Source organism: Rhipicephalus microplus, chromosome 3 (genome assembly GCF_043290135.1).
Source record: "Rhipicephalus microplus isolate Deutch F79 chromosome 3, USDA_Rmic, whole genome shotgun sequence".
Classification (NCBI taxonomy): domain Eukaryota; kingdom Metazoa; phylum Arthropoda; class Arachnida; order Ixodida; family Ixodidae; genus Rhipicephalus; species Rhipicephalus microplus.
Genome location: NC_134702.1, coordinates 116,209,387 through 116,281,475, shown reverse-complemented (window position 1 = coordinate 116,281,475; position 72,089 = coordinate 116,209,387). Strand labels below are relative to the sequence as shown.

The window sequence follows — 72,089 nt, the reverse complement described above, 5'->3', positions numbered from 1 at the left end:
TTAAAGATGGTTTAGAGAACAGTACAGCGCGCCCTAAGGGGGCAGGCCTATATGTAAGAAATTAGAACCGAAAACTCACCCGACACCACATTAGCCCCCCCCCCTTTCGTTGAAAGAAACGTGCGGGGGTACTACATTCTTAGAGAATTCTTAATACATCATCATAGCAGTTATGTGTAATGTATTCATCCTTACATAGTTCTTAATGAACACCAGCACACAAACACGATTTGCGCATCTCTGTGTAATTCTTCTTAAAGACACCGTAATCCCCCTCTGTCACAGAACGAGCGCTAAAAAAGAGCGCGCCGCCAAATCCTTGCGACAACGGGCGGCAGAAACGCCGCGAGGTAAAAAGAAAAAAAAAAGAAAGCAAACATCCAGGGCTCCCGGGCGCGCGCTCTCCCCGCAGAAGCACGGCTTCGCAGACGATCCTCCTCACCCCACTTCGGCGGCCCAGCAAGCCCGCGATTTTTCCAGAACGAAGGGGGCGGGGCCATACCGAGTTGACTCACCGGCCGGAGAGTGCATTCCAACTGTCTCGCCCTCTTCCCAGCTTTCGCCGCGTATCGCGCCGACGAAATGACCAGAAATTTCTGGAAGGTCGCGCGCAAGGTATTTAACCGAGCAGCCGAGACGAGAAATCAGGAGGTGACGAAAGTTAGCGCCGGAGCGCGTAGGGATTCCGCCGTGGAGTCGGCGAAGGTTCTGCCCGTAGTGACAGAACAGGAGGAGACGGAAGTGAGCGCCAGAGTGCGTAGAGAGTCCGCCGTGTAGTCGGCGAAGTTTTTGGTCCGTAGGGACGGCTCCAGCTACAGGCAAGAGCGTGGGTTTACCGCTATCGAGCGAAGACGCGGGCAACAGCTGCGTGTGTGAAGCCGACGGATTTCCGGCGAAGAAGTTTGAAGCTTGGAGAGTGGCCATTTGAGGACGCGAGGTTTCCTGGGAGGGAACTTCGAGAGCAGCGGAACGACAGCAACGCTGGACTTTGAGTGAGTGATTCTCGGAAGAGTATCATTCAGACTTTTGTTCCAAGGACTTTGGACTGAATAGGTTTTATATCTCTTTAGTCTTTAAGTGTCTTGGTTGTTCAATGCATGCGACTGCATTGTAGTGCGTATTGTTGTCTGTGTCCGTTGTTTCAAGTGTGGTTGATTGTACTGCGTAGTACATTGTCTGTTTGGTGACGTATTGTATGTAACTATTGTGGAGTGTGCATACGTGTGTATTGTTTTTGATCTGCCGTTAATGAGAATATAATTTTGTTTGTTTATCAACTCTCGGCTCTGTCTTGTTCTTTGGACCACAGCCGGCGTCCGCTGGCGCACCAATAAGGACCACTTCTAAATTGTCCACGCTTTCGTGGTGCGGTTCGGGGGGCCGATACTTCGGCTCTTGGAATTAGCCCGGCGATCGCCTCCCTAATAAACGGGACAGGTGTGACACCCTCCCTCCTTGGGAACCTACACAATATCATTAGAGAAAAGGCATTACAAAAAAAAGCTTTGGAAGAAGCTGATTTGATATGTGGGGTTTAACGTCCCAAAACCACAATATGATTATGAGAGACGCCGTAGTGGAGGGCTCCGGAAATTTCGGCCACCTGGGGTTCTTTAACGTACACCCAAATCTGAACAGTATACCATCCATTAAAAAAACAGTATATGAGAAGTATGTACAAGACACAGTGCCCATGACTGTAAGGTACTTATTATGACACATTTCTAAACAAAAAAGAAATGCACAGGCTTAAAAGTACACCTAACGCTGTATTGGAAAGAATGGAACATAGGAAGAGGGTATGTGACAGCAGTGTTACATATGGATGGTGTAAGGAAAGGAAGAGTGCTCGTGTCTGTTATGATGGGGTTCAATGACATTACGTAAGGACGTATAAACCCCACGTCACTGCTATGATGGTGTATTAGGAATCGTATAAGGATGTAGCACCCGCGCATGCCTCTCTTAAACTAGGAGGGCAGTGAGATATAAGTCTTTTGGCATTCGCAAAAAAAGCATCAACAGATTGAGACCTCTCTCGATTTTGTTTATGGTGTTGCGTGAAGCAGGTTTGTCAAGTTTGAGACGCAAAATATCCAAAAAGCAAGACAAAAAAGCCCGAAACTAGCCGCGAGTATAGCGAAGTGCAGCAGAAGTAGGTGAAAGTGGTCCCGTGTGCGAAAACCCATGCGACGTTGTTATTCAAATAAACCAATCCGGTGTGGATACAGCGAAAACGCTTAACAATAATTGCTGAGACACAAACATGAATTCTTGTCGTTCGCCATTCTTTTGTGCGCAACGAAAAAATTTCTTCTCTTGTAAAATTGCATTTTCGTTCAAGCGTATTTTGTCTCTTTTCTTAGATGGCTACAAGTACCTGTAAAATACAATTAAGTACTCGGAAGCGTACTACAATTCAGAGCAGATGTGAAGGGCGCACGAATTATAGTAACTTACACAATTGTCTAACATGATGACAAATCTAAAGAAGGAATGTTTTCCAGGAGCAGTCTCTATCTTATCCGCAGATACAACCTAACTGTTTATACAATTTTTCGTTGAGGATGCGGAGCGCTTTTTCTCGTCCAATTGATTTTCTATTTCAATTTAGGCACATTGGCCAATACCTGGTCTGCGAAATTTGGCGCCCTGCAACAATACCCTCCCCCCTCCAAGCCACCCTGAGTCCAAGCCTATATTCCAAAAGCTTTCTTGTTGCAGTGTCAAGGTGAAATTTAATTCTGGGAGCTGCAGACACACCTTGGTCACAAATTTCGACACCTCATACTCGTTGAACGAATGGATGTATCCGGCTGTGCTCTTTAGACTGGGCGGTGGCTCAAGCAACCTAGCCATAAATTTATGTACTATCACTCTGTGTTTAAGGATTGCATTTCACTCGCATCTCGATTGTAGCCACCAGTCACTTAGCCTCCTCCTGGTTATTTCTATTCGTTTAAAGTCTATTTTTCCTTCACTGTCCCTAAACCCCAAATGCTTTGAGAAATTCGGCACCATTATCTTCGACTACAGGGTGGAGCCTTTTACAGAACATTATCAAATGTTCAGCTGTTTCCTCCTTCTCTCCAAACGCGCTACATACCGTGTCCGTGCCTTCGTATATTGCTCGGTGCGTCATGGTCTGCAATAATCCCGTTCTAGCCTCGATGAGCAAAGAACTACCCCGAAAATTATCGTAGATCTTTTTCCCTGTTTAAAAGTTCGGTAGGTCTCCAGTGATGATTTCGTAAGCATTTCCATCTTCCACATGTCCCTCTCTGTTTCCTTCACCTTCTTCTTAAACGATGTTTTCATTTTGCTTGGTATTCTGCTGTTGTCTAAATATTTGGTTGGCAATTTTCGAGTTTGTTTCCGTCATTTAGTACTGGCATTCTTCATGTACAAGTAACCGAAAACTTTCCTAGCCCAACGCTCCTCACCCATTTTTCTCAATCGCTCCTCAAATTCTATGTTGCTGCTAGCTTCCCTGTGCTAAAACGATGTCCATCTCACGAGAGTAGAAACTTGGGCTAGTTGGTGCGTAGTCATATTTGCAAGATTGTTTCAGCGCGCGAACAGTGGAAAAAGGACAGGGTAGACAGAAAGAGCGCTGACTTCCAACTAACTTTATTTCACAAAGTGGCAAGAATATATACGTCTAAAAAGAATGATTACAGCGCATGAAGGTATAAAGCAAGCCTAATCTACACACCAGTAACAAAGCACGTGTGACGGGTCCTCTATTGCCTCAAAGCCCCGCCAGGTAATCACGTTCAGCTTGTGATAAAGCAACCGAAGAAGTGCTTACGCATTTATCTTCTAGCACGTGTATTTTTTCGGCTTCGATTATTTTTCGGGTAAGCTGGTCCCTGTGCCTTGCCAATATAGAGCACTGATCAAAGAGGGGGGTGCACCTACAATCTCAGCAATGAATGCCAAGATGCTCTTGTACCACATTGTGCACATTGTTTTGGTGTTCCCGGAGGCGGTAATTTATGCACCTGCCGGTTTGGCCGACATATATGCACCCATACGTCAGTGCAAGCAAGTAAACGACTCCCACTGCACATGGGACGTAGCGCGTCCTGTGCGCGACAGAGCGCGAGGCAGAATTTGCGCGAGATGTATTGACCCGTTTGCAAAGTTTCTGCTATTTTTCCGGTGCTGAAAAAACCAGAAGAACGTTGGCATCTCGAGCAATCTTTTTTGGCCTGTGTGAGACGTCGCGCACGTAAGGTAGTACGACAGTCAGGCTCTTTCTGACACTGTTGCGCTTATCCAGTTTGTCGCCTCGCTTCAAGACAGTGACCAGCTTTTGCGCCACCGAAACGAGAATGTGCGTAAGGTAACCAGCTTTGGTGAGACGCTCCACTTGTAGGGCAAAGCTGCGGTGTACCATGTTGGGGCAGGAATTCTTTAAGGCGTTGGCAAGGCAGAGGTTAGCAATGCCCCGCTTGACCAATTTAGATTGAGCTGAGCCAAAAGGCAGAAGAGGCTTGCCGCTTCTTGGTTCATACATCCAGCAAACATGATGGGGTTCTAGCAAAAGCTTCAAATCTAGAAATTTCTGGTTGTTATCAGTGGGTGATTCATACGTTAAAACTAGTGATTTCAGGCACTCTCGGAAAACAGTCAACACGTCAGAGGAAACGGTCTGAAAATTTTGAAAACTTTAAAAACCACAGTCATCAAGCTTGTTTGACAAGACGCGATCACGATGTGCTAGAAATATGTTACTGAAAATGGGTGCCAAACATGAACCAATACATACTCCACTTTTTTGTAAGTAGTTTTTGTCATCAGATGATACAAAAGTGGCCTTCAAATAGAAACTGAGTAACTCTAATAAGCTGCAGTTATGCATTCCAGTACGCGTTTGCACGCTGATGATACGAAATTGTCTATGGATTGCTCTACACATTTTAGTAGTTGATCATGCGGCAAAGAGTAATACAAGTCCTTAATATCCACAGACATTGCCTGGAGTCCTGTGTTAGTTCGACCAATAATGTCATTAACAGCGTCAGAGTTTTTTTACTAAAAAAGGGTTATCTATTGTTACATTTTTTAGCTTTTCTTGCAAGAAAAGTGCTACCGACGTTTGCCAGGTCCCCCTTTCTGTTACAATGACCCGCAATGGGCAGTCAATATTGTGAGTTATCGCACAAAAGAACAAACAAGTCAAGGCTAAGCATTTTGCAGCTACCTATCGCCTTTGAAAGCTTCTGAAACCGCAGATCCTCGGTAAGAGTTTTCGCACGCTTCTTAAGCTTATACAGACAAATTTCATTGTTCTCGTTCAAAAGAGAATGCATTGCCTGTATAGCCTTCATTTTAAACATTGAACGAGGAAGAACCACAAAACCACTCTCCTTGTCAGCCGGCAGAAGTGACAAGAAATGTGCCTTTAGGTACGCGACAGTGCCTCCTGTATTGACAACTTTGTTTGAAGGCTTACATCTCGAGAGCACCTGCACGCCTTGGGCAACACATCTATCACATTCAGAGTCAGGAGCACGACGTGCGACTTGCCTGACCAGAGTGAGGAGCTCGTGCGGTGTTCTTGAAGGTGCCACCGCGTACTTTGGTCCGAGGCATAGGGTGTGCTTAACGTTGTCGGAAAGAAACGTTGAAGTAACGTTGGCGGGCCATAACACCAAGGGAGTCTACAGCTTCTAGGGACCTTGTGCATGTTCTCGGGGATGCTTTTCTTCCCGACCATTCTCCCGACGGTTTGTTTTGTTTTCTTCCCGACGGTTTTGTTTTCCAATAAGCCACCACTTCTGAAAGAGCATGGATGAGGTGACATCAATTTCCAGGGCGATATCTTCTGCGTGAGTTCATGAACGCATGCAGATGCTTTGAGCTAATCGTCTGGGTGGTTGTTTAGATGGTCGTTCTTTAACGTCCTGGCGCATGTCTCCACAGGATATCAGCCAATAATTGTGTGGTACCTTATTTTAAAAATAAAAGTGTACTAGCCGAACACATTTAGACATCTTTAAAAGAAACGCATTGGTAAAACTCGAAGAAAAATAGAATAAATTTAGGACAGATTGATTGATTTGTGGAGTTTAACGTCCCAAAACCACCATTTGATTATGAGAGACGCCGTAGTGGAGGGCTCCGGAAATTTTGACCACCTGGGGTTCTTTAACGTGCACCCAAATCTGAGTACACGGGCCTGCAGCATTTCCGCCTCCATCGGAAACGCAGCCGCCACAGCCGGGAATCGAACCCGCGACCTGCGGGTCAGCAGACGAGTACCTTATCCACTAGACCACCGCGGCGGGGCAATTTAGGACAGAAAAAACCAAACAAGTTAATAGGGTTGAAAATAAAGTGAAGTTACGCCTGAGCCTAACACTCTATTCGTTTTCTTTCCCGTTGATATCACATGCGGCTTCGCATATATTCCAGAGGCTAAAGCCCTTTCCAGTTGCTCCATTGGAGAGGGCCACCGGAAGGATTAAAAATGAAGCTGTCCTACAAGAGGTTCTTCTAACAATCATTTTCTTTGATTCCTATGTAATGTGTATGTTAAGAAAAATTGATGCCTGGAATCACTCGCTTCGCAGTGGTAGCATAATGGTAATAGCACCAGACTTGACCTGTAAAGGTAAAAATTCAGTGGGTAGACTCAGCATTGTGGTCTCGATATTGATAATTCCGCCCTTTTATAAAAACACCATCAATTATTCCGAGATGAAGGAAAAATCACAGCATATCCGCGCATTCCTTCATGATGATCCATCCGTCCGTGCGTCCGTCTGTGTGACTGTTCATGCGTTCATCATTCCATCCGTGCGTTTGTGCATCCATTCGTCCGTCCCTGCGCTCGTCCATGCGTCCATCCATACAGGCGTCCGTCCGTCTATTTATTCGTGCGTCTGTTCGGGCATATCTCTGTCCATTCTTCCGTCCGTCCATCTAGTGAACACTCCAAGTACCATCATCTTGCATCTTTTCCTCGTATATGCAGCATATAGAAGTACCAACATCCAACGGACATTCCAAGAACTCAACGAGAGGTGGCACGGCCGTACTAGAGGAGTGGCGCGCGCACTCTCTTACCACCTGCGCTTCGTGTCTAGTTCCCATCTTTCATCACCGCTAGTTCAAGGCACTGCGACCCAGCCCTCGCTAAACCTTGCTAAAACGAAGGAGGTAATGCTGCAGCGACTTTAACGTGGCAACCCTTTCTGGTGAGATAGTTCCAAAGTGCGTCCTTCTAATACTTGATTTAGGGGTGAAGGTCCTTAAGTTGTGGTCTGTGCGTCCACAATGTATGTAGTAGTAGTCATAGTAGTAGTAGTAGCAGTAGTAGTAGTAGGTCCTAATAGCGTATTGAAAAACAAGGCATGATGTGAATCGAATATTGCTCTCCCTCCATGGGCATTGAAAGAGCAATTAAAGGCAAATAACAATTTACGTCAGAGTGAAATCGTAGTGTATGACAACCTTTAAAACGGCAATATTATCAACAGCAGCAACCTACTTACCAAGAAATTAAGCTAAGTGTACCACATGACGGGCGCCATGAGCGCGGTAGTTGGAATTGATCCTAATGACATAAGGTCATCCGCCTATCACTATTCACTTGTAATCAAGCTAGCTGCAATAAAAAAGGACCTTCCATGCATTAAGAGGCCTAATGAAAGGCTGCTTGTTCATTGCTGTCTGACTCATAGAAAACTATCCACCTGGTGACGCTACGGACACTTGCACGAGTCAGCATATTTTGTTTTCGCCTGATTAAGCTGAATAAATGGTAGCGTCTAGCGGAGCCCAGTCGAACTAAGCAAACATGATCTCCGAGATCGAAAAATATTATTCAAAGGCTGTTGTCGCTGCTGTGGCTCACGCTACTTTCTCTCTGCAGCTGTGTCGGAAGTGACGCACTAAAGTTAGAGAAAGTTTTGCGTGGTGTTGCGTTGATATCTGTATTACGGTGCGTGAAAGGCATTACCGATAAACATTGTTAATTACGTCACCATGTTATCGTTCATGCACCAGTGGCTGGGGGGCGTATAAATTCTAGCTCTTGTTCAGTGGCTGTGTGATTCGTTGCGTTGTGCTGCTAGCATGCAGTGTCATTAATACAGGTATTCTGTAAAGCCATGGCCCTTCTCTCCAGGCGAATGCAAAAAAGGGGCAACGAGGATGGGATTTGACAAGAACTGAAGACGGCAATGGCTCTCATCAAGCTACCGGAAATTCGCTCCCGGCAGCGCCAGCTTCGACATGTACGTCAAAAGATTCGAGCTCTACACCACCGTCATTGAGATTGTCGAGGCCAAGAAACTACATCTGTTCTTGACTGTCATCTGGGAAGAAACATACGTGACGCTCCGAAGTCTGCTACTACCCAAGACGCCGAGCACGTCGTCATACCCGGAAGTCTTCTCGGTGCTGAAGAAGCACTATTTTTCGAGGCGGTCAGTGGTGAGTGAAAGATACCATTTCAACCAAAGAAAGCAAGTCTCTCAAGAAATTGTCGCAGAATTTGTGGTGCAGCTGAAGAAATTGGCATCATTATGTGACTTCGGCGCCTTTTTGGAACAAGCGCTTCGTGACCGCCTGAGAACCGGTCTGTATTCCAAAGCCCTGCGTTACCACTTGCTGGCCATGAGCGACAGTGAGCTCACCTGTGACCACGTCCGCAACACCGCTACGGCCATGAAGGTGGCAGCGAAAGACGCCATGGAAATGGTCGCGGAAAACGCGGTTGAACAGTCTGCTAACTGCAGGGACATACATTGGCAGAACCAATCAGCAGCGTTGCGCTGGGGCTCATAAAGTGGGCCATGCAACGGTGACGTCTCCTGTAACACAACAAAGACTTCGGTGACACAGACTAAGACTATCTGTCAGCGATGCTGTGGACAACACGCACCTGTAAGTTGGCCCCGCTGCGGTGGTCCTGTGGGTAAGGTACTCACTGCTGACCCGCAGGTCGCGGGATGGAATCCCGGTGGCTGCGGCTGCATTTACGATAGAGGCGGAAATGTTGTAGGCCCGTGTGCTGAGATTTGAGTGCACGGTAATGAACCCCAGGTGGTCGAAATTTCCGCAGCCCTCCACTACGACGTCTCCCATAAACATATGGCGGTTTCGGGACTTTAGACCCGATATATCAATCAATAAAATCAGTCAGCACCTGTAAGTTGTCCTTATCTGAACAGCAAGTGTTATAAATGTCAAAAAAGGGCCATGTCGCGAAAATGTTTAAAAGCAAGGTTGAACATCGGCTAAAAGAGCTGCACTCGTCAGACGCTGAAATGTTAACGCTTGGTTACACCGATAACCTTTCGGGAAACAGTGCCTTTCTAATAAATGTAAGAATAAACAGAAAAGAGGTACCCATTGAACTAGACACGAGAGCGGCAGTTTCTATTATGTCCGAAGCAGAGTGCGCAAAGTATTTTGCTGGAGCAAACTTCGGGCAAGCAGATGTCAGACTTGATATATATATAATGGCACACCCGTTGATACCAAAGGCGTCATTGACGTTGAAGTGCAACAGCACGAGCAGTGCTTTCATTTGCCGCTAGTAATTGCCAAAGAGACGAAATATGCAAGAATGCCTACGTTGTTTGGCCGTAACTGGATGAATAAAATCAAAATTCGATGGCGTGAAGTTCAGCAAGTGGAGGCACTAACAAAAGAAACTCCCTTGACTAACAAATACCGCGAAGAGTTTAGGCCGGGTTACGGAGTGATTGAAGGGTTCAAGGCGAGCATTGTTGTTAAAGAAAACGCTTCACCTGTGTTCTGTGAGGCGCGATCAGTGCCGTATGCGCTACGCGAACAAGTCGAGCAGGAATTGACAAACTTAGAAAAAGCTGGAGTCCCTTACCGGCTGCGGCACAGTGCTTGGGCGACAGCTCTGGGGATCGGGCCTAAGAAAAATGGCAAAGAGCTGCGGCTATTTGCTGACGACCGTATCACTGAAAATCCTGCCATTGAGGTAGACCAGACCAGTACCCGCTCCCTCTGCCAGAGGATATTTTTGCAACTTTACATGACGGAACTGTCTTTTCGGTTCTGGACTTGTCCAAGGCGTACTGACAGCTCGAATTGGACGAGCGAGCACGAGAACTGCTCATTGTCAATGCCCACCTGGAGCTTTTTAGGTTTCGGCGCTTACCATATGCGTAGCCTGTGCACCAGCGGTGTTCCAGGCCGTGATGGATGAGATCCTACACGGACTCTTAGGAACGCCTTGTTACTTAGATGACGTTGCCATCGCAGGCGCAGATAGCAAGCAATGCCGTGGCAGGTTGGAGCAGGTGCTCATACGCCTAGTATACCTCGGCATACGGGTCAACACTGAGAAGTGTAAGCTGTTCCAAGAGCGAATCAAATACCTGGGTCATGAAGTTGATCAGAATGGGTTGCATCCTATGGCAGATAAAGTAGCTGCCATGAAGCAGGCACCAAAACCGGACAATATGACTCAACCCAAAGCCTTTTTTGGGTTTGGTAAACTTCTACTCAAATTTTTTGCCAAATATGGCTATGGTTTTAGAGCCCCTGCATAAATTGTTGCGGTGAGAAGCAGCATGGAATTGGTCACGCCAATGTGATGAGGCATTTAAAACCTGTAAGGAAATGCTTACTAAGAAAAATGTGGTTGAGTTGTATGACGTCAACAAAGAAATACAGCTAACGCTTGACACCTCCAAGTTCGGTTTGGTAGCTGTTTTGTCGCATGTTGTGGGCGGCACAGAGAAGCCAATAGCTTTTGCGTGGCGATCATCATCACATGAGGAGCGTAATTATAGCCAAATAGAGAAACAAGCTTGAGCATTGTGTTTGGTCTAAAGCGGTTTCATAACTACTCGTATGGTCGCAATTTTGGGGCTCTTACCGACAATCAACCTCCCACCGCGCTCTTCAACCCAAAAAAGGAAAGCTAGTGCTGTAGCCACAGCTAGAATACACCAATGGGCTGTTTTCCTATCTAACTACAGCTACAAGAATCACATAAGCCAGGCACGGCAATCAGTAACGCAGATGCTTTATCTAGACTGCCATTGCCCCAGACCTCTGAGCAATTTAAAGCAATTTGTTATTTTGCCATTCAGGAGGAACTACCGCTGACAACAAAAGATATAGAACGTGAAACAACGCGCGACAAGCTGCTATTAGTAGTTCGCGACTTGATTTGGCACGGCTGGCCGAAAGCTGTTGCTCAAGAACTGCTACACTTCTGGGTGCGACGGTTCGAACTCGCTGTCGATGCTGGTTTTGTTGTTTCGACGAATAGAGAAGTTATCGCAACTTGTTTGCAGATACTTGTCATGAATCTCCTGCACGAACAAAGCACAGGAATTGCAAAGATGAGAGTGGATGCAAGGTCAATGATTCGGTGGCCAGGAATTGATGATGCATTGGAAGAAACCGTGCGAAAATGCAGCGTTTATCAAAACGTGCAAACAGCAGTACAGCTAGCGCCTTTGAGCCCGTGGAAATTGTGCAACACCGACAGGAAAGGGTGCATCTTGATTTCAGCCAGAAGGAAGGCAAAATGTTCCTATTAGCAGTTGATGCTTACAGTAAGTGGCTTGAAGTTAAAGTATGTAGCATGACGACTGCTACTATTACAGTGGCAGTGGATCGGTGTTTGTTTGCCACGCATGGATTTCCTCTAGAAGTTGTAGCGGATAACGGGCCGCCATTCCGGGCTGATTAATTCCAAACCTTTCTAAAAGCGCAAGGTGTAAAGTGCACGTTCACACCCCGTACCACCTGCAGTCAGCGGGGTGGTGGAGCGGGTGGCACAAACGACTAAGACGGCCCTGTTTAAACAGTTGTTGGAGGACTAAGAAAAAAGCAACGCCTCATACCTCCACTGGAAATACACCAGCTGAACATTTTTTTAGAAGACAGTTGCATACCAGGTTTTCTTTGGTGCGGCCGCATCTGACAAGGGCCATGACCGAGAAAGTAGAAAATATGAAACAGTCAGCCCCTAAGCGCAGAGCGAAGTTGCGATATTTTGGGGTTGGTGACCATGTGTTGGTTCGTTTCGTGCGAGGATAATCGGTGAAATGGCTACCGGTGGAATACCAACTGATGAATCAGTGAAATACCAACCAATCGGTGAAATACTAACCAACCAACATATGGTAGTGAAGCCGCTGATAACTACAGTGACAAAGATCTTTCAATACTGTTTGTGGGTGATGAAGCAGTAATTTCTGTAAACGTTAGTTCACACTTGCGGTTTAGAATTGATGAATGACAGCTGAATGGCTCAATCTACACTGGTGTCATATATTCACAAATGAAAACAAAATGGAAAAGAAACAGAAAGAAAGCCGTAGTACAGTGCGCAGTGCGATGCTTCGAACAAATGACGCACGAAAGCGACACATACATAACGAGCGCGATCTAGCAACGTTTGCAACTCGACACTAAATGCGCTGTTTAAGCAAAAACGATGCACGAAACATAATCGCAGGTACAGACGAGTGCGAACTAACAAATGTCACCGTAGTTATTGTGCTGAGCCTGAAAGGCGTGCTCTTTTCGCAAACTGGACGGTGAAGTAACCTTGTGTGCCCGGACACTACACTGCAATCGTCGCGTTGAATCCCAGGGCGTACGGTTCTACCACACCGCGAAATAAGCACGCAGACGCACAAGTGTCTGCTTGCATTCCCCCCCCCCCTTCCCCGTGACAAAGTGCGCGTGAAAGATGAGCACATGAATGAGTGCCACCATGTCGTGACGAGCGGGGCGCCGTCCACGCGTTTTGCGCCGTCGCGCCGGTAATGCTGAAGACGCTGATATCTCCCCCGTGCTCTGCACTGCCAGCTGTAAGTGGTGTGTATAAATGGTTTACTGTTTGAGCGTGTTCGCACGGTTGCCTTTGTGGCTGAGTGGGCCAACGCCACGCGCTCTGGAGTGAAAGGTCGCAAGCTTGATTCCACGTGCATACTATATATTTGCTGTCCATATATTTGCTCTCGCCTTTTATTGCGAGAGCAAATATATGGACAGCCTCGGCTGGCTGTTGCCGCCGCCAGTGTCGGCGTCACCGTCACACACCGTATATGTATGCGCGTGAATATATATATATATATATATATATATATATATATATATATATATATATATATATATATATATATATATATATATATATATATATATATATATATGGCGCTATGATGAATGGGAGACGTGGCCTGGCTCATACGCCATGTTTATTCGAAAGTACTTCTTCCTCATCTACTTCTCCTAACCAATCCTGCCTTCTTACGTCACAGGATTCCCCCTTTCCAAAAAATGGCACCGGTTACAAACTACAACAAATATAAGAAGAGATAAAACAAAATAATGGCCAAGTTCACAGTTTCACGTCCCAACGGAGTTCCACGATCACACTAAATCTTCAAGGCCGAGAAAGCAGTCTGGTGATTTCTATGACGGATCTGGCGGGCGAGCTTGACTGTTGCGTTCTGGCGAAGAGAAGCACGGCTTGAAGGTTTTAGTCACTGATGACACAGCACTTCTTGCGAGGAATGAACAAGGGTGGAAGTCCTTCTAGCATTTGAGGGTCGAATGTCATAGGCACCGAGTTATCCGTCGTAGACGCTGCCTTCTGTGTCGTGGCTGAGACAGTACACGTACTTGCAGCCTGCATGTGCGAGAACCGAAGCTGATAATACGATGCCTGCGTTCCTTCATTGTACACGTGGTAGCTGCATGTCTCTTTCGTAACATTCTGTGGCTTTCTCTCAGTTTGTTGAATCGCGGACACGGCCTTGAGAACTGGTGCAGAAAACTTTGTCGGCGTCGCTTTGTGTTAAGATGGTTTAGCCATTGAATTTGCCTTTGCTTATTTAATTGCTGTTGTTTGCGATTAAGCCACAAGTGTACTCGTGAAGAGGTTTCGCTTGTTCGCAGTTTTTGTTCGAGTTATCGTTGTAGTGTCCTGGGTTCGTGGAGATGCCTTTGTTGAAATTGCTCGTTTTGTTGTAAAAGTTGGTCAGATGGGTATCTTTGAAAAACATGAGCCTCCTTTTCTCGGCGCGATGATGTGATCAGTAGATGATTGGTAGTCCATACTCTACTGCTGGGCCTGTCTTGCGATGAAAGCAGCATGACAGACTGATGAGAAAGCCTCCAAGATGATTGTGAGTCATCATTGAATGTAAGTGCTTCTCTCAGTTGACAATGCGCCGGCGTTGGTGGATTCGAAATATCTGCAGTGCTTTGACTCACAAGTGTGTTATCACTTGACAATGAGGGCACAACAGATATGGCTTGAGGTGGTTCTGATGGCTTATGTTTTTCTTTTTGCAGTGTGATTAGGCTGAGAATGTCAGTCGAAAGACTCTGGTCCAGAACGTCAAGGTGTGCGCTGGTATTGTGAGGATTCTGGCCACGCAGGTCTGGCTAATGGCGAGCGGCGTGCGCGAGCTACTACTACAGCCACCGGTCATCATCGTCTTCTTCATTACCAGCAGAGCGTCCGTTATTTAGATTTATTACAATTACTTGTCCATAGGTCGCCAGGATGGCTCCTTATTTCGCGGGGTGTAATTGTAATGAATCTGAATAACGGACGCTCTGCTGGTAATGAAGAAGACGATGATGATCGGTGGCTGTCGTAGTAGCTGGCACACGCCGCTCGCCATTAGCCAGACAGAGCTGCCTGATAAAGCACATTTCGCCAAGCTGCGTCTGAACCTTTCTCGACGTACAACGCCTCTATTTTACTATATATATATATATATATATATATATATATATATATATATATATATATATATATATATATATATATATATATATATATATATATATATATATATATATATATATATTATGAAGTCTTGGTTTGGATTACCTTTTATTAGGCCCGAGGAACCGGCAGCCGACAGCTACGATGAATGAGCCAAGATGATGATGCTACGCGACAACGATGAGGATGCATGAGCCACACATGATAAGGATGATAATGTACCGGTGAAGAGGATGCGTATACTAAATGCCCACATCAATTCCCCCCACGTGAAAGCGGCCAGCCTGGCCGCGGCAAGTCAAGGGGACAAAGAACGTCGCATGAAGGGCTTCATACGGGAGACATGGACGACCTCTGTACTTCGATAACGGCGATCTGCTGGGGCTACAAATGGCGTCACGCGATGATTCACTGGTGAAGTCTCTTCAAGGACTGTGTACGGCCCAATAAACCGAGGCTGAAATTTGTCGCACAAACCAGGTGTCGGAACAGGCGTCAAAAGGAGCACTTCGTCTCCAGGTTGGAAGGATACATCACGATGCGATTCATCATAAGCTAGGTTTCTGTCTTGCTGGCGGGCTTCAGTGTTTATACGAGCTCATTGGCGGCACTGTGCGAGTCGTGAAACGTATTCCTATGAGGAGGAATACGTTTCACGACTCGTGAAACGAGTTGTATATATATATATATATATATATATATATATATATATATATATATATATATATATATATATATATATAATATTACGACGTGTATGTGCCGGATTGATAAGAGGGAATAGAAGTGTGGACTTGGGAAGAAGAAGATCTCTCGGCAGTTTTATCCGGGGCGGCCTCGCCATCCCAGCTTCCGTTCAATAAACCCCCGTACCCCTACTTCAGGCGTAACAGAGTGGTGGAAGGTGCTGGGTACAGTATACGTCGACGAACCACGGAGCCACAGCTGTTCGAACTTCGCCGGAGCCGTCGTATTGCCGGTCTGCCACCGACACCAACTGCCATGGCCGAGAGCGAAGGTCACGCCTTCTCAACCACACAAAGGTCAGTGCCAGCTGCACCTCGATATCACTATATGGAACCCCGCCCGTTCGCGGGAAGAGCAGGAGAAGATGTGGATGCGTGGCTGACACAGTACAAAAGGGTGAGCCGGTACAACTGCTGGGATGCCACCGACCAACTGGGAAATGTCGCGCTGTTTCTCACGGAAACAGCTCTGATGTGGTACGAAAACCACGAAGATTCCTTAACAACGTGGGATCGTTTCACTGAAGAGCTCAAGAAATGCTTCGGCGACTCTGATTCAAAAAAGAAGAGCGCGGAGCGCACGTTGGCTCAAAGAGCTCAGACTCCTGGAGAAACGTGTACCACCTACATAGAGGAGGTCCTGATGCTCTGCAAGATCATAGACCCGTACATGACTGAAGAGGACATGGTCGGCCACCTTCTGAAGGGTATAGCAGAGGACGTCTACAACTTTTTGATAGGCAGGGAAGACCTCACTTCCGTCTCCGCCGTCCAACGTCACTGCCGTACTTTAGAGAAGCTAAAGACCCGTCGTATTGCCCCGAAATTTGGTAGGCTGGCAAATGTAACAACGGTCGCCAGCGTCGACGTGAGCCCGCCCGCCGACCTTGCCGCTACTATCCGGACAATAGTGCGGGAAGAACTACAGCGACAAGACACACTGTTCCACGACACCATCCGCCATACGCCTACCTGTTCATCCTACTACCCGGCCCCGTTCGCTCCTCTGCCACCATCAGTATGTGTGACAGACGTTCGCGAAGCTAGGGCTTCGTGGCCACGCCGAGACTCATTCGCGTCTGACCAGCGGTATGACCAACGTCTTCGTCCCGGCCCCGCCCCACAGAGGCGCGCAGCTCCCGTTCAGCAATCTGCTCCACCCCGTTCGGTTAGGCGACCCTACACAGCCCAGCGCTCTCAGCAGTGGTTCGGCGAGCGACCCCTACCCATCTGCTACAACTGTGGCGTCGAAGGCCACATTGCCAGGTACTGTAACTACCGGCAGCCGCCGAGGTACGACTGGCCACCGAGATCCCACCTGTCCGACTTTGCACAAGCACCAACGTTCCCTGGAAGCGCATCTTACGAGACACCAAGGCCGCTGCGAAACCGTTCTCCAGCCTCTGACCGCAGTCTGACACCCCCGCCAGCCCCTCGCTCCAATCGGTCGCCATCTCCTAGGCGCCGCTACCCTTCGCCGCCTCCGGAAAACTAGGCAGCGCGGCCGCTGGGGGTGAGGTCGCTGGTGATTCGCTGCAAGAAGAGATACCTCCACCGGTGCTTATGTTTAAAAACAAAGTGCAAGTTTTTGTTGATGGTGTACATACGATGGCTTTGGTGGACACTGGAGCCGCCGTGTCGATCATGAGTGCTGCGTTCAAAGCTCGTTTGGGAAGAAAGGTGACCTTTTTGTTGGAGAAAGCGATAACGTTCTGTGGCGTGGGCGGCAACTCGTTGTGTCCGATTGGTGTTTGTACCGCGGCAGTGTTACTGAGTGATCAAGTGTTTGTGACAGAATTCACGGTTCTTCCGCGGAGCACTCATGACATCATTCTAGGCATAGATTTCTTGCGAATGTGCGGAGCCACTGTAGACTGTCGAAATGGCGAAGTTATCATAAGTGACGCTGTTCCTCATGGACTTATCGAGAATTCGGGTACGGAAAGCGGTGCGCTCCGAGTCTATGAAGATACCGTTATCCCGGCCTTCTGTGCTGTGCGCGTTCCAGTAGCTTCTTCGCATATTAACGACAATAAGACCAGTTTCGATGCGCTAGTGGAGCCTTTCCATCTAAGTTGTATAAAGAAGAACACGTTGGTACCCCACAGCATAGTTTCAGTGAGTGAAGGTCGTTCAGACCTTTGGACAACGAATTATTCAAACGAACCGGTGCTGCTACCAGGAGGACTTAAGCTAGCGTCGTTTAAAGAATACTCGCCAACAACAGTAGCTGTCCTCAGTGACGTTCGACGGGATGAACAAGTGACCGCCTGCTCAGACAGTTCGAAAGTTTTACCTATGGTTGATAAGGCGCTGACTGCCGACAAGCGCAGAATGCTTGTGGACGTTTTGTTAAAGTACTTGCAAGTTTTTGATTTCTCCCAGAGTGACCCTACGCCTTCCATTCCTCCATTTCGTATACGCCATAGGATAAATACACAAACAGCACAGCCAATCCGACAAAAACCGTACCGAGTATCGCCGTCCGAGCGCAAGATAATAGACAATCAAGTGCGTGAAATGCTCCAAAAGGGCATCATTCAAGAATCATCGAGCCCTTGGGCAGCTCCTGTGATCCTTGTGAAAAAGAAAGACGGTACCTGGAGATTTTGTGTCGACTATCGCCGTTTGAACTCCATCACGAAGAAAGATGTTTATCCTCTTCCACGAATTGATGACGCCTTGGACTGTCTCCATTCGGCGTCATACTTCTCGTCTATCGATTTACGTTCAGGCTACTGGCAGATTCCCATGCATCCAGCGGACAAGGAAAAGACTGCTTTCATAACTCCAGACGGACTTTATGAATTTAACGTGATGCCGTTTGGATTATGTAATGCTCCTGCCACATTCGAAAGGTTCATGGATACCATTCTGCGTGGCCTAAAATGGAACGTCTGTATGTGCTACCTAGATGACATCGTGATCTTTGGGCGCACATTTCGTGAGCACAACGAACGCGTGGACATTGTTCTGGAATGCATTAGAAACGCTGGCCTTGTTCTTAATTCGAAGAAGTGTCATTTCGGCGAGCGACAAACCTTAGTACTTGGGCACCTTGTGAACAAAGATGGGATCAGGCCTGACCCGAGCAAGACAGCAGCTGTGAAAGCGTGCAAACCACCTCGCTCAACGAAAGAGCTTCGCAGCTTCCTAGGCCTGTGCTCGTACTTTCGCCGATTTATTCCCGCATTCGCCGACGTTGCCTTCCCCTTGACCAGTCTGCTACGTCAAGGTACTAGCTTTGAATGGACACATGACTGTGAGACGTCTTTCAACCAACTCAAGTTCTTACTCACATCGCAGCCCATTCTCCGACACTTCGACCCTTCGGCGCCGACCGAAGTTCATACTGACGCCAGTGGCATTGGCATAGGTGCAGTTCTAGTACAACGACACAGTGGAAAGGAACATGTCATTGCGTATGCCAGCAGAACTTTAAGTAAACCAGAACGGAATTACACAGTGACTGAGCAAGAATGTTTGGCACTCGTCTTCGCTGTACAGCGATTCCGTTCATACCTGTACGGTCGTCCCTTCCAAGTGGTCACAGACCATCATTCCTTGTGCTGGCTTGTAAGCCTCCGAGACCCATCTGGCCGCCTGGCACGCTGGGCCCTCCGCTTGCAAGAGTATGACTTCACGGTGTCATACAAGAGTGGCAGGAAGCACGCTGACGCTGACTGCCTTTCGCGGATGCCGCTTACTACAACACTTTGCGATGCCGACAATTTCGATCACCTAATTGCGTCAGTGACTCCAGTATTCCCGGACAAGACCACCTTTGAAAATGAACAGCGGAAGGATGTCAGCTTGGAGCCATTATTTGCTGAAGCACGAGCGTCCACTTTGGCCGGACGCTTTTGCGTTCGTGAAGGATTACTTTACAAGAGGACCTTCTCGGCCACGGGTTCCCGCTTCTTGCTGGTGGTGCCGCACACACTCCGTTCCTCCATTCTGCGCGCCATGCACGACGACGCAACTTCGGGTCACCTGGGAATGACGCGAACACTCCTTCGTACACAGGAGCGATTTTACTGGCCACGCATGCGCCAGTCAGTTGAGCAGTACGTGGCCAGTTGCACTCAATGCCAGACGCACAAATCAGTCACGACTGCTCCGGCTGGACTTCTACAGCCTGTGACGCCTCCCAGCACTCCCTTTGAGCAAGTTGGCATTGACCTCGTGGGCCCTTTTCCACGCTCGGCAAAAGGCAACCGTTGGATTGTAGTGTGCGCCGATTACCTGACCCGCTACTGCGAAACGGCCGCCCTGCCATCTGCGACTGCTGGCGAAGTATCCTCCTTTCTCCTGCACTCTATCATACTGCGCCACGGACCTCCTCGCGTCATAATAAGCGACCGCGGCCGTCAGTTTACGGCAGACGTTGTTGAGGAACTGCTCCGTATGTGTGGCTCGGAACTTCGTCATTCGACACCTTACCATCCACAGACGAATGGCCTTACTGAACGAACGAACCGGACACTGGTGAATATGCTTTCAATGTACGTGGCGTCCAATCACAAGAACTGGGACGACGTCTTACCGTTCATCACGTATGCCTTCAACACTGCCCAACACGAAACCACCGGCCACAGCCCTTTCTTCCTTCTTTACGTTCGACCCCCTCGTTATACCCTGGACACTATCTTTTCGTTTTATGACAATGACGATCCTTCATTAGCTGAAACACTATGCCTTGCAGAAGAAACTCGGCGTCTTGCCCGCCTGCGTACTATAGCATCGCAAGACCGCTCAAAGCTCCGCTACGACAGCAAGCACCGCCACGTCACATATGAACCGGGAGACCTTGTAATGGTGTGGAAGCCTATCCGCAAGCGTGGCTTGTCCACAAAACTTCTCGCCCACTACACTGGCCCATTCGTTGTCCTTGAGCGCCTCAGTGCAGTAGATTATAAAATAGCACGACTGACAGCTAGTGGGAGACGATCAACCAAGACCGAGGTTACCCATGTGGCTCGCCTCAAAGCTTTTAGACTGCGGGACGATGCATGAAACGCGCGGTGCGCTTCGTCTGCGAAGGGGGAAATATTACGACGTGTATGTGCCGGATTGATAAGAGGGAATAGAAGTGTGGACTTGGGAAGAAGAAGATCTCTCGGCAGTTTTATCCGGGGCGGCCTCGCCATCCCAGCTTCCGTTCAATAAACCCCCGTACCCCTACTTCAGGCGTAACAATATATATATATATATATATATATATATATGAGATTTGACAGACAATAATGCCAAGGAAAGTATTGGGGAATGTGTTAGGTCAATTGTAATGTGAATGTGAAGAAAGAAAAGTGGATAAAAAGGTAAGTGGCCGTGGGCAGAATCGGAACCTGCGACCTTCGATTAACGCGTTCGATACTCTACCACTGAGCTACCACGACAGCTATCCCCCAGCCACTTTATTTGGGTATGTATGTGAAACGTTGTACCACCGCTCCAAAATGTATAGCCAAGCTACTTTAAAGTCATCTGAAGCTCACTGCCATTGCGCCATAATGCTTTAATTTCAACATATTTTCGTCTCAATGATTAGCTGCAGAGGCACAGAATTGGAGGACCAGATCACAGAGGCCATGTTAATTGTAAGTAACAAAAATACGGTTTCACTTACTGCTGTGCTCAATATGACTTTGCAAACATTTCGTGTTGGCTGGAAACAAGTTCGTAGAACTAGAACATACGCTGCTATGAACACTGCTAAACTTAGGAGCACTAGCATGGCATATAATGACGCCTTAGTGGTGAATCGTGAAAAAAGATACCTCAACGTAACAGTTAACTTACTGATGTAGGTTCGAGTAATATTTTACTTTAGCAGCCGAATCTAGAGCTACGTACCTTATTAAGTATGTGCCAGAAGTGTAAAAAGGAGCACCATCGTAACTATCAATTTCAAGCTTTTTTTCAGAAGCCGTTCTCCTGTTATTCCTGCAATACCCCTGAGTGGGTGTAAGCCATATACATATATAGGCAATCACCATCATCAATATCATCATTTTGCTGTGGTAGTTCAACAGACGGCTCCATCTCGAAAAAATAACCTTATTGTTCAACGCAGACAGTCATTGCATCAGGTCCTGGAGGCCAGAGCTAAAACATGGTGATGTTGACAGTTTACTGCTTTAGTTTATGCGCTTAATGTCGAGCAGATCACAGTCACTGCAAGAAACGATGAAATTAGAACTTCGAAATGCTTTAGACATTATTGTCACTTTATTTACTTACATATTATCTACGCAAGATGAATCATACACGTAAGTGTTTACAGAAATGATGGCCAACTCGACCTCTCTAAGAAGGTTTACAATGTGAGCCCGATGTATGGAAAACATTCATAATATCTTTTTCCGACAATTTGGGTTGTCTAAATACGTCAGTGGAGTGTCAATTCCGTAGCACGAAGATAAATTAACAGTTAGACACCCGATAACTGTTCCATTTAAGTCCTCCGTGTTTTCTCGTTTTTATTATTTCTTACGGTATACTGAGTTTATTCATACCGAACATGCCAAGCTGAACATGAAAAAAAAAGAACTGACGAAATGCTCCTGAAACACCAACGCTTGTTAAAGACAGAAATAATAGCTATCGCCCACGGGAAAATGCAGTTCTATATTAGGAATGCCGTATAAAAAGCTCCCATGAAACATCCGTGCATTCTTTTCTGGACCATGGTTACGCAAATGATAGTAGACGATTGTGGTGAAAATTGTACCACTGGCCCACAGTTGTATGCAACCTACTGCTGAAACGGTATCTTCAGCGCGTTTCACGAACATCCATGTGTGATGTCAGATATATTATTGAATGGTTCTAGGCTAGCCGTCGGAGACTTATTAAAAATTATGGAAATAGTGACACCTCAGCAGTGATTGTATATTATATTATAATGGTTCTGGGGTATGAGGTATGCTCGTAAAACTTCGTGCCTGAAGAGAGCTTTTTATTCAAGGGTGGAATAGACGTAGTGCTTGAAGAGGTGTCGAGCTTTCATCTTCATGTGAGACTGTCTTGTGCACTTGTACTTGAACTACATGCCATGTTGTCGTGAGGCAGAGCAGATATAATGACGATTCATATTAACATCTTCAGTGATAAGCCAATTGAAATAACACTAAAAACAATGGAAATCCGTGGGCCAAATATAGGCTGCAAAAACAACGCAGGCTTCGCGTGCAAAGCTATTAGCGCCTAATGTATAAATTCCATCGTCATAAGGAATACGCAACAGAGCAATTGCCTCATTTATTTGTAGGGATGTCATCTGTATTAAGCTATTATTGTGAGTATCACTGCTCTAGCGAAACCATGCCATATTTTTTACTGGGCCTTCATGACAGCACTCAGACAGCATTCGTGTGCTACACTATAGAAGAAATGTCACAGATGTGACCTATGGTATGATTAGCGCTTATATGCTATTCAGTTGCGCGTAAGAGTATAATTTATTTTGATGATGTGTCGTCACCAAAATTTTAAAGGGCTATCAGACATTTTCACTCTTTGTTGAAATACCTTCTCTGTAACGCCCTTTCGACAAACAATGATTATTAAAGTGTGAACATGACTAGCGTGATGTCTATTTTCTCTCAAATCAGAGCGAATACTTTCGCTCAAAAACCAGAAGGGGCCTTATTCCCAAGTGAACAAAAGATTATTTTGTGATTGGTTACTCACACTTGCTTCGCTTTTACCTCGCGATTCAAGTGAAACACTAAGATGTACAAACGCGCCACAACGAATCTTCAACTGTCCTTTCAAAGGCACGCGCCTTTATAGCGCCTTGCTGCAAGCCGCTCCGACCCCTGTGACCCACTGTGTGGTTGTTAAAGGGCAGTGAACCAGTCGGACAGTCGAAAAGTGCATTCCTTCCTGTAGTGATCAGAGTGCTCAGTATTACCTCATTAGTACTGCATGGTGATCAAGCGTGTTTGGTGCATACTGTTTTGTAATTAAGAAAAAAATAGAATTGAGGTAAGTACAAAGAGCATTTGGTTAGACTATTCTGAAAAGGCTGCCGTTTTCTTCCTATATTTGCGTTGTTGGTAACATTATTCGACCCCAAGAAAAGCACGGCACAACAGCTTTGCTTGTTGGCCGAGTGTGAATATCATAAATGATGGTATTGAGCGTAAGCACTGCACAAGATGTCCAAGTCATCTCTCTTTTATGTTGTCTAGTCTTCGCGCTCAATACCATAACAAAAGCATAGAAAATTGTAATAGTTTTGTAATGTATCTTGACTGACGCAGTTGTCAAACGCTGGAAGTAAAACACTCAGATTTGACTGCCTAACAAATTTTATTAGTGTCTTTAGCTGCATTTCGTACCGCAACATCTCATGCACCTAAGCTTAACACCAAAGTTCATTATGTCAAAAGTGAGCAATGAGACGATATTGGGATCAATTGTTAATTATCTGAATACTTTACAAAGGCATAATGTTACTACATGCTGGACCTCTCCCCATTTTTTTCTTACTTAGTTCATACTCAGTTTTATTTAACGAGAGCGGAGCCAATGGAAATGTTTGCGAGGTTACACAATTCAATTGCCTATGCACTTCTGTTTGTAAAACAGGCCCCACGCATGCTGGCATACGATATCAGTAATTTGGCCGGATCATATAGAAATCCTAGCTCTATCCCAAAGCACACTTTGACTTATGTGCTTCATAGGCTCACTAAGCTGCTGAAGGGATTCTCTGGCCAGCATTCGATGTGAGCGGGCGTGTTTTGAGCGCGCTGCGACGATATCAACACATGGCCGACGCTTCCCTGTCAATCCACCGCTCCAGCTGTTGCTGCGTTAGATGCTTGTTCGCTTGTTATCTACCGACTGCAGCTCATACTGGGAGACTGTTTTTCAAACTCGTCGGCGGCACCGCCACCCGGCTACCTGCTGGCGGCCATTTAAACTAGTATCACCCCTGTGAAAGTTTCCAGTTTTCATGACCTCTCCGGAGCCCTGCGTGCGACTGTCATGCCACTACCTGCAATGAGCATATAGACCTACAGGCTTCAGGTGACCTGACGGCCTCGGTGACACCGCTAACTACCAAGAATGGTTCGGCTGCCACTATCGTTCCTTCAAGAGTGCTGCAGCTGCCAGACATCAACCCATTCGCCTCACTCCCGGGACTCGTGGAACAGAACACCAATGAAGGAAGCTGACAATGCCTTTCAACAAGATCGCATAATTTCTACCAAACCGTATAGAGAGAAACGTGCGCGATGCTCGCTTTTGCCGACACCCGAACGACAGCATACTAGCACACCCAGGGATCACTTCCACATGAGAACTACACGCCACACGTTCTTTGCTTCCGCTCGTTACCTAAACAAAGAGGTTGATTGGATACCAGTTGGCTATCGCTGAAATTAGCAGCACCTTGCGGCAGTCGCATTGACGATGAGCTCAGGTGCCCTGCGCTCTTATCATCACACCATAATCCTTCGGCCTAAGTAGTCATGCTGAATAATTAATTAGCTGTTCTTATGATTGGATAGAGTAATAACTCGCCGCATTTTGAGTGATCTCCGCCTCCCCGAACAAGACCCACTACCGGAGTAGAGGGTTTACTATTTAAGCCATAGCGACCAGCTAGCAGTCGACGTGGCTGAACCGGAGGTGTGCAGCGCCCTTCTAGCGATAGCATCCCAGCCAATCAAAGGAAACGAGGTACCCTTTCAAGCATACGAAGCAGATAATCGCAATAAAATCAGAGGCGTCATTGGAAATGCTGGGGACATGACTTCTGAGGAAGAACTGAACTCATCGCATTGCCGCAAGCGCAAAATTATGCAGGCACGCCCACTTGGTGACAAGGACACTGCCGTGATCACATTTGAAGGTAATGGCTTACCCTATTAGGGCGGCTTGCGGTAAATTACGATCCGTATTTTTCTGTATCATGCACGAGTGATTGTTTGCGACATATGCCACAAAAGAGGGCTTCACAAGGAGCATTTTTCCATTATTTCGGCAGCTAGATGCTCGAAGTGCGTTATGCAGCAACACGAAGAGGGTACGCAATGCCCGAACACAGAACAGGAGTGCTGCAGCTGTGGTGGTCCTCACCTGGTCACACTCATGAACTGTCTGAAAAAGGTTTGAATAAATTGAACAAGAAAATGGAATGGAAAGGCAAGCCGACTGCCAAAAGGCAATGTAAGAAAGGGAACACGAAGAACCATCAGCACTGCTCCTCCACGACGCAAGGTTTTGTGAGACCCACACTCAAACCAATACGCCAGGGTTTTCACACTGGGTCGCCAACACCACCAGCTGCACAGTAAGAAGGCGCCGTGGGCACCAACTTCACGGATATAATTCAACAAGCGAACGTGCAGCTAACTCGTCCTAGTATACAATATCTATCAAGCTCAACATTGACGTCTTGTCCACCACAGCCTGCCTCGAGTGGAGGGGCAAAACATCCTCAAGGGGGCATAGTTCAGTCAACGGCACTTCCACTTACCAGAGATTATTAACATTCTCCCGCCCTAACAACACTACAAGCATTAAAGCGGTGACTAGAACATGGTATGGCACAAATAGAGAAGGCCATTTATGAAAATGTTGAATAGCCGATTACTCGGGCCGTGGAAAAGATGCGTTCAAACTACCCTGGAGCGCATTATGCTTTCCGACATGCTCCCTCTTGGCACAACTTCGCCAACAATCGCAGGAGCAGCTGTGATAGGTATACCCTTGGTACCATCAAACTCCACTGCTGTCATACAACATAGCCTCGCCTGGGCTAGTTTTTCAATATCATCGCCATGCACAACTGTTTTGCACTGCAATTGCCTTTCACTTCGCCGAAAGAGAGCTGAAAAGACCGCTTGACTCTCCAGCAAGATAGACGGTACCAGTCCATTGGTATGCTCTTCAAGAAGTCAACACCCCTTCTAGCACCTTCGTGCTCGCGCTGCAGCCCTTATTACCATGGATTCTAACCAACTAGCCCAAATAGCCATTCTTCTTCAACGCCCCTGTGTGAGACGCGGTCAAGAGATTTCAACCAAGAAGCACGCGTGTTTTTGTGCTCCCGTCCTTACCCTGATCTTCGCTCCGCGCTCTTCGCGTGGAGCCCTTTTAAGGGCTACATATGATGCCTCAGCGTGGCACCCGGAAAAACAACGCAGAAGGATGCCGTCGCGGCAGTCTTGGCATCATCTTCAGTGCCAACACAGCAGCAGCAGGGCCAATCCAAGCGAGCACGCTCTAAAAAAACCCAGCCGCAGAACGTCAGCAGCCATCACACCACTGCTGTCTCTCCGGCTTCGAGCAAAGCGAAGGCGCACACCGGAGCTTGCTCGTTCTCCTGCCAGGGCTGTGGCTATCTGCGAGGGATACCCCCCTGGAGGCACCACCTACTCCTCACCTCCTCCTTCAACTACTGCGGCCGCCGAGCAAACGGCGTCCACCTCCAGTGAGCGCGGCGTGCCTTCAAACACGTCTCGGTGTTCTGACGGTCCCCACGCTGTTGACGACCTTCCTCCGATTGGATGAGCGGCCACCATCATCTCTCGGTCTGTCGGGAAGAAGGCTAACTTTCTGGCTCCTTCGAGGGATGCGATCGCCGCCTTCCTTTCGCGGTTCCCAGCCACCCAGCGAGTGTGGGTGAATTTCCGGCGCAACCTTGTTGTTGTCGACACCTACCCCACTACCAATCTGACTGCCCTACTGCAGGTTGGAACCATCTGTGCGACCAAGGTTCGAGCCAAACAACTCGACCTGAACACCTGTGTTGGCATGGTTTTTGGAGTTGACCCAACGATCCCCTTCAAGTACCTCGCTGACAACATTGCTTTACTTGTGCCCCTCGTGTCCGGTGTACGCAAAGGCAACTTTCTCACCCTCACCTTCGCTTGGACTACCGTCCCGCCGGATATAAAGCTCTATAAACAAAGGCGTCCAGTTCGACCCCGTCAGCCCCGGCTCTGCAGTGCTCTCGTTGTGACCGCTTCGTGCACGCAACCGCCACCTGCTATCGGGACGAACGATGCCTGCGCTGCTGCTTCTAGCTCGCCCCAGGATCGTGTGCAGCACACCCTCGTTTCATAAACTACAGCGGGAAACACCCTGCAACCGAGCCCCACTGTCCAGCCTGGCAACTCCATCGCAGGGCCGCGGTCATCATGGCCTTAACTGATGGCACCGTGACTCGCCGCCAAGCCCTGCAGCAGGCTAGGACCCCTGGCTGCAACGCATCCGTCATCAAGGGTCGCTCCTTCCGGGATGCGCTCGACGGTACCGGTGACACGTCCTCGGAGGCCGCCCCTTGTCCTGCAAAGAGTGCGCCCGTCTTCCCCACCACAACAACGACTGCCCCGCTCTCGTTCACAGCTCAGCCGGCCGCTACTGTCGTCGAAAAGCGCTCGACGGTGACGCAGACACAGCGTTCTTTTTCGCAACCGCCGGTTCCTGTTACCGTCACCAGAAGAACGACGACAGAGCGCGCTACAGCAACCTCGCCGCAACTTGAAATCCAAAAAAAAGGAACGTACTCCTGACCACTCTTGCTATAGGACTTCAAGTAGCGCACGGGGCCCTAGCAGCCGGCTGCCATGATCGCAATATCGCTTCTGTGGCCCTCCTCACCTTCGAGGCTCGTGCCCAACAGCTTGGCATCAACCTGAAGGACTCATTTGTTATCGCGAAGTATGCCCTGGACCGTTATAAATCGTGCACATCACTGTACCGCTGGCCTTCTTGGTGGTAGTCCCAGTCGACTGCGAATGGCACAGCTTTGCGCGTACGCTTATTCCGCTTTTTCTGTTTTTTTCTTCCTCTTACTGCTCGATCGCGTTGCGCACCACGCCTTCTTCCTGCTCAGAGTTCCATGTGTCCTTCATTACATAGGCTGCTCTGAGCTGCCTGACCCCTTTTTCTCTCTCTTTTTTCTCTTCTTTTTTTTTCTTATCTTTCTTTCCTCCCTATTCCACGTGGGCGCGTTCAGCCCGTGCAGCAGTCGCTCTCTCCCCTTCACTATCAGTTCGGGAGCGCCCTAACTTCTTTCCACTTGTCCAGTGGTTTCTTTTCTTTTCTTTCTTTTTTTCTTTCCTCCCCTTGACGGGCGCATCTCCTCACCCCTGGCTTCACGGGGGTCTTTCTGTATATCGCGCCTGCCACGTTTGTTTCTTAGGCGCATGCGCGATACAAGTGATCGAATGCTTTTCACCACCCTACTCTTACTTTTTCTCTTCTGTCTCTTTAATTCCCTTTCCCCCCTTCCCTGCGCATGACTGTGGAGGTGTCCCAAATTAAGAGAAGCAGTAACGGGACTGCGCTTTTTCCTTCCTTTTTCCTCTTTTCAAAGCCACTTGTCAACGCCCCTGGGCTCAATAAAAATTGCCCGCAGCTTCCCTCGGGGGAACACTGAGGAGGATGCGGACCATATAATTGGTTAACGGGGTGTTAAAGTGCGACTTATTTGGGTCGATGGCTAAATTGGTTAACGTGGTTGTGAAATGGGGTGTTAAATTGCGACTTACTTGGGTTGATGGCTAAATTGGTTAACGTGGTTGTAGGAGGGGGTGTTAAATGAGTGAACACGTACACACGTATGCGAAAGGGCGGCGCTGGTCGAAGGGACGTCGATCATTGTGTTTGTGGATTCGTTGGAATTCATTTCACCGCGACCTTGGACGTCGACGCGCCGTACAAAGCAACCGACGAGCGGCAACTGAGCGAGCGAGCGCCGACCTTAAGTATATATACAGCACGACGGCGCATGCACTGTCAGCTGTTGAATGTTCTCGAAGCGCGACGCCACATGCGCGTCCACTGGAGAATCAGGAGAGTTGTAGATGTCGAACGTGGTGTGTAGAGGAGGAAGGGTGCACAGATGGTGGAGGAGTGAAGCGCGCGCGGTGTGTAGAGGAGGAAGGGATGCACAGATGGTGGAAGAGTGGGCGACGGCGCGACGGCGCATGCGCGCGCGTCAGCTGTCGAATGTTCGAGAAGCGGTGCGGACGGCGCACTACAAGGCGCGAGTATAAGATGCTCCGCATCTAATAAAGGTATGACGGCTACGCCCCGACTGAAGAAAGCTATTTCCACGAAGACAGCATTGTATGTGCGATAAAGAACTACGCACGTGCAGTTAGATACGTATCAGTGGTGCAGCACTACTCTTAGTGTTGTCGATTGCAATGTCATCGAATTGTACAATTCTTGTCTTTTGCACTTACGTGGTTCCTGGAAGCACTGAGAATAAAGTCAACAAAACGCCGCTTGATCTCAGCTCCATATCTCATTTCGGGAAGATTTATTTACAAGGTGTTATGTTGTTGTGCGGAGACGAACTTTCAGCATGTCGCCTGGGGATACAAAAAAGGCAGCCCACATGGAAGGTGCATCATGCAGGACGCCTTGGAGTATTGGCTGACGCTGCTGAATACGCCCCAAACGCACACGAGGCTGAGACAGACAGTTTGTCAAAGAAACACATCACAATCTCTTACCTGGAGAACCCGCCCACAGATATTGTAGTGGGAGGGGCCGCTTGATTGCATGGGAAGCGACCACCTATACAATTTTGCTAGGTGACGCTGATACGAAGATATAGTCATGCACCAGTACACGGTTGACCAATACCACTCTGGGAAAAATACCGCGATTTACTACAGCAAAAACCTCCTGCCAAGAACATTGACCAATTATTATGTCAGCTATGCGCAGCAAAGCGGCTAGATATCAAAAACCTACGGGTTCTTTTTTACCAACCAGAACCTGATAGGCATCTTCTGACTTTGTGGAATAGAAGGCTATGTCTTTTGGCTCAGTACAGGCAATCTCGCCACACTGCGCATTACGAAGCTTGGCTGCGCAAAATACAGTGTTCCACTAAGGAAATATACGACTAAGCTAGCATGAGACCACTGGAACGGAATTTTGAAAACCATCAATGGGCAGACCTACACGGTAGAGGTCTGCGCCATCCTGCACTCTCTCTTTGGCCAACGCAAGAGCTACAACGACACGGCTCGTGTGGTGTTCCGGGAAGGCATTAAAAATCGGGAGCTCACTCAACAATTGTTTTTAAAGCAGACATCTCGTCCCACAGAGAATACATACCAGAAGGATTCAAGCGCTGAAGACACTGAGCCGTTTTGTAGCCCTTTCACCATGCTCAAGCTGGAGTATGACTTGCCGCATGCTAACGCACGCAGTGCTCCAGAAGCCATTGCAGTATGTGTTGCTTATTTACGCAATGTGCCCCCTGAGTACAAACGCGCTCTCCTTAAAGAGTTTCGGATACCGCAATACTGCCCTCCTCATGGAAGTTTTCTCTAGTCAAGCCTTTTCTGAAGCCTGGTAAACCACTCCATACCTTATACAGCCGCCATTCGATCTGTTTAACCCCGTGTGTCTGTAAAGTAATTGAGAGCATGGTTAACACACCCTTTACATGGTACCTTGAAGATTGCAATTTTTCGGTCACGACAATGTACAGATTCTGCGTAGGCCTATCAAGACGTACTCTTTCGCCTAAAAAAGGCATTCTCGACCCTAATTGAATGCACCCACGGGCTGTTGTAGCAGTTGCAATACGCGAGGCATTCGAACAGCATTCGTAAAACACACTAACATTGTGACGAAAGCACGTGCTCTTGGGATTAAAGGAAAAATGTATAAATTCAGAGCAGGCTTAATGGAAGGCCGAAGCTACCATGTCGAAATAAGCCAAAACACCAGTGCTGCATGAACCAACAACGCAGGCGTTCTCCAGGGCTCAGTGATCTGACCCACCCTCTTTAACGAAGCCATGTACCAGCTACCAAGACGCCTTGCGGACCGGGCCTGAAACATGTGATGTATGCCGACGATGTAACTGTGTGGGTCCATCAAGGATCTGTCGGGCGGCAGATTGTTTCACAAAGAGCCCTCAGCATTATTCACGAATACGCAATCGAAGCAGGTTTGCACACCGGTCTGGACAAAACAGAGTCTGTCGTCATTCACGGTGGCCGAACAGCGCTCGTCAAGCAGAAAGAAAACGGGTGTTTTAAACTTCACATAGAGAACCAAGCTATATTATGGTAATCCACTGTCCGAATACTAGGTATGCAACTAGACGAGAATCACACGGCCAGCACTTGGTTCCAATTGGTTATGATGAATAGCAAAGAAAACCTTCATGCTTTACAAAGAATCTCTAAGGGCACACGTGGAATAAACGTACGTGCAATGTGGCAGTTTGTTGAAGCTTTTCTCGTCTCACGTATCATGTATAGACTGTCATATCATCCGGTAAACTGTTTGCAGATACTCAAGCACGACCGGCTACTTAACGAGGCCAAATGCTTGGTTACAAGAATTCTAAGGTACGCACACCTGAATCTGCTGAAGAGCTGCAGCAAGCTCAATGACCTGACCGAGTTCGTCGACATGCACATCCACACACAGGATCCCAGGCAGCACAGAAGGTTGGCCCAATATTGGGGATAGATCGGCATTGCCTGGCCCATGAACGGCCCAGTTTTCACAACGTACCGCCAAGATTGGCTATGCCAGCCAAATAGAACGGCGACGTTGGACCAGCGTTGACAACGTACCCCCAATATTGGTTCTGCCAGCCGAATAGAACGGCTATGTTGGACCAGCATTAACAACATTCCGCCAATGATGGCTGTGCCAGTCTATTAGAATGGTTATATTGGGCCAGCTTTCAGAACTTTCCGCCCATATAGGCTGTGCCGGCCTATTAGAACGGACACATCGGGCCAGGTTGTACAAGTAGCAGCCAATATGGGCGGAGCCATCCAATAAGACCGGCATTATTGGCCCGCCGTTTGAACGTTATTGCCGGCGTCAGCTGAAAAGTCAACATCACGATGTCATAATATTAGAATATGAGCCAATTTCTGCGTGTGCTGCTTTTTGGCGCTGTTCTGGCCCCAATTCACGCGCCGATTTTTCAAGTTAGAGAGAGAGTAATATATGTGCCGGGCACAATATTATAACTATCTTTTCGTCATTAAACCATGCCCCGCCGCGGCGGTCTAGTGGCTAAGGTACTCGGCTGCTGACCCGCAGGTCACGGGTTTGAATCCCGGCTGCGGCGGCTGCATTTCCGATGGAGGCGGAAATGTTGTAGGCCCGTGTGCTCAGATTTGGGTGCACGTTAAAGAACCCAAGGTGGTCGAAATTTCCGGAGCCCTCCACTACGGCGTCTCTCATAATAATATGGTGGTTTTGGGACGTTAAACCCCACATATCAATCAATCAATCATTAAACCATGCACAGCTCGTTGAAATGCATAATCGTTGGTTGAAGTTGTGCAAGGTAGACTTTTTAAGTGAGAAAAAATTACCGATTAAGTTTCTCTGTCAGACGTGACGTCCGATGCGGTGCTATCCGTACGTATGACGAAGCTGCTGCGGATACCGCTGTCTTACGCGTGCATGTAGACGTCGAATATCTGAGGCAAATCTTATCGTATCATGTGTCGGGCTAGCTATCTACGCGACCTATTCGAATCTGTTTTGCGTTCACAGCACAGTACGGTTAACGGCACTTGCTGCTGCTTGACGTGTGGGAAGAGCGGGGGTCGTCAGTTGCGTTATGGTGACTGAATCATACAACATATGCAGTTGCCGTGATCTAACACACAGACGCGCGTGAGCACGCACGCACGCGCTATATTCATGCAACGACCACACGAATTCCCAACAACATCGCAGCGAACGGTTGGTAAGGTGTTGCGGAGTGTGTGGGCGTCGTAGGGCACCCTGTCGGTGCCCATCTCGTTGCGAACGCGAATTTCGGCGTGGAACGCATCTTTTTTATGTACTTTTTTACGTGTGCCCAAAACGGTAGGCTGCGCGATACGAGAAGTACGACCCACAAAAAAAGAAGAAACGTGAATGTGTAGGGCAAATCGCTAATAACAAAAAAAAAAAAAACACGCACGCTCACGCCACTGCAGTGGTGGGAGCGTGCGTGTTTTTTGTTATCAACGAAGCACATGTGCTTCCATAAAACATGACAGCCAAGAATGATGAAGTATTCATTTACATACAAATTACTATGAGTTGCTGAAACTCACGCAAAAGAACATAATTTTTTTCCTTGGATATTGATCGAGTGCCTTGGAATTATGCTATGTGAATTTGACACATCAACAGTGCATTATGATTCCCACCATAAGGGGCCACAATCTTGGCAAGTAATAGAAGTACTCTTCCCACCTGATGTGCACCTAACGTAAAGAGGCCTTGTTTCTCAAGTTAGCAATATATATATGTATATATATATATATATATATATATATATATATATATATATATATATATATATATATATATATATATATATATATATATATATATATATATATATAACCACTGGAAAAATATACCAGGTGTAACCAGAAAAAGGTGCACCTGCTGTTTTAAAGTTTAAAAGAAGCAATGACATGCCAACCATCCAAAATAGAACGCCCGAGAAAGGAGCATCAATCAGTATTACAGCAGCTAAAAGCCTGCTAACAGCTGAAGGTAGTCATGCTGCTCTTCCATTCAAGTATAGTGTACACTGAGAAAAGATACTGAAGATACACCATCAGCAAATGACAAAAGCAATACAGACAGAGCTTTCTCTTATAATACAAAAAGTCTTTAGCTGAGGAGGCAAATAAGTCATTGGCACACAATAAGTGCACAAAAAAAAAAGCTGTCGCACGAGGCTGTCAGCGCTTAGACAACACAGGCAAAAATACAGTAGACTGAAGAAGGGAAAACCCATAGCAAAAGTTACCATACTCCTGAGTTCTTGCTTTGCGTGCAAATGAAGCTAGCGTGAAGTTGAACACTAGATTAAAGCACCACAATCAAAATCTGGAAGTCAATGCTTTAGGAATAATACAAAGTACTGAAGAAGCATGCAAAGAGCATTCCTGTGAAGGCAAATATAAAAAAAGACTGAAAGCTCTGTGGCCCTGAACAAGACAACACCACAACCAATCGAAGAGCCGTTCGGACACACCAGCAGTTCTGGCCAACACTAAAAAGTCACAAAAACATACCTTTAATGCCTTTTTTAAAGGAGAACTTCAAAAGAAATGTGCATACACCAATGCCAGAAGTATCGATGGAAGCTATTATTCATATTCAGCTCTTCATTGAAACATTGACAGAAGATACTTGTACCTGGATGCTTAATTACTTTGGTACAACTCAAGAGCGTCGAGGCCAAGTGGCAAAAAAATTATGATGGAAGACTACAATGTGATCAAATGCACACGTCAACCACCAACCAAGGTCCTATGCTAGAGTGAATATCGCAAAAAGTCTTGAACGCCTAATGTCACTGGCTCATACTCAGCGTTCTCAATCAAAATCTTGACCTCCCACACAGCATATTATTTCAACAACCTGCCACCTCTCACCATGTCATGAAACAAGCTCGAGTATACACAAACCCTCCTCACCGTTAGGTAGTTAGATAGCTCCACTAGTGCTTCACTCTCGGAACACATAGACCAGGGCCGTAACTAGACGGGTAGTGAGGAGGTTCTGAGCCCCTGAAGTATTTTCATGCTCTGACTTTTCGTCAACAATAGCTTAATCTGGGCAAGTTGGTTCATCGTGGTTGTGTTCTAGTAACAGTGAGAGAAGTTCAGGAAGACACGAAAAGGACAGGAAAGAGCGCTGACTGCCAACTAAATTTTATTGAAGGTACTACGCCCACTTTTTTACAGAGTACAAGAACAGTGCTCATGCACAACGACACATGTGAGACCATGATAATATAATCTTAACTGAGAAAAGAATACTCTCTCTCTGAATGGATGAGTGAAGGTATACTGATGCACTGATCCATAGCCTTCCTGAAAAGAAAATGCTTTCACAGTCTCTCTTTCATTTCTTGTTCTTGCTTTTTTCAAAAACAGTGTTTTATGAAACATAGAACTGCACTTACATTCTTTACAGTGTATGGCCATGCGACTACCATAGCCATTCTTAACATTTTGAGCATGCTGTCTTGCTCAAACATTGGGGCATTGCCCAGTTTGTCTTATGTTTACGTTTCCACGTGTCAATAGTATCTCATACACAACATTATATTAGCATTCAGTATACCTATTCTCGTGAAGAATGGTGAAATAATGGCTATTCCTGTTGGTTTTTAGTACACACACTTTTGAAAACTTGCAAGGGATGGCAAATAACAAGATAAAATGATATCGGCTCGCTATTTTCTTTATATTGTGAAACACCTTATGTACGTACGGTATAGCATGCAAAGATCTTTGGTCATTCTGTTTTTATTTTGGTCCTGTTTTGTTTAACTTGACTTTCTGCAGGAGGGTTTAGCACACGGGTGTGATGGTGCTGTTGGGATATCCAGCATCCTTTAGTCTTTTAATCTGGTTTTCAAGGCTTACCTCAACCTTGTGCTCACATGACTTCTGAAGGGTGGCCTCAATGCACGTGGTGGCAATTCCTCTGTGTACCTTATGTACGTACGGTATAGCATGCAAAGATCTTTGGTCATTCTGTTTTTATTTTGGTCCTGTTTTGTTTAACTTGACTTTCTGCAGGAGGGTTTAGCACACGGGTGTGATGGTGCTGTTGGGATATCCAGCATCCTTTAGTCTTTTAATCTGGTTTTCAAGGCTTACCTCAACCTTGTGCTCACATGACTTCTGAAGGGTGGCCTCAATGCACGTGGTGGCAATTCCTCTGTGTAAATTGTGTAAATGTGTAATTATGTGTTATGATGTACTAAAAAAGATGTCCCAAGAATCAAAATAAGTGACAGTAGTCAAAGTTTTTGTCACTGCCTTTATACAAATACCAGTTTATTTGTTGCCTCCTGCAGTATTTTAGGGCCTCTTATATAGATAGGATGTTTTCTCACTTTTATTACATTTTTGTATTGATGATGCCATATGCTCAGGAGGTAGAATGTCGTTATGTTCTTTCTGATAACTTCTAGCTTCTGAGCAAAGATAATGTTTCAGAAAAATGAAAAAAGGCTAGCATAATATTAAGACATGGGAAGAAAGCAGAGGTTATCAAAAATGAATGCATTAGTTGGGAATGAGAAAAAAAGATGGATGACAAGTCAGTAATGTCAATTAATTTATATTAGGACACATGAAATGTAGCAGAGGGTGGCAGGTGATTAGTTCCAATGACATCAAGAAATTATCAGCCATAATATGAAATTGGCTCATACAGGACAGGGAACATTGATTGGGCTTCCACCCTGCAGTGGACATAATATAGGCTTAACGCTAACAATGAGCAAAGCCTGTGAAATTAATGCTCCATGAAATGAGCAGTACTGCACAGATTGCTGTGCTAGAATTCCCATTTTACATGTTTTTACCAGCTTATCCTCCTCGCTGTTCAGACACAAAGCTTCACCAGAAAAACAATGTTATACTTGGTGAGGATAATGCCAGTGAATCCAGTGTTTTATCTACACCTTTCCTTGCTTAAGTCCTCCTCCAAACTATACGATTTTTCTTGGAAATGTTCTGCTTACAGCACACCAACCGATCAAGTGAAACAACTTTATTGGGGTCCTGCAAGACGTGCCCTAGTATGCAATCACCATTTCACTTCACGTTACAACATACTGGTGGTAAAAATATTCTCTGGCAGGGTACAGAAGTGCATGCACTGAGCTAGCTTGTGCAGCACGGTCAATCCCAGAAAGCTGAACCTATGTTTGGTACAGAATTTTGTAACCACACGATGCTTGCACAGATTAAATGTGGCCACACATAGCAACTTCTGAGCTTTTTTATGAAATGATCTCGCAGTATCTGAAAACATTTGTTTTTTTGTTTACTTCATAGTTCCCAGTGAAATATTTCTCTTGTTCCTCTCATTGAATAATGGCATTTGGTGTGATTAAGGTGTTCGTAATGCCTCACTATGAGATCAAAAAAATGATTCTCCTTGAAATTGCTTCACAAGCATTTCCTAAGATATTGAATGACACTGCTTGCACATGTACAAACATTTTCTAGTTTTATTGAGGGTTGACGATAAAGGGAATCAGTTGGTGCATCCAAGCCGGACAGAGATTGACTGGCCCTGAAAAGGGCCGTTTAGTTATATATCTTGCAGCTTGTTCCAGGTAGACAGGGCTTCATTCTGTAGAAATGGTAACTCATCACACTGGTTCCCCAGCATGAAGAACATAACTTGATGCTAACACTGACTCAGATGTTCTGAAATGTCGTAGAGGGTACATGAAGGCTGGGTACATGAAGGTTGCAGTTATACTAACTGTACAGTCAGCATGCTTGTGTGATATGTGCATAGCTGCATCAAAGCCATGTGTGAGAATTGCGTGAACAGCTAAAAATCTCAATGGCAGCATAGCTTAAGAAGTCTGTCATCCCTTTTTTGCCAGTTTCCAATATCATCCTTCCCTTTTCATGCATCTTCTTTCAATATATCTGGGGTTTTAATTCCCAAAACCACGATATATTAATGAGAAGCAAATTTTGAACACCTGGTGTTCTTTAACATCTTCACTTGTTTGCAGCGCAACACCAGAAACACAGGACAGGGAAGGAGCAAAAGAGAAAGAAAAGACAGCGCCGACTCTGAAAAAGACGGCACTGACATCATGACACGCACATGTCGTGATGTAAGCTGCCCAAAGAGTGGCCTCCCGTGAGAATAGTGAAGAATTGGGAATAGGATCTACCAGTAAGGGCTTTGTGTGCAATTCACAAACAGTGAAAAAGATCCACCAGGGGTGAACCACAGGTACATGGTGCACTCTGGTTGAGAGAGAGCAGAGTAAAACAGATGTGCCAGACAGGAGATTATAAATGGTTTTGTCTGGAGCTGGTGCCAGACCGAGCTCTGATTAAGCGTAAGGGAGTATTGAGCGTCAGGCCAATCTGATCCCATTCCTGTGATGGGGTGCAATATGATGACAAGTGCGAATTCCATTTTCTCTTTTTTTCCATGGGTTTAGGGAAATAATTTTTCAGGGATCAGATGAAAATACCTCCGACATAGATAATAACATGCTTATTCTTGGGCGTAGTCATGCCTAGCCACCAGATTGGGAGAAAAAGGAATGTTTCCCGAAATGTGCGATAAAGAGTTTGGTGCTACGCCTTGACGGAAGTATTGATGGGTGCTTTGGAAATCGGTACGCCATTTCTGTAATCGTTAAATATGCAACTGCATGTGCCACTGCTAGGGATAGCGTGACACTCCCAGCCATTTCGGGGTAAGCCGTTTTAATCTACATGAAGATGTTAATGAGCCCGTTCTCCATCACAGCAGTAGCTGTGGCCATTCCTTCAACTAGGCCTACTGCGGCGCCAACTAAACGTCTGCATGAATTTAGCGCTAGTACCGTACATAATAATCAGCACGTGCCTTGGGTTCACTTCGATGGTGTTGTGAATTCATCTTGCGTGACAATGGTTTAAGTTGCATGCGTGCCTTAATCATTATTGCAATAGGAGACCAAGATTTATCGTCACGCATGGTGTTGCTTAGCTCGGTCCTCAGTGTTCGAAGCAGGTTCTGCCTTGTGAGTGCATGAGAGAGGCACAAGAGTTGATTTCTGCTCTGTGTTTCTATAATTCCCTAGCCTGTATTATACAGGAAGCGGATAGTGCTGGTGTGCGTCAGCTGCCTCGGTGCGCTCTCAACCGCCTGCCTGGTAAGACTGATAGCTCATTCTATGAGCGCCTTGTCGTACTCCCTCCTCCCACTGCGACATGTCCTCCACTTGGAGGACATGATGACGGAACAAGATGATACGAAGCCCAAAACCGCAATGTTTGCAAGCCACAACCCGAGTAAACAATTCAACGGTGAGGCCAGAAAATCTACCTGACTAGGCCTGGAGCAACAAGCCAGAGAGCATATTCTTGGCTGGATAGATGGATGGATGTGGCTGTACCCTTTAGATCGGGCGGCGGCTAACGTCACCTAGCCGTAATGCTTAGTGAACTAACCACTAGATTTTTTTTTTCCCCTTTAAATAGTAAAGTTGGACGGGTACTTTGAAGTGAAGGGTTTAATTTTCAATCGTGCCTTGACTTTAGCCACCAATCAGATAACCTCCTTCTAGTTAAGTCTACCCGCTTAAAGTCTATTTTGCCCTCCCTGTCCCTAAACACCAGTGCTTTGAAAAACTCTGCCCCATCATCTTGAACTATAAGGTGAAGCCCTTTACAGAGCATTGTCAAGTGTTCGGCAGTTTTTTCTTTCTCTTCACACGCACTGCATACTGTGTCTACCCCTTCGTATTTGGCCCGATATATCTTGGTTCGCAATACTCCCGTCCTGGCCTCAAACAGTAGAGAACTACCCTGAGTATTATCATAGATTCTTTCTTTGGCAATTTCCTGCTTAAAAGTTTGATAGATCTCTAGTGCAGACTTCTTAATCATGCCAATTCTCCCCATGTCAGTCTCCGTTTCCTGCAGTTCCTTTTTAACCGATAGTTCTTTCTGGTTTGGCCACCTGCTGTTTTCTAAGTATTTACCAGTCAACTTCCTGGTTCGCTTCCTCCATTTTGTATCGACATTCTTCATGTACAAGTAGCTGAAAACCTTCATAGCCCAACGCTCCTCCCCCATTTCTCTCAATCGCTTCTCAAATTTTATCTTGCTGCTAGCTTCCCTGCCATCAAATGATGTCCATCCCATATCACCTTGTACTCCCTGGTTTGGTGTATTCCCGTGAGCTCCTAAAGCAAGCCTACATATTTCACGTTGCCTAATTTCTAATCTTGCTTGAACTTCTGACCTCATGCACAAGACCACGTTGCCGAACGTCAGCCCAGGAACCATGACCCCTTTCCATATTCCTCTCACAAGATTATACCTATTGTAATTCCACAGTGCCCTATTTTTCATCACTGCTGCATTCCTGTTATCTTTAGTCGTCACGCATATTTCGTGTTCCCTCAGGTACTCGGTCCCATTGCTTATCCATATGCCCAGTTATTTGTATTTATCTGTTATCTCTAGCGTGACTTCCTGTGTTCTAAGCTCTCTACCTTTGTTATCATTAAAAATCATGACTACTGATTTTTCCTAACTGAATCTAAAATCTAACCTATCTCCCTCATTACCGCAGATGTCCATCAACCTCTGCAAATCTTCCTTGTTGTCGGCCATTAGCACTATATCATCTGCGCAGGTTAATGCTGGTAGTGCCTGATCAATGAGTTTTCCTTGTTTGACTAAAGAGAGGTTGAAGCCAAGTCCCCTTGCCTCTAATTTGGCCTCTAATCCTTGTAGGTACATCATGAATAAGAAGGGTGACAGTGGGCACGCCTGCCTAAGTCCACGTTTCACCACTGTGGGCTTGGATACCTGTTTTTCCCACTTTTTAACTACCTTGTTAGTTTTATAGATTTCCGTTAAACGATTAGTGACTCCATCTTTTACACCCAGTGTGTCTAGTATTCCCCACAAGTCCTCTTGAACCACGCTATTGTACGCTCCCTTGAATTTCTGCAGGCCGGTAGGAAGCTTCACAGCGCAGCGCCTGATCTTGTGAAACGGCGCAGCCATGCAGGCAGGGCATTCAAATCCCTCCCTATTTTTTGTATACTACTGTCCTTGTGTACATCGTAGAACACATAACAGTAATGATAGCAAACAGATCATTGATTCGGGTAGGCCTGGTGTTTTTATTTAAAATGGAACAACGAGGAAGCTGCTGAAGCTCGTGCCTGTATACAGCTGCCTTATATGGAGATGAAACTTTAACGAAAAAAAAAAAGTAATGATAAACAGTAGGCTCATAACAAACAACATTTCTCTGAGGGTGCATGGAATATATGTCCCATGCAAGGCTATGCATTGCAGTCCTTACTGCATTAATTATGTACACGTACTGGAGGGCATGCAGGTGTATGCAGACACACGCTGACGAAATGACATTTTTTGCTACATACAAACGTGCACCGCACCAAATAAGACGCACGTGTTTGTACAGTCAGGGAACACTCGTGAATATTGATGAAATCACACAGCTCGCTTACAGTATAAAACAAACATAATTGCGAACAATAAAATGCGACGCTGTCTAAAGAGGCGGACCCAGGTTACGAGGAGAATTATCAGTATGGCATACACACCACGTGTCAAGCTTTTGCAACATCTAAAGAGACTAAATATGGAAAGTTGCCTTTGTAAGTTAACATGACAGTACCAAATGGAGAAGCCACACGAGAGAACAATTCATCGTGGGCTAAAGAATGTGTTTTAAATATTATACACAGCTTTGCAAGATAATATCGACGAGTTTTACTCGTCTAGGTGTGGGAGGTGTAGGCCTGATAAAATGCGATGTTGCTTCAGAGCCTTTCATTCGTAATATTGCAATTTTATTCAACTCTTTCAAACGCGGCACCGTAAATTTCTACTGGGTGCTCGAACACGGCAAGCAGGTCGCGGGGCAAAATCTTTGTAACATTTTATTACCGAAACAGCGATCCTAGCAATGCTTGAGCTGCACTTGCTGTTTTCTAAATTGTAACCTCCTCAATCTCATCACTGTGATCAGGAAACAGAGAGGAAAAGTACAGCAGTAGTACGTAGAGAAATATTTAATTTCAAGCCCTTAAGCAATATCATCTAAACAAATTGCCAGTTCACTGTTGAATTCTCGATGGAAACAAACAGCTGATCAGGGACGCAAGCTTGGCTTGGCACTGGCTTGGCCGTTCATACAGAGCCAAAAGCCGCTGCAGGAAACTGGATTGCGGATCGTATTGAGACAAAATATTTTATACATTTTTGTTTTCTTTGTTTCATTTCTCCAATTGCTCTTGTGATGGCGTGGACCGCGCTTCGTGATCTCATGTACCGGCGCACTGTTTTTAAGTTTAGTATGGCGCACGATAATACATGATTGCGTGCTTTAATTTAAAAAGGTTCGCGAGTATGGCAGCAACACTGCAATGTCGGGAAGAGGCACGGAGAAGAGGATAGTAGTAGAACCAGTAGCAGCTGCATGCCCGGGTGGAGCGACTGATGCCCAGATGGAGGAATGTCAACCCGATGCCTTTTGTGTTGGCCGTTCTGGCAGTTCCGCCGACTTTATAGAAAGAGACGACCCCGTCGCTTGTCCTCTTCTCTTTTCCTTCGAGCATCAGCGACAACATTGACGGACGACGTGTTCGACTTCACCGTGCACGTGAGTATAGGTTGGTTTTTCATTCGAGTGAATTCTTGTTCAGATTTGCAACTTGTCGACTTCATCCTGATCACCTGTCACCGGCAATAAGTCACATACGTGTGATATTTAGGTGAAATAAATTATAATGCACATTTTCTGCTCCATTTGCGTGACTTAGCTACACCAGGACATGAGGTAAAGCCTTTGTCGCCTAGCCACTAGCAGGCAAGATCGATCACTCGCATCCTTCAGTTCACGAATCAACGCGCCTGCCTTAAAATTAGTAAGCTGCTCGCAAAGAAATCTTACAGAGGCAATTTTGTTTTCTGTGAACCATGCACCGTAGATTTGTCTTGAATAACAAAAAAAAAAAAACTTGAAAAATAAATGTCGCGACCTTTTAGAAAACGCCGTGTCTAAGAGCTAGACGCGGCATTTTGTAAAAGGCTCATTAAATTCAGTATGTTTTCGTAGTTTCTGCTTGAAATTATTGTCTATGAATTTCATGGCCCAATCTTTTGCTTTGGCTGAAAATCTCGGCGGCAAAAACTTTGTTCAGTGTCCCTTTAAGGGCAGGTGTAGATGCCATCATTTCAGTCGCAAATCTTTTTGCTAGTCGGTCGGCTGGTTAACAATAAGGGTACTAACTAGAGTTCCAGATTTCATCAGCAACACATCATCATGGCTTCATCAGATGCTGCATTATATACATTCTATCCTCGTTTTTAAATAGGTGTACCGTATGGTCCACTGTTACAGGAAACAAGCGAGCTCATGGACAGTGAGCCATGTTGTGCTAACTGGCAGCGAGGCTTGTGAATGGGACGCATGCGCATAGAATCGGGGTGCGCCCAGTTTTGTCTGCCATTTCTCCGCCTGTACGCATGACAGCATTGGAAAGCGCATCCGTATTTTAGCTGCGCAATTTATCTAGCCCAGTGCCTCCTGCTTCAGGGATTTCCTGTGAGCACAAAAAATGCATGATTTTAATCGTTGCTGCAGTGTTTTACAAGTTGTCACCGTAAAGCACATCATATTTTTCGCATAATGCTCGCTGCAACTAGCAAGTTTCGATGACTCAAAATGCTGTTCAGGTTTGATGTAGCAAACATTTTAAGCTCGTCCTCGTGACCATGAAATATTGGTTTATTAAATAATGGAAAGCAGAGTTGGTATCAGTTGATTTACAGTGTGAAAATGAAAAGTGCGAAGGACCGTGCCTCGCAAGTAAGCCCCGAGAGCATGAGCAGAGAAGTAGCAGATGAGGATGCTCATGCGCTGCATTTCCAAATCTCACCAGCACTAATGCTTGACGGACTGCTGGCCACGCACTAGCGTGTTCTTTCTGAAACAGGACTTTGGCCCTGTAAGCAAGTTCTTGAAGGGCATAAGTAAAACGTAGAATGGGTCCCCTAAATGCACCCATCCTTGAACCATTGGGCTTATAAATTAGTGCCCTTTTCAAAATACAACTATTCTGAGCTATAAATTGTGACAGAACAGTGCACGAAGTTTAAAAATGGGAAAAAAGTCTTTAAATGTCCCCTTTATACATAGTGTTCTTGTGATGTCACTTCTGCCGTTGTCGCCCTCTCCCGCCATGCCCGGGTAACTCCCTGGGTACCTACGGCAGTTCACGTGCTGCAGTGTGGTTTGTTGGGGGCTGGTCATCTGTTGCTGTGAACGATGTGGAAGCATTGTGGTTTTTTGTTGTCTTACTTTAACGAGCTCATTGGATTAGGAAGGCCTCGCTCGTTCACTCGATACAAGACCAGATAATCAAGATGTGCGACACATATACCAGCCACGGCGTACACCGGCTGCCCGCCACAACCTATGAGGGTTTATTATCTTGCTTTTACTACAAATTGCCTGGCCCAAAAACAAGTGAAAGCTCAAAATCTCTCGAGCCGCAATTTTAAGAGTGGATGTGCGAAGCGCAGCTGCTCCCATCGAAAACTAGTCGTGCAGAGCTAGGAAAGTTTACAAGAGATATAATATTATGAATATATTGTCACGGCCTACGCCACCAAAGTAGCAATGCCCCCCCCCCCCCCCCCCCCCAAGTGTTTTAAACAGTGCTGATGTTGAGCTTGAGCCTCTTTGATTGCAATTTGTGGAAATAGTCGAGGAAAATATTATACAAGGCAGATAGCGACTTTGCGTGGTGTGTGCCGCAGTAATGCCAGTCATCACTTTATTTTTAGCGTGTGCTTTGACACACTTTTCACTTTGTATTTTGCTTTTGTTGTACGCTAATGTACAGTGGAGTCACTGAACATGATAGAGACCGTGTATAGAATTAATTGACTAATAAAAAAAAATCCTGACGCCCAACTTGAACCGATCGGCTATACTTCAAAGTGAACTAATATTGTTTCCCATTCTTTATAGTTTGTTTCAATGCAATACCAAATCTCCGCGATCGCCATCACGATTTTAACCGCCTTCCTCGCCATCATGATTTTAACTGCGGACAAGTTTGTATGTACAGTATCTTGGTAAGCTATATCTGTTTGCAGGTAAATACTTGGCTATGGCACTTACCCGTAATGAAGTTGCACCTGAAGATGCAAATATTGCAAAGTTTCTTCAAGTAGCTTTTGTTAATCTGCACCAGCCAAATACGCTGGTACTTTTAGGAAAATCGAAATGTGCGTTCTCAATTTCAGGTTATAAGTTTCAGCGAAGAAACACCCTAAGCTCTGCTCCCTCTGCGTGGACTACTAAATCAACTTGCCTCACTAGCAGCTCATAATTTCTCAAACTTGCATCGTGAGGCAAAACTAAACGGGTGCAAGCACGAGGAGACAACATGGCAGTTGTAGGCGATAGATTCGGTTGGTGCCCGGGCATGTTGGTGGCGCATTTCGGAAGTGACGAAAAGGCGCTGCGAGATGCACGTGCACACTTTGTATAGTTGCTGTATTGGACAGCAAACTTTTTTTCTTATCTGAGCAGTTTTACCAAAGGAAGCTTCATCATATGGCGTGATAAATGAAGCGAATCCACAGGTTGAACCACATCATAGCCTCGCTGTGCTTTTGTACTTCTTTTAGCTCGCAAAATTTATTGACGGATAAGGCAGCACTTGTTTCTTTACCATATGATCATCTCCGGTGTGCTGCTGCCTCAATATTTCAAATTCTAAGCATTTACACCATTGTATGCTAACTTTTCCTTCAAAGTGAGACAAGCCACATGTGTATCGTAGATCAAGAAGCATGCCAGTTTTACGTACTTGCAAGGTAAACATCAGAAATGCACAGTTGATCAAAAATACTAGTTTAATGGTGCATCTACATAGCAGAGCACCTGTGGCACCTCGGGAACAAGATAATGCCACATATGTTACAAGAGATAATTAAAAAAGACAGGGGACGTTCCGTGAACAAATAGAAACAAAAATAAAATGGCACGTGGCAGCGAGCGAAGGCGGCAAGGGGGGGGGGAGCCTGTGGGACTTCAGCGGATGAACGTAAGGTGTGTGTTTAATATGTGGAAGAAAAAAAAAATTCAAAATTTTGGCGACTGAAATGAGGGTGGCTTAGTGAGTGCGCTCATGACGAGAGTAAACACGGTTATTATTTTTTTTTTTTCAAATCTCTTTTGAAAGCCACAAAAAATCTGTATGTGGTGCAGCCTAACAGAAGGTCCGTGAAGGCAAATTATGCATTCGTCGTTGTACAAAGGCCTATTTTTTTTTTTTTTTTTCATGCGCACCATCCCCGCCGCGGTGGTCTAGTGGCTAAGGTACTCGGCTGCTGACCCGCAAGGCGCGGGTTCGAATCCCGGCTGCGGCGGCTGCATTTCCGATGGAGGCGGGAATGTTGTAGGCCCGTGTGCTCAGATTTAGGTGCACGTTAAAGAACCCCAGGTGGTCTAAATTTCCGGAGCCCTCCACTACGGCGTCTATCATAATCATATAGTGGTTTTGGTACGTTAAACCCCACATATCAATCAATCATGCGCACCATAAATAGTGCTCAAAATTTAATTGCATATGTTGTTTTCATCCTCGCTGTATTCCGTGCTGTTTATGATGTAAAAAAAAAAAGTAGCACGCTGAAGTGGTGCTGCTTTTGGGCAACAGTTGAAAATGGCGGGGTGCATGAATGCGGAATACTGCCGCTTACACTCAAATCACTCTTGTGGTCACCTCCCACTGTTTGCAGCATGTGTTGTGTATACACAGCTGCATATTTCCTAGCTAGAAAAATTTGATTTTAGGTGTTTCACGCCATTTTCTATGTAACTATTCCACAATTGCACACACTGATCAGCAGGCTTTCAATTGCGCTGAAGGACACAGGTGCCATAAAATTCATAGTCGATTCTTTCAAGAAACCGTATGTAAAGGCTGAAGCTTCATGCGTACATACACACACACATACCATATTGTTTTTTGTACTTTATGATAGCTGCGAAGGTCTCATGTGCCTCCAAGCGTAACCTGTCTTATTTATTCTCCATCACCACAAAAGTTTTGTGAGTTTCAAATAAAAGTACTTTGCGCATGGCCACTTTTGGGTAATTTTTTGTGTAGGTCTTATTTGAGCAGCCTACTGTGTTTACTTTATAAGCCTGTATGTATATGTTGCATTATAAGGATGCAGAATGTGTGTAGCTGTACAATATAGATGAAGTGTAAAAATTAAGTGTGTATATTGTAGTGTTCTTGCAACCAATCTTACCCCCGTATTCTAGAACGTCCCTCCACTCAACGCTTCACCTTCACTTGAGATGGCTGATGGGAGCGCCGTCTCTAAGCAGAGAAAATCGCTGCATGTCAGCAATAATCTGCTATGATTCTCGAGTAGCGCAGCGTCGCTTTCAAACGAGCAGCGGCACAGTGCTCAACTCTGTCAAGTGAAGGGTGAAAGTCGAGTCGGGGAGCGTTTATGAATATGGGGGTTAGTTTTGTTGTCTTGTTAACCTGCCATTAACACTGGATTGATGCTACTTTGCTCTAGCTGTACAGTGCTCTCCAAGGCTCAAGGAGGCACCACACGGGGAAGGCTCGGAGCAAACCATGCGTGAGTTTCCTTTCATTGTTACACTATGCACGTATTAAGTGATAGACTTTAATGTAGGCTATTTGTATTGTGCATGTTTTTGGGGACATACAACTTCCAACACTTATATGTTCTGACGAAAATCACGCAAGAATGAGAGAAGCTTGTGCAAAAATTATGCGAGAGTGTAAGAAGCTTTTGCGTAAGTCTGTGAAATGAAGTTTTGAAATTTTGTGGCAATGTGTCATTGTACAGTGGTCAACAGTCTTGCTCAGCATGCTTGACTGCAGGGCTCCTGGCTGCACAGGCGCATCTACGGAGTGCCTGATGCATGATGGGCCAAATGTCAGCCTGCACACTGGTGCCTCTTATCCCCGTTTGTCTGTTACATCAGTGTCTCTTGTAAAGGGGATCAACTGTGCTACCTTTTTTTTTTTTTTCGAATGTAATGAGTTCTTTTTCCAGATTATTGTTGTTTTAAGGTAGAGCCTCACATTTCTATCAAATACTGAAGGTTCTATTTTTCCTTCTAGGTGCTATGTAGTCACTCCTTGTGTTACAATAGAGTGAACACTGTAATGAGAAAAGCTACTTTATGGAGTTAACTCACTCCATATTGACTTAACACACAGAATTGGTGAAAACTACACTTCATTCCAGCTGCATTAGGAATAATATTCATTTGCATACTTCTGTTTCTTTTGTTTGTTTGTTGGCTGGAGGTTTGGAGTATTGGGTGGCCAGAGGGCTCTGTGTAGTCTTTCTTCATCTTCCCAATTTTGTGAACATCAATTGATAGCCGTATGGGAAGCAGCCAGCATGCTGAAACAGCGGTGCAAGCATGCAAGATGTTCACCATTGCATGCAGTCAGTTGCTGTGAGCAACCTACTGCATACAATTAACTGCGAGTGGTGCTGCACTATGTGTGCCTCCTGGAAAGCTGCAGTGGTAAAGTGCCACAATCGTATAGTAACATGGATAACATCGCAATTTGTTTGTTGAATAATTTTGCAACAGAATCAGCGGAGTTTCGGATAAATTTGTGTATCTGCCTGGTTCATCAAAGCTACAGAGTCAAATGCAGTATATACTCGCGTATTATGTGTACTTTTTTTGTCAATCCGGTCATGTGCGAAGCTAGTAGGAATCGCTGGCCTAAAAGCTCAACTGGGAATATATGTTGCAGGCGCTGTCACAGCTGTCTCAAAGCGGATTGTCATTTGTTTGCTAAGCCTGTTCAAATGCCCCCATTTTCTTGAAGTTCTTCCCAACAGTGCTCACAAAAACCAGTTCCCATGACAGGGTTATACCAGAGAACATAAGTACTCTCCAATAATTGTCGGGAACCCAACGTAAAGTAAGATGCAGACAAGGAAGCGCGATGTCAACACAGTGCTGTGTGTGTCGCCCTTCATGTGTGTGTGTGTCCATTCCTTGTCCCAGTCTTCTATTGCGTTGTGTTCCCTCCGATATCTAACCGACACACCCAAGCTTCTATGCTAAGTCTTATTAAACGCACTCTTCTGGTGGCTCCCATACTGAATATTGCATGTCGAAGAACTCCACGCTGATGTGCTTAGCGGTAGCACGGTTTCAGTTTTCTTCGGTAAGCTTTATAACAGCAATCTGCCTCGTATATAATTATTGTAGCCTATCACAAGGAACGGTAAAAACGCAATGGCCAGATGGCGAAACCGTAAAAAAAAAAAAAAAATTAGTGCGAAAACCTGCCTCATCTAGTTGATATGACAGGTCCTTGCACGCGTTCAACATCTGTGCTGTGTCTCGGGAATACATCCTTGCCGTGGAAGAGGTGGGAAGATAGGAGGCAAACCTTTAGGCATTTCGGACAACACATAAACAGGTTTCGGTTTTCAAGTTCGATATTCTAGGGAAAGCATAAAAGTTCATGGAAGAAGGGACCTTGCACTCAGTCCATTTTGTGTAAGACTGCACTCGCCTGCTCGACAAGAGATGTGCCTGACCAGAGCATCATGAAGTCAAATGTGTCTGTGTGTGTGCCGGCAAGGTGGCTCGGGCTGGTTGGGGAGGGCAAAGTATGCGAGCAAAAAGTTTCTTGTAGTAAAGCAGGCTGGCTAATTATACTGGTGAGCAAATTATGTGAGGATGCAAATTGTGCGAGTAAATATGGTATGTACTCTTGTATGTTTCAGCTCTATTGCTACGGATCCTGCGGATCCAACTTGGCATCCGGCAGCAACAAAGACAGGTTCTGCAGGAGGTGCGACAGCTGAAGCACGAGGTACGGCTCTTGTCCGTGCCTCAGCACGCCCAGCCAGCACAGCGCCCCTCTGACCTTCCCCGGCTGCCTGCTGGTACAATTAGAGAAGTGGAGGCAGCAGAGGCAGCTGTGCAGAGTAAAGCTGTGGCTGTGGCTTTGGTGTATATTTCTTGATTTTTAATATGCCTATGTAACATGCAGAAATTTAGTACTGCTTTAAGATACTGTGTTTCGGGAAACAAACTAGTCAGGTTATCTCATGAGCCACTGTACTACAGTCGAATATGAATAATTCGTACTCAAAGAGGCCAGAAAATTTGTTCAAATTAAAAGAAGTTCAAAATAATGAAAGTTACCATAATTACTTGAATCTAACACGCACCTTTTTTCCAATTAAGAGAGTTCATAAATCGCATGTGCGTTAGAATCGAGTACGAAAAAAAAAAATGAATATGGTCATTCTATTGCCATCGTCACTTACAAAATGGCCGCCCCCTACGTGCGTCGGCATGGCGCGTTGGTCATTTCTGCCTATGTGTTTCCCATGCGCGGCACTTCATACGTGTGCTGAGGAGTTCGTCATCTTGTAGTACATTAGCATCGACGGCATGGTAGGGCCGACACCAAAAACTCGACGAGTGCACCACAATGCTGCTTCTAAAAGAAAAGTCGTCGCGTGTGCCGGAACGGACAGAAATCGGGCCGCATCGCGGTCATTCGAAGTTCCCGAAACGTGCCTGCGGGACTGGCGGAAACGAAAGCAGAATATTGTCGACAGCAAAGATTCACGCAAAGGCTTCAGTGGACCACAGCAGGGTCGGTTTCCACAAATTGAAGAGCTGCTCGGCGAGCATGTGATTAAGCAGTGAGCGGCACAGCGGCCCGTGACGACAGAACTGCTCCAAGTGCAGGCTATGCAGTTAGCCTTAGAAAAAGGGATAATGCAGAGCCATTTTAAAGCGAGCAGGTGCTGGCTAACGAACTTTATGAAGAGAAAAGGCTTTTCCCTCCGAAGGCGAACGGGCATATACCGGAAGTTGCCGGAGGAGTACGAAGAAAAGCTTCAGAGTCTTCAGAGGTTCCTCCTAAACTTGCGGCACAACAACGGCTACCTGCTTGGGCAAATCGGGAATGCCGATCACATGCCTCTTTACTTCGACATGCCTGGCACCACAACCGTCTAGGAGAAGGGGGCGAAGCAAGTTTGTGTACTGACATCGGGCCACGGTAAAACTAGACTGACAGCAATGCTCTCTTGCACGTCAGATAGGCATAAGCTTCCCCCGTACTTCATATTTAAACGGAAGACGCTCTCAAAAAGAGTCGTTTTCGCAAGTGGTGTGATCAAGCGGGCCAACGAGAAAAAAAGGGTGCGCGTTGCAACCGATGGCTTAGTTTTTTTTTTTTTTTTTTTTTTGGTCGTGGAAATCAGGCGCGCGTTACAATCGAGATCGCGGTAGAATAGAGTAAATACGGTAAACGAGCGGAGGGCTCACCATGCAGTGATGCATGTGCATGGAGTTTTATTCACAAATTACAGGACATCCGTCATTAATTAAAGTAGTCAATACATGTCTGTACACGTTGGCCTTGCAACGAGTCAACAAGTTTTGTGTGCAGTTTGCAAAGCATTTGTACTTCGGCTTCAGTATTCTCCTGGCAAAAGAAGTTGCGCGCGGCAATGTCCAGTGCTGACACTCTTCTAAGACAACTGTGTTTCCACTGTTACCATCTGCGCTGCAGCCGGAGCGTGGCCAGCACATGATGAGAATGGAGGAGCGTCTCCACCTGGAGAAAAGCAGATCGGCATTCGAGAGAAACACTTCGCGGCAGCTTTTTTTTTTCTCTCTTCATGCGCGGTGTTGAAAAGAGAAGAGTCTCTACATAGCAGGAATGAAAAACAGGGAAGCGTGACACCGGCGCGTTGCAGATCGGCATGAGAGAGCCAACTCTCTGCGACAGCTTTTTTTCCCCTCTTTCTCTTCATGCGCAGTGTTAAGTGGAGAAGGGTCTCTACGTGGCAGGGACGGAAAAAGCCGAAGCGTGGCACAGGAATGTCGCAGATTGGCATTTGGCAAACATTCCACCGCAGTCTTTTCTTTCCTTTTCTTCATTTTCTTCTTCAAGCACAGCGATGAGGTGTCTGAAGTGCCACCGCAGGATTGGGCGGGGTGCTGAGAGCATTTTCGGAGCGCGGTATAGCTTTGATAGGACCACAGTGTCAGTTCGAATTAAGTGTGTTGGAATTAATGAGATTCGACTGTATTTACTATAGTCTGTGAAGTCCGAGTGAACTGTCCTAAGCTAGCAGACGATGTAGGCGGCATCGTGTGTTTGATGGGCAGTGACTAGCAATAGCCTGCTTAAAACAGACATTCAGTAATTTTGTTCATTTATCACCCTATTTCGTGTCCGCTGCGGCTCTCTCTACTTTGAGCTACAGTTCACCCTGCCTTGTGTTAGCCGATTTCTTACTTTTTTAAAAATCTAACATGCACCCCATTTCGCAGTGTGAAGAAAAATGCACCTTTGTTTATTGTGATGAGATTTCTATAGCGACATGCCTCTTTGTTGGCTATCACAGAAAAATATAAACAGCAAATGGTGCGACCATCTAGTGCGACTTTTATTTTTCTATCAGTTTCATCTATGACCAAGATTTGGTCGCTCTAAGGTTGCCTCTTAGTACGCCTTGATCATGTTCATTTATCTTGTTGTGCTCTGCTTACAGTGCATTGATTAAAAACATGTCCAAGCTTCTTTTTGAATTCCACATATTTTATCGTTTTTCACCTGTAGAAGCTACTCCTGGTCAACATTCAGGCAAAGACATTGTAACCTCGAAGAAACGTGTATTGGAATTTGAGCACTGTACAAAGTAATTATACTATTTCATAGCTAGAATCAATATTTATTAAGGGTTATAACAGTGTTGTATTTGATTTCATAACAGCGAAACTGCATTCAGAGAAGGACTCTGAAAGGTTCTTACACTGAGTATGAGAGGGCTGATGTGGAAACCATTTTAGGTCAAGTGAGTTGAAGTTAGCGTAAAAAAACAATGAAATGTTGTGATGCCCAAAAATTCAAGTTGTTGTTTTCAGTGTCCTCTTCTTGCAGATATTTATCATGAAAACATTTCGATGTGCTGTTGCGTTTACCCCATCTATGCTTCTTGCATTTTTTTACAGCGCAAGCACCTCCTGCAGATTGGGGGACGTGGCCTCCGAGAAATTGGTGTGAATGCCATGAAGGCTGTATTGGCACATGACGTGCAAGTGCTGTACAGCCTTCATGGCAGAAAAGGGAAAAGGGCCTTTGTGAACCGGAGGCTCTGTAGATTAGTGACAGGTTAGACTTGTTCATTGTTTTATGTGTGTGTACCCTTGTGTATTCTCTGTACTGCAGTGCTTCATGTGTACTATGGTATTTCTGTTCTTGTATGCAGATGTCATCTGCCAAAAAGCAGGGTGCGACCAGGCGGAGGCCTTCAACTTTATTAAGAGGTGGCTGCCAGGGTCTGGTGATCGCTGTGGGGGCAGGAAGCGGCGCTTCAGAGAAACATTTGTTGTGGAGCAGCCCGGTGATCCCCACTCTCAGAGTGCAGATTATCGGCTGCTCGCGGCAGCTGGCTTCCTGCCCAGCCACAGCAGCCAGGGCCTTCACAGCACCACTGTCACTGTGCCTCCAACGCAACCTGACCTGCAGTAGAGCAGGCCTTTTTTAGTTGTGTATATATATTTTTCAATGTATACATTTTTTGTTGTACCAAATAAATAAAAAAAAACAAAGAATAAATAGTCTGCAGACTGTCGGTGGTGCACTGTTCGGCTAGCTTATGCTGATTCGGAAGCACCATCACCATGTTTTAGTTACAAAAAAATGCTCTAAGCTATGAATATTCTCGATTACCATGTGGGGGACATATGTGGGGATTGCAAGTGGGGGACATACGCTTTCAGCATTTACTTCCTAACGACCTTTTCGATCTGCTGTACCAAATACCAGTACCAAATAAAGCACTCGCTATTGCAAAAGATAAATTGGTAAAAAAATAAACTACACTTGTAGTGTTAGCAAAGGGAATGAGAAATAAAAGATGAAATAGATCGAGTAACTGCTTTCAGTTTTCAGAATTCAATTTTCTGTTGCCCCAAGTATACAGGGCTGCAAAGCTACAAGAGCGGGTCATCGAGGCATATTGTTTAAATCTTTCGGTAAGAAAAATTCCCTACTAATGATGGTTACATAATGGCAAGCCAATCAGTAGCCAATATTCGTCGTGCAGGAAACATCGGTGTAATAACGGCATTTGATTGGCTGCAATGTGGCCCTGGATTGGTCCAATGTCGGTCATACATCCGTAGCCAATATTCGTCGTGCAGCAAACATCGGCGTAAAATGGCATGTGATTGGCTGAAATATGGCCCAATGTTGGCCGAACATTGGCAGCTTTGTCGGCAATACGATGGGCCTTCGTCGGTCCAATGTTGGTTGCATACTGGCTAAAACATCGGCAAAACGTCGGCCCATCATTGGCTTGAACGTCGGCCCGACATTGGAAGAAGTTGCACTTCCGACGTCGGCCCGACGTCGGTGCCGATGTTAGCCGATGTTGGTCCAAGATTGGTCCAACGGCGGCGTGCTGCCTGGGATACGTTGCTTCACGCAACAAATGCCGGGCAATACATGCTCTTGCTTCTCGGGCAGCATCAACACATTGCCAATGCTGCCCAACAAAACCGCCTTAGAAAATCATGGTACTCACCGATGGCAAGCTACTTCCCAGGCAGCACGCCGCCGTTGGACCAATCTTGGACCAACATCGGCTAACATCGGCACCGACGTCGGGCCGACGTCGGAAGTGCAACTTCTTCCAATGTCGGGCCGACGTTCAAGCCAATGATGGGCCGACGTTTTGCCGATGTTTTAGCCAGTATGCAACCAACATTGGGCCGACGAAGGCCCATCGTATTGCCGACAAAGCTGCCAATGTTCGGCCAACATTGGGCCATATTTCAGCCAATGACATGCCATTTTTACGCCGATGTTTGCTGCACGACGAATATTGGCTACGGATGTACGACCAACATTGGACCAATCCAGGGCCACATTGCAGCCAATCAAATGCCGTTATTACACCGATGTTTCCTGCACGACGAATATTGGCTACTGATTGGCTTGCCATTATGTAACCATTATTAGTAGGGAATTTTTCTTACCGGAAGATTTAAACAATATGCCTCGATGACCCGCTCTTGTAGCTTTGCAGCCTTGTATACTTGGGGCAACAGAAAATTGAATTCTGAGAACTGAAAGCAGTTACTCGATCTATTTCATCTTTTATACTTCATTCCCTTTGCTAACACTAGAAGTGTAGTTTATTTTTTTACCAATTTATCTTTTGCAATAGCGAGTGCTTTATTTGGTACTGGTATTTGGTACAGCAGATCGAAAAAAGTCGTTAGGAAGTAAATGCTGAAAGCGTATGTCCCCCACTTGCAATCCCCACATATGTCCCCCACATGATAATCGAGAATATTCGTACAGTTTAGAGCATTTTTTTGTAACTAAAACATGGTGATGGTGCTTCCGAATCAGCATAATCTAGCCGAACAGTGCAGCACCGACAGTCTGCAGACCATTTATTCTTTGTTTTTTTTTATTTATTTGGTACAATAAAAAATGTACACATTGAAAAATATATATACACAACTAAAAAAGGCCCGCTCTACTGCAGGTCAGGTTGCGTTGGGGGCACAGGGGCAGTGGTGCTGTCAAGGCCCTGGCTGCTGTGGCTGGGCAGGAAGCCAGCTGCCGCGAGCAGCCGATAATCTGCACTCTGAGAGTGGGGATCATCGGGCTGCTCCACAACAAATGCTTCTCTGAAGCGCCGCTTCCTGCCCCCACAGCGACCAGACCCTGGCAGCCACCTCTTAATAAAGTTGAGGGCCTCCGCCTGGTCGCACCCTGCTTTTTGGCAGATGACATCTGCATACAAGAACAGAAATACCATAGTACACATGAAGCACTGCAGTACAGAGAATACACAAGGGTACACGCACATAAAACAATGAACAAGTCTAACCTGTCACTAATCTACAGAGCCTCAGGTTCACAAAGGCCCTTTTCCCTTTTCTGCCATGAAGGCTGTACAGCACTTGCACGTCATGTGCCAATACAGCCTTCATGGCATTCACACCAATTTCTCAAAGGCCACGTCCTCCAATCTGCAGGAGGTGCTTGCGCTGTAAAAAAATGCAAGAAGCATAGACGGGGTAAACGCAACAGCACATCGAAATGTTTTCATGATAAAAATCTGCAAGAAGAGGACACTGAAAACAACAACTTGAATTTTTGGGCATCACAACATTTCATTGTTTTTTTACGCTAACTTCAACTCACTTGACCTAAAATGGTTTCCACATCAGCCCTCTCACACACAGTGTGAGAACCTTTTAGAGTCCTTCTCTGAATGCAGTTTCGCTGTTATGAAATCAAATACAACACTGTTATAACCCTTAATAAATATTTATTCTAACTATGAAATAGTATAATTACTTTGTACAGTGCTCAAATTCCAATACACGTTTCTTCGAGGTTACAATGTCTTTGCCTGAATGTTGACCAGGAGTAGCTTCTACAGATGAAAAACGATAAAATATGTAGAATTCAAAAAGAAGCTTGGACATGTTTTTAATCAATGCATTGTAAGCAGAGCACAACAAGATAAATGAACATGATCAAGGCGTACTAAGAGGCAACCTTAGAGCGACCAAATCTTGGTCATAGATGAAACTGATAGAATAATAAAGGTCGCACTAGATGGTCGCACCATTTGCTGTTTATATTTTTCTGTGATAGCCAACAAAGAGGCATGTCGCTATAGAAATCTCACCACAATAGGTGCATTTTTCTTCACCCTGCGAAATTGGGTGCATGTTAGATTTTTAAAAAAGTAAGAAATCGGCTAACACAAGGCAGGGTGAACCGTAGCTCAAAGTAGAGAGAGCCGCAGCGGGCACAAAATAGGGTGATAAATGAACAAAACTGCTGAATGTCTGTTTTAAGCAGGCTATTGCTAGTCACTGCCCATCAAACACACGATGCCGCCTACATCGTCTGCTAGCTTAGGACAGTTCACTCGGACTTCACAGACTATAGTAAATACAGTCGAATCTCATTAATTCCAACACACTTAATTCGAACTGACGCTGTGGTCCTATCAAAGCTATACCGCGCTCCGAAAATGCTCTCAGCACCCCGCCCAATCCTGCGGTGGCACTTCAGACACCTCATCGCTGTGCTTGAAGAAGAAAATGAACAAAAGGAAAGAAAAGACTGCGGTGGAATGTTTGCCAAATGCCAATCTGCGACATTCCTGTGCCACGCTTCGGCTTTTTCCGTCCCTGCCACGTAGAGACCCTTCTCCTCTTAACACTGCGCACGAAGAGAAAGAGGGGAAAAAAAGCTGTCACAGAGAGTTGGCTTTCTCTCATGCCGATCTGCAACGCGCCGGTGTCACCCTTCCCTGTTTTTCGTTCCTGCTATGTAGAGACTCTTCTCCTTTCAACACCGCGCATGAAGAGAGAAAAAAAAAAGCTGCCGCGGAGTGTTTCTCTCTCAAATGCCGATCTGCTTTTCTCCAGGTGGAGATGCTCCTCCTTTCTCATCATGTGCTGGCCACGCTCCGGCTGCAGCGCAGATGGTAACAGTGGAAACACAGTTGTCTTCGAAGAGTGTCAGCACTGGACATTGCCGCGCGCAACTTCTTTTGCCAGGAGAATACTGAAGCCGAAGTACAAATGCTTTGCAAACTGCATGCAAAACTTGACTCGTTGCAAGGCCAACGTATACAGACATGTATTGACTACTTTAATTAATGACGGATGTCCTGTAATTTGTGAATAAAACTTCTCCATGCACATGCATCACTGCATGGTGAGCCCTCCGCTCGTTTGCCGTATTTACTCTATTCTACCGCGCCCTCGACGGTAACGCGCGCCCGGTTTCCACGACAAAAAAAAAAAAAAAACTAAGACATCGGTTGCAACGCGCACTCTTTTTTCTCGTCGGCCCGCTTCATCACACCACTCGGGAAAACGACTCTTTTTGAGAGCGTCTTCCGTTTAAATATGAAGTACGGGGGAAGCTTATGCCTATCTGACGTGCAACGGAGCATTGCTGTCACTCTAGTTTTACCGTGGCCCGATGTCAGTACACAAACTTGCTTCGCCCCCTTCTCCTAGACGGTTGTGGTGCTAGGCATGTCGTAAAGAGGCGTGTGATCGGCATTCCCGATTTGCCCAAGCAGGTAGCCGTTGTTGTGCCGCAAGTTTAGGAGGAACCTCTGAAGACTCTGAAGCTTTTCTTCGTACTCCTCCGGCAACTTCCGGCATATGCCCGTTCGCCTTCGGAGAGAAAAGCCCTTCTCTTGATAAAGTTCGTTAGCCAGCACCTGCTCGCTTTAAAATGGCTCTGCATTAGCCCTTTTTCTAAGGCTAACTGCATAGCCTGCACTTGGAGCAGTTCTGTCGTCACGGGCCGCTGTGCCGCTCACTGCTTAATCACATACTCGCCGAGCAGCTCTTCAATTTGTGGAAACTGACCCTGCTGTGGTCCACTGAAGCCTTTGCGTGAATCTTTGCTGTTGACAATATTCTGCTTTTGTTTCCGCCAGTCCCGCACGCACGTTTCGGGAACTCCGAATGACCGCGATGCGGCCCGATTTCTGTCCGTTCCGGCACACGCGACGACTTTTCTTTTAGAAGCAGCATTGTGGTGCACTCGTCGAGTTTTTGGAGTCGGCCCTACCATGCCGTCGATGCTAATGTACTACAAGATGACGAACTTTTCAGCACACGTATGAAGTGCCGCGCATGGGAAACACATAGGCAGAAATGACCGACGCGCCATGCCGACGCACGTAGGGGGCGGCCATTTTGTAAGTGGCGATGGCAATAGAATGACCATATTCATTTTTTTTTTCGTACTCGATTCTAATGCACATGCGATTTATGAACTCTCTTAACCGGAAAAAAGGTGCGTGTTAGATTCAAGTAATTATGGTAACTTTCATTATTTTGAACTTCTTTTAATTTGAACAAATTTTCTGGCCTCTTTGAGTACGAATTATTCATATTCGACTGTAGTACAGTGGCTCATGAGATAACCTGACTAGTTTGTTTCCCGAAACACAGTATCTTAAAGCAGTACTAAATTTCTGCATGTTACATAGGCATATTAAAAATCAAGAAATATACACCAAAGCCACAGCCACAGCTTTACTCTGCACAGCTGCCTCTGCTGCCTCCACTTCTCTAATTGTACCAGCAGGCAGCCGGGGAAGGTCAGAGGGGCGCTGTGCTGGCTGGGCGTGCTGAGGCACGGACAAGAGCCGTACCTCGTGCTTCAGCTGTCGCACCTCCTGCAGAACCTGTCTTTGTTGCTGCCGGATGCCAAGTTGGATCCGCAGGATCCGTAGCAATAGAGCTGAAACATACAAGAGTACATACCATATTTACTCGCACAATTTGCATCCTCACATAATTTGCTCACCAGTATAATTAGCCAGCCTGCTTTACTACAAGAAACTTTTTGCTCGCATACTTTGCCCTCCCCAACCAGCCCGAGCCACCTTGCCGGCACACACACAGACACATTTGACTTCATGATGCTCTGGTCAGGCACATCTCTTGTCGAGCAGGCGAGTGCAGTCTTACACAAAATGGACTGAGTGCAAGGTCCCTTCTTCCATGAACTTTTATGCTTTCCCTAGAATATCGAACTTGAAAACCGAAACCTGTTTATGTGTTGTCCGAAATGCCTAAAGGTTTGCCTCCTATCTTCCCACCTCTTCCACGGCAAGGATGTATTCCCGAGACACAGCACAGATGTTGAACGCGTGCAAGGACCTGTCATATCAACTAGATGAGGCAGGTTTTCGCACTAATTTTTTTTTTTTTTTTACGGTTTCGCCATCTGGCCATTGCGTTTTTACCGTTCCTTGTGATAGGCTACAATAATTATATACGAGGCAGATTGCTGTTATAAAGCTTACCGAAGAAAACTGAAACCGTGCTACCGCTAAGCACATCAGCGTGGAGTTCTTCGACATGCAATATTCAGTATGGGAGCCAGCAGAAGAGTGCGTTGAATAAGACTTAGCATAGAAGCTTGGGTGTGTTGGTTAGATATCGGAGGGAACACAACGCAATAGAAGACTGGGACAAGGAATGGACACACACACACATGAAGGGCGACACACACAGAACTGTGTTGGCATCACGCTTCCTTGTCTGCATCTTACTTTACGTTGGGTTCCCGACAATTATTGGAGAGTACTTATGTTCTCCGGTATAACCCTGTCGTGGGAACTGGTTTTTGTGAGCAATGTTCGGAAGAACTTCAAGAAAATGGGGGCATTTGAACAGGCTTAGCAAACAAATGACAATCCGCTTTGAGACAGCTGTGACAGCGCCTGCAACATATATTCCCAGTTGAGCTTTTAGGCCAGCGATTCCTACTAGCTTCGCACATAACCGGATTGACAAAAAAAGTACACATAATATGCGAGTATATACCGCGTTTGCCTCTGTAGCTTTGATGAACCAGGCAGATACACAAATTTATCCAAAACTCCATTGATTCTGTTGCAAAATTATTCAACAAACAAATTGCGATTTTATCCATGTTACTATACGATCGTGGCACTTTACCATTGCAGCTTTCCAGGAGGCACACATAGTGCAGCGTTAGTTCACCACTCGCAGTTAATTGTATCCAGTAGGTTGCTCACAGCAACTGACTGCATGCAATGGTGAACATCTTGTATGCTTGCACCGCTGTTTCAGCATGCTGGCTGCTTCCCATACGCCTATCAATTGATGTTCACAAAATTGGGAAGATGAAGAAAGACTACACAGTGCCCTCTGGCCACTCTATACTCCAAACCTCCAGCCAACAAACAAACAAAAGAAACAGAAGTATGCAAATGAATATTATTCCTAATGCAGCTGGAATGGAGTGTAGTTTTCAATAATTCTGTGTGTTAAGTCAATATGGAGTGAGTTAACTCCATAAAGTAGCTTTTCTCATAACAGTGTTCACTCTATTGTAACACAAGGAGTGACTTCATAGCATCTAGAAGGAAAAATAGAATCTTCAGTATTTGATTGAAATGTGAGGCTCTACCTTAAAACAACAATAATCTGCAAAAAGAACTCATTACATTCGAAAAAAAAAAGGTAGCACAGTTGATCCCCTTTACAAGAGACATTGATGTAACAGACAAACGGGGATAAGAGGCACCAGTGTGCAGGCTGACATTTGGCCCATCATGCATCAGGCACTCCGCAGATGCGCCTGTGCAGCCGTGAGCCCTGCAGTCAAGCATGCTGAGCAAGACTGTTGACCATTGTACAATGACACATTGCCACAAATTTTCAAAACTTCATTTCACAGACTTCTGCAAAAGCTTCTTACACTCTTGCATAATTTTTGCACAAGCTTCTCTCATTCTTGCGTGATTTTCGTCAGAACATATAAGTGTTGGAAGTTGTATGTCCCCAAAAACTTGCACAATACAAATAGCATACATTAAAGTCTATTACTTAATACGTGCATAGTGTAACAATGAAAGGAAACTCACGCATGGTTTGCTCCGAGCCTTCCCCGTGCGGTGCCTCCTTGAGCTTTGGAGAGCACTGTACAGCTAGAGCGAAGTAGCATCAATCCAGTGTTAATGGCAGACAAGAAAACTAACCCCCATATTCATAAACGCTCCCCGACTCGACTTTCACCCTTCACTTGACAGAGTTGAGCACTCTGCCGCTGCTCGTTTGAAAGCGACGCTGCGCTACTCGAGAATCAGAGCAGATTATTGCTGACATGCAGCGACTTTGTCTGCTTAGAGACGGCGCTCCCATCAGCCATCTCAAGTGAAGGTGAAGCGTTGAGTGGAGGGACGTTCTAGAATACGGGGGTAAGATTGGTTGCAAGAACACTACAATAGACACACTTAATTTTTACACTTCATCTATATTGTACAGCCACACACATTCTGCATCCCTATAATGCAACATATACATACAGGCTTATAAAGTAAACACTGTAGGCTGCTCAAATAACACCTACACAAAAAATTACCCAAACGTGGCTATGCGCAAAGTACTTTTATTTGAAACTTACAAAACATTTGCGGTGATAGAGAATAAATAAGACAGGTTACGCTTGGAGGCACATGAGACCTTCGCAGCTTTCATAAAGTACAAAATACAATATGGTGTGTGTGTGTGTATGTACGCATGAAGCTTCAGCCTTTACATACGGTTTCTTGAAAGAATCGACTATGAATTTTATGGCACGTGTGTCCTTCAGCGCAATTGAAAGCCTGCTGATCAGTGTGTGTAATTGTGGAATAGTTACATGGAAAAATGGCGTGAAACACATAAAATCAAATTTTTGTAGCTAGGAAATATGCAGCTGTGTATACACAACACATGCTGCAAACAGTGGGAGGTGACCACAAGAGTGATTTGAGTGTAAGCGGCAGCATTCCGCATTCATGCACCCCGCCATTTTCAACTGTTGCCCAAAAGCAGCACCACTTCAGCGTGCTAATTTTTTTTTACATCATAAACAGCACGGAATACAGCGAGGATGAAAACAACATATGCAATTAAATTTTGAGCACTATTTATGGTGCGCATGATTGATTGATTGATATGTGGGGCTTAACGTCCCAAAACCACTATATGATTATGAGAGAGGCCGTAGTGGAGGGCTCTGGAAATTTAGACCACCTGGGGTTCCTTAACGTGCACCTAAATCTGAGCACACGGGCCTACAACATTTCCGCCTCCATCGGAAATGCAGCCGCCGCAGCCGGGATTCGAACCCGCGCCCTGCGGGTCAGCAGCCGAGTACCTTAGCCACTAGACCACCGCGACGGGGATGGTGCGCATGACAAAAAAAAAAGGTCTTTGTACAACAACGAATTCATAATTTGCCTTCACGGACCTTCTGTTAGGCTGCACCACATACAGATTTTTCGTGGCTTTCAAAAGAGATTTGAAAAAAAATAATAACCGTGTTTACTCTCGTCGTGAGCGCACTAAGTCACCCCCATTTCAGTCGCCAAAATTTTGAATTTTTTTTTTTCTTCCACATATTAGACACACATCCTACGTTCATCCACTGCAGTCCCACAGTTCCCCCCCCCCCCCCCTTGCCGCCTTCGCTCGCTGCCACGTGCCATTTTATTTTTGTTTCTACTTGTTCAGGCATGTCCCATGTCTTTCTTAATTATCTGTTGTAACATATGTGGCATTATCTTGTTCCCGAGGTGCCACAGGTGCTCTGCTATGTAGATGCACCATTATACTAGTATTTTTGATCAACTGTGCATTTCTGATGTTTACCTTGCAAGTACGTAAAACTGGCATGCTTCTTGATCTACGATACACATGTGGCTTGTCTCACTTTGAAGGAAAAGTTAGCATACAATGGTGTAAATGCTTTAAATTAGAAATATTGAGGCAGCAGCACACCGGAGATGATTATATGGTGAAGAAACGAGTGCTGCCTTATTACTGGCAAGTTGTCACTTATATGTACAAATAAATTTTGCGAGCTAAAAAAAGTACAAAAGCACAGCGAGGCTATGATGTGGTTCAACCTGTGGATTCGCTTCATTTATCACGCCATATGATGAAGCTTCCTTTGGTAAAGCTGCCCAGATAAAAAAAAAAGTTTGCTGTCCAATACAGCAACTATACAAAGTGTGCACGTGCATCTCGCAGCACCTTTTCGTCACTTCCGAAATGCGCCACCAACATGCCCGGGCACCAACCGAATCTATCGCCTACAACTGCCATGTTGTCTCCTTGTGCTTGCACCCGTTTAGTTTTGCCTCACGATGCAAGTTTGAGAAATTATGAGCTGCTAGTGAGGCAAGTTGACTTAGTAGTCCACGCAGAGGGAGCAGAGCTTAGGGTGTTTCTTCGCTGAAAGTTATAACCTAAAATTGAGAACGCACATTCCGATTTTCCTAAAAGTACCAGCGTATTTGGCTGGTGCAGATTAACAAAAGCTACTTCAAGAAACTTTGCAATATTTGCATCTTCAGGTGCAACTTCATTACGGGTAAGTGCCATAGCCAAGTATTTACCTGCAAACAGATATAGCTTACCAAGATACTGTACATACAAACTTGTCCGGAGTTAAAATCATGATGGCGAGGAAGGCGGTTAAAACCGTGATGGCGATCGCGGAGATTTGGTATTGCATTGAAAGAAACTATAAAGAATGAGAAACAATATTAGTTCACTCTGAAGTATAGCCGATCGGTTCAAGTTGGGCGTCAGGATTTTTTTTAATAAGTCAATTAATTCTATACACGGTCTGTATCATGTTCAGTGACTCCACTGTACATTACCGTACAACAAAAGCAAAATACAAAGTAAAAAGTGTGTTAAAGCATACGCGAAAAATAAAGTGATGACTGGCATTACCGCGGCACACACCACGCAAAGTCGCTATCTGCCTTGTATAATATTTTCCTCGACTATTTCCACAAATTGCAATCAAAGAGGCTCAAGCAAGCTCAACATCAGCACTGTTTAAAACACTTGGGGGGGGGGGGGGGGGGGGCATTGCTACTTTGGTGGCGTAGGCCGTGACAATATATTCATAATATTATATCTCTTGTAAACTCGCCTAGCTCTGCACGACTAGTTTTCGATGGGAGCAGCTGCGCTTCGCACATCCACTCTTAAAATTGCGGCTCGAGAGATTTTGAGCTTTCACTTGTTTTTGGGCCAGGCAATTCGTAGTGAAAGCAAGACAATAGGCCCTCATAGGTTGTGGCGGGCAGCCGGTGTACGCCGTGGCTGGTGTATGTGTCGCACATCTTGATTATCTGGTCTTGTATCGAGTGAACGAGCGAGGCCTTCCTAATCCAATGAGCTCGTTAAAGTAAGACAACAAAAAACCACAATGCTTCCACATCGTTCACAGCAACAGATGACGAGCCCCCAACAAACCGCACTGCAGCACGTGAACTGCCGTAGGTACCCAAGGAGTTACCCGGGCATGGCGGGAGAGGGCGACAACGGCAGAAGTGACATCACAAGAACACTATGTATAAAGGGGACATTTAAAGACTTTTTTCCCATTTTTAAACTTCGTGCATTGTTCTGTCACAATTTATTGCTCAGAATAGTTGTATTTTGAAAAAGGCACTAATTCATAAGCCCAATGGTTCAAGGATGGGTGCATTTAGGGGGCCCATTCTACGTTTTACTTATGCCCTTCAAGAACTTGCTTACAGGGCCAAAGTCCTGTTTCAGAAAGAACACGCTAATGCGTGGCCAGCAGTCCGTCAAGCATTAGTGCTGGTGAGATTTGGAAATGCAGCGCATGAGCATCCTCATCTGCTACTTCTCTGCTCATGCTCTCGGGGCTTACTTGCGAGGCACGGTCCTTCGCACTTTTCATTTTCACACTGTAAATCAACTGATACCAACTCTGCCTTCCATTATTTAATAAACCAATATTTCATGGTCACGAGGACGAGCTTAAAATGTTTGCTACATCAGACCTGAACAGCATTTTGAGCCATCAAAACTTGCTAGTTGCAGCGAGCATTATGCGAAAAATATGATGTGCTTTACGGTGACAACTTGCAAAACACTGCAGCAACGATTAAAATCATGCATTTTTTGTGCTCACAGGAAATCCCTGAAGAAGGAGGCACTGGGCTAGATAAATTGCGCAGCTAAAATACGGATGCGCTTTCCAATGCTGTCATGCGTACAGGCGGAGAAATGGCAGACAAAACTGGGCGCACCCCGATTCTATGCGCATGCGTCCCATTCACAAGCCTCGCTGCCAGTTAGCACCACATGGCTCACTGTCCATGAGCTCGCTTGTTTCCTGTAACAGTGGACCATACGGTACACCTATTTAAAAACGAGGATAGAATGTATATAATGCAGCATCTGATGAAGCCATGATGATGTGCTGCTGATGAAATCTGGAACTCTAGTTAGTACCCTTATTGTTAACCAGCCGACCGACTAGCAAAAAGATTTGCGACTGAAATGATGGCATCTACACCTGCCCTTAAAGGGACACTGAACAAAGTTTTTGCCGCCGAGAATTTCAGCCAAAGTGAAAGATTGGGCCATGAAATTCATAGACAATAATAATTTCAAGCAGAAACTACGAAAAAAATACTGAATTTAATGAGCCTTTTACAAAATGCCGCGTCTAGCTCTTAGACACGGCGTTTTCTAAAAGGTCGCGACATTTATTTTTCAAGTTTTTTTTTGTTATTCAAGACAAATCTACGGTGCATTGTTCACAGAAAACAAAATTGCCTCGGTAAGATTTCTTTGCGAGCAGCTTACTAATTTTAAGGCAGGCGCGTTGATTCGTGAACTGAAGGATGCGAGTGATCAATCTTGCCTGCTAGTGGCTAGGCAACAAAGGCTTTACCTCATGTCCTGGTGTAGCTAAGTCACGCAAATGAAGTAGAAAATGTGCATTATCATTTATTTCACCTAAATATCACACGTATGTGACTTATTGCCGGTGACAGGTGATCAGGATGAAGTCGACAAGTTGCAAATCTGAACAAGAATTCACTCGAATGAAAAACCAATTTATACTCACGTGCACGGTGAAGTCGAACACGTCGTCCGTCAATGTTGTCGCTGATGCCCGAAGGAAAAGAGAAGAGGACAAGCGACGGGGTCGTCTCTTTCTATAATGTCGACGGAACTGCCAGAACGGCCAACACAAAAGGCATCGGGTTGACATTCCTCCATCTGGGCATCAGTCGCTCCACCCGGGCATGCAGCTGCTACTGGTTCTACTACTATCCTCTTCCGGACATTGCAGTGTTGCTGCCATACTCGCGAACCTTCTTGAATTAAAGCACGCAATCATGTATTATCGTGCACCATACTAAACTTAAAAACAGTGCGCCGGTACATGAGATCACGAAGCGCGGTCCACGCCATCACAAGAGCAATTAGAGAAATGAAACAAAGAAAACAAAAATGTATAAAATATTTTGTCTCAATACGATCCGCAATCCAGTTTCCTGCAGCGGCCTTCGGCTCTGTATGAACGGCCAAGCCAGTGCCAAGCCAAGCTTGCGTCTCTGATCAGCTGTTTGTTTCCATCGAGAATTCAACAGTGAACTGGCAATTTGTTTAGATGATATTGCTAAAGGGCTTGAAATTGAATATTTCTCTACGTACTACTGCTGTACTTTTCCTCTCTGTTTCCTGATCACAGTGATGAGATTGAGGAGGTTACAATTTAGAAAACAGCAAGTGTAGCTCAAGCATTGCTAGTATCGCTGTTTCGGTAATAAAATGTTACAAAGATTTTGCCCCGCGACCTGCTTGCCGTGTTCGAGCACCCAAAAGAAATTTACGGTGCCGCGTTTGAAAGAGTTGAATAAAATTGCAATATTACGAAAGGAAGGCTCTGAAGCAACATCGCATTTCATCAGGCCTACACCTCCCACACCTAGACGAGTAAAAATCGTCGATATTATCTTGCAAAGCTGTGTATAATATTTAAAACACATTCTTTAGCCCACAATGAATTGTTCTCTCGTGTGGCTTCTCCATTTGGTACTGTCATGTTAACTTACAAAGGCAACTTTCCATATTTAGTCTCTTTAGATGTTGCAAAAGCTTGACACGTGGTGGGTATGCCATACTGATAATTCTCCTCGTAACCTGGGTGCGCCTCTTTAAACAACGTCGCATTTTATTGTTCGCAATTGTGTTTGTTTTATACTGTAAGCCAGCTGTGTGATTTCATCATTATTCACGAGTGTTCCCTGACTATACAAACACGTGCGTCTTATTTGGTGCGGTGCACGTTTGTATGTAGCAAAAAATGTCATTTCGTCAGCGTGTGTCTGCATACACTTGCATGCCCTGCAGTACGTTTACATAATTAATGCAGTAAGGACTGCAATGCATAGCCTTGCATGGGACATATATTCCATGCACCCTCAGAGAAATGTTTGTTATGAGCCTACTGTTTATCATTACATTTTTTTTTTCGCTAAAGTTTCGTCTCCATATAAAGCAGCTGTATACAGGCACGAGCTTCAGCAGCTTCCTCGTTGTTCCATTTTAAATAAAAACACCAAGCCTACCCGAATCAATGATCTGTTTGCTATCATTACTGTTATGTGTTCTACGATGTACACAAGGACAGTAGTATACAAAAAATAGGGAGGGAATTGAATGCCCTGCCTGCATGGCTGCGCCGTTTCACAAGATCAGGCGCTGCGCTGTGAAGCTTCCTACCGGCCTGCAGAAATTCAAGGGAGCGTACGATAGCGTGGTTCAAGAGGACTTGTGGGGAATACTAGACACACTGAGTGTAAAAGATGGAGTCACTAATCGTTTAAAGGAAATCTCTAAAACTAACAAGGTAGTTAAAAAGTGGGAAAAACAGGTATCCAAGCCCACAGTGGTGAAACGTGGACTTAGGCAGGCGTGCCCACTGTCACCCTTCTTATTCATGATGTACCTACAAGGATTAGAGGCCAAATTAGAGGCAAGTGGACTTGGCTTCAACCTCTCTTTAGTCAAACAAGGAAAACTCATTGATCAGGCACTACCAGCATTAATCTACGCAGATGATATAGCGCTAATGGCCGACAACAAGGAAGATTTGCAGAGGTTGATGGACATCTGTGGTAATGAGGGAGATAGGTTAGATTTTAGATTCAGTTAGGAAAAATCAGTAGTCATGATTTTCAATGATAACAAAGGTAGTGAGCTTAGAATACAGGAAGTCACGCTAGAGATAACAGATAAATACAAATAACTGGGCGTATGGATAAGCAATGGGACCGAGTACCTGAGGGAACACGAAATATGCGTGACGACTAAAGATAACAGGAATGCAGCAGTGATGAAAAATAGGGCACTGTGGAATTACAATAGGTATAATGTTGTGAGAGGAATATGGAAAGGGGTCATGGTTCCTGGGCTGACGTTCGGCAACGCGGTCTTGTGCATGAGGTCAGAAGTTCAAGCAAGATTAGAAATTAGGCAACGTGAAATATGTAGGCTTGCTTTAGGAGCTCACGGGAATACACCAAACCAGGGAGTACAAGGTGATATGGGATGGACATCATTTGATGGCAGGGAAGCTAGCAGCAAGATAAAATTTGAGAAGTGATTGAGAGAAATGGGGGAGGAGCGTTGGGCTATGAAGGTTTTCAGCTACTTGTACATGAAGAATGTCAATACAAAATGGAGGAAGCGAACCAGGAAATTGACTGGTAAATACTTAGAAAACAGCAGGTGGCCAAACCAGAAAGAACTATCGGTTAAAAAGGAACTGCAGGAAACGGAGACTGACATGTGGAGAATTGGCATGATTAAGAAGTCCGCACTAGAGATCTATCGAACTTTTAAGCAGGAAATTGCCAAAGAAAGGATCTATGATAATACTCAGGGTAGTTCTCTATTGTTTGAGGCCAGGACAGGAGTATTGCGAACCAAGATATATCGGGCCAAATACGAAGGGGTAGACACAGTATGCAGTGCGTGTGAAGAGAAAGAAAAAACTGCCGAACACTTGACAATGCTCTGTAAAGGGCTTCACCTTATAGTTCAAGATGATGGCGCAGAGTTTTTCAAAGCACTGGTGTTTAGGGACAGGGAGGGCAAAATAGACTTTAAGCGGGTAGACTTAACTAGAAGGAGGTTATCTGATTGATGGCTAAAGTCAAGGCACGATTGAAAATTAAACCCTTCACTTCAAAGTAACCGTCCAACTTTACTATTTAAAGGAAAAAAAAATCTAGTGGTTAGTTCACTAAGCATTACGGCTAGGTGGCGTTAGCCGCCGCCCGATCTAAAGGGTACAGCCACATCCATCCATCTATCCAGCCAAGAATATGCTCTCTGGCCTCTGGCTTGTTGCTCCAGGCCTAGTCAGGTAGATTTTCTGGCCTCACCGTTGAATTGTTTGCTCGGGTTGTGGCTTGCAAACATTGCGGTTTTGGGCTTCGTATCATCTTGTTCCGTCATCATGTCCTCCAAGTGGAGGACATGTCGCAGTGTGAGGAGGGAGTACGACAAGGCGCTGATAGAATGAGCGATCAGTCTTACCAGGCAGGCGGTTGAGAGCGCACCGAGGCAGCTGACGCACACCAGCACTATTCGCTTCCTGTATAATACAGGCTAGGGAATTATAGAAACACAGAGCAGAAATCAACTCTTATGCCTCTCTCAGGCACTCACAAGGCGGAACCTGCTTCGAACACTGAGGACCGAGCTAAGCAACACCATGCGTGACGATAAATCATGGTCTCCTATTGCAGTAATGGTTAAGGCACGCGTGCAACTTAAACCATTGTCACGCAAGATGAATTCACAACACCATCAAAGTGAACCCAAGGCATGTGCTGATTATTATGTACGGTACTAGCGCTAAATTCATGCAGACGTTTAGTTGGCGCTGCAGTAGGCCTAGTTGAAGGAATGGCCACAGCTACTGCTGTGATGGAGAACGGGCTCATTAACATCTTCATGTAGATTAAAACGGCTTACCCCGAAATGGCTGGGAATGTCACGCTATCTCTAGCAGTGGCACATGCAGTTGCATATTTAACGATTACAGAAATGGCGTACCGATTTCCAAAGCACCTATCAATACTTTCGTCAAGGCGTAGCACCAAACACTTTATCGCACATTTTGGGAAACATTCCTTTTTCTCCCCATCTGGTGGCTAGGCATGACTACGCCCAAGAATAAGCATGTTAGTATGTATGTCGGAGGTATTTCCATCTGATCCCTGAAAAATAATTTCCCTAAACCCATGGAAAAAAAAGAAAATGGAATTCGCACCTGTCATCACATTGCACCCCATCACAGGAATGGGATCAGATTGGCCTGGCACTCAATACTCCCTTACGCTTAATCAAAGCTCGGTCTGGCACCAGTTCCAGACAAAACCATTTATAATCTCCTGTCTGGCACATCTGTTTTACTCTGCTCTCTCTCAACCAGAGTGCACCATGTACCTGTGGTTCACCCCTGGTGGATCTTTTTCACACTTTGTGAATTGCACACAAAGCCCTTACTGGTAGATCCTATTCCCAATTCTTCACTATTCTCATAAGAGGCCACTCTTTGGGCAGCTTACATCATGACATGTGCGTGTCATGATGTCAGTGCCGTCTTTTTCAGAGTCGGCGCCGTCTTTTCTTTCTCTTTTGCTCCTTCCCTGTCCTGTGTTTCTGGTGTTGCGCTGCAAACAAGTGAAGATGGTAAAGAACACCAGATGTTCAAAATTTGCTTCTCATTAATATATCGTGTTTTTGGGAATTAAAACCCCAGATATATTGAAAGAAGATGCATGAAAAGGGAAGGATGATATTGGAAACTGGCAAAAAAGGGATGACAGACTTCTTAAGCTATGCTGCCATTGAGATTTTCAGCTGTTCACGCAATTCTCACACGTGGCTTTGATGCAGCTATGCACATATCACACAAACATGCTGACTGTACAGTTAGTATAACTGCAACCTTCATGTACCCAGCCTTCATGTACCCTCTATGACATTTCAGAACATCTGAGTCAGTGTTAGCATCAAGTTATGCTCTTCATGCTGGGGAACCAGTGTGATGAGTTACCATTTCTACAGAATGAAGCCCTGTCTATCTGGAACAAGCTGCAATTATATAACTAAACGGCCCTTTTCAGGGCCAGTCAATCTCTGTCCGGCTTGGATGCACCAACTGATTCCCTTTATCATCAACCCTCAATAAAACTAGCAAATGTTTGTACATGTGCAAGCAGTGTCATTCAATAACTTAGGAAATGCTTGTGAAGCAATTTCAAGGAGAATCGTTTTTCTGATCTCATAGAGAGGCATTAGGAACACCTTAGTCACACCAAATGTCATTGTTCAATGAGAGGAACAAGAGAAATATTTCACTGGGAACTATGAAGTAAACAAAAAAACAAATGTTTTCAGATACTGCGAGGTCATTTCATAAAAAAGCTCAGAAGTTGCTATGTGTGGCCACATTTCATCTGTACAAGCATCGTGTGGTTACAAAATTCTGTACCAAACATAGGTTCAGCTTTCTGGAATAG

The 72,089-nt window shown here is 45.6% G+C and overlaps 2 protein-coding genes across 3 annotated transcripts; one reads left to right on the top strand and one right to left on the bottom strand.

The window, feature by feature from the left end:
* The first annotated feature begins 42,334 nt into the window (after positions 1-42,334).
* On the top strand, positions 42,335-53,813 carry LOC142803888 (uncharacterized). 2 transcript variants are annotated; one of them, XM_075890160.1, is made up of 5 exons: positions 42,335-42,693; positions 47,657-47,711; positions 49,866-49,954; positions 53,125-53,284; positions 53,382-53,813. In XM_075890160.1, exons 1-5 carry the CDS (start codon positions 42,547-42,549, stop codon positions 53,642-53,644), a joined length of 714 nt encoding a protein of 237 aa, XP_075746275.1. In that variant the 5' UTR covers positions 42,335-42,546; the 3' UTR covers positions 53,645-53,813. The 2 variants fall into 2 exon arrangements, with proteins under 2 accessions (XP_075746275.1, XP_075746276.1); XM_075890161.1 differs by having other exon boundaries at positions 42,562-42,693; positions 47,649-47,711.
* Positions 53,814-55,577: 1,764 nt separating this feature from the next.
* LOC142803887 (uncharacterized) lies at positions 55,578-57,466 on the bottom strand. Its single transcript, XM_075890159.1, has 2 exons — positions 56,022-57,466; positions 55,578-55,924 (listed from the first exon to the last, which is right to left on the bottom strand). Exons 1-2 carry the CDS (start codon positions 56,122-56,124, stop codon positions 55,665-55,667), a joined length of 363 nt encoding a protein of 120 aa, XP_075746274.1. The 5' UTR covers positions 56,125-57,466; the 3' UTR covers positions 55,578-55,664.
* Between the last annotated feature and the right edge of the window lie 14,623 nt (positions 57,467-72,089).

What these genes read in the sequence shown, in the direction of transcription:
- LOC142803887 (XM_075890159.1), bottom strand. Translation starts at nt 56,124, where the DNA reads ATGAAGGCTGTATTGGCACATGACGTGCAAGTGCTGTACAGCCTTCAT. An exon ending in GCTCTGTAGATTAGTGACAG is followed by an intron (nt 55,925 to 56,021) that starts GTTAGACTTGTT and finishes TCTTGTATGCAG; the next exon opens with ATGTCATCTGCCAAAAAGCA.
- LOC142803888 (XM_075890160.1), top strand. Translation starts at nt 42,547, where the DNA reads ATGTCAACCCGATGCCTTTTGTGTTGGCCGTTCTGGCAGTTCCGCCGA. An exon ending in TGTTCGACTTCACCGTGCAC is followed by an intron (nt 42,694 to 47,656) that starts GTGAGTATAGGT and finishes CTAGCTGTACAG; the next exon opens with TGCTCTCCAAGGCTCAAGGA. An exon ending in GCTCTGTAGATTAGTGACAG is followed by an intron (nt 53,285 to 53,381) that starts GTTAGACTTGTT and finishes TCTTGTATGCAG; the next exon opens with ATGTCATCTGCCAAAAAGCA.